The following is a 72,089-nucleotide window of genomic DNA, read 5'->3' as shown; positions in this document are numbered from 1 at the left end:
AATGCAGAGAAACAGAAGTGGTGTAATTTACATGCTACAGTGAGTGTATATGTTACTCGATTATCAAAACCTTTATTCCATTTGCTGTAACAAAGGCTCCAAGATTGGAGTGCACCCATGGGACCACCGTTTACAAGATTCATTCAGAGACCTATCGACAGTTCAAGCCCACTAGGTACAGAGGAACACTGTGGAACATTCACAGTTCATAAACCCTAATATAACAACTGCCAAACCCTATAAGATCTTGCTTTCAGAAGAACAATTCCCCCCTTTATACATCAAACAGCAATTTTCTTAACTGCAGCAATTTTGTATGTGATGATAAATTTGGGTGGAAATTAGCCCAATAGTTTCTCAGGAAACATAATGCGAAGAAACTCCCTCAGCTCACTGGTGCATCTTTTTATATATTAATGTGTGATTTAAATACTTAAATAAACTTGCATTTCTTTGGCAAAAATGGGTACCTGTGCACTTGATACTTGCGCAGGTCATTCTCTCCCAGGATTAGTCTCACTGTAGTTTGCAGGATTTACCATGACTACTTATAATTACTGGCTGGAAAAATTGACAGGCAAAGTATTTCTTCCCAAGAAAAGTACTCTGTAGGGCTTAAGAAACAGATACCTTGGTAACTGAGTTCAGAAAGGGAATGCATACACATGTAAAGAAAGGTCATTGTTAGCTGAAGTGTGACAGATCTAGTCTGTATTAATCTACACTGACTTGATGAAAATCCATGACTTCATTGAATTTTGGACTGACTCCTAACAATTGCAGATCCCAGCCAAATATAACAAGATCTTACTATGGTGATTTTCAGATTGACCCATTTGGGATAATATGCTTCATAAAAACCTAGACTGTAAAACTTATGAGTTCTTTTTAGCTTAAACAGCTCCAAGGAACTAGACCAGTTGCAATTTGAGCTCTGCTTTGCATAAGCTCTTATGATATCTTGAGGTATCATAATAAATCCTCAATTTTTTAATTATTGTACATTAAGTACCCTAAGTCTCCCTTAGAAAAAAACATAAGTCCAGCAAATCAAAATAATGACATCTATTTCAGAAGGAGATTTGTTCTTTTGTTTTGCTTTCTTTGTGTGAAAATATCGTGCCTTTCTGAACTGAGAGTTTTGCTTCAGTCCAGTGACTTGGGATTTCAAACCGAAGTTGCAAGTTACAGCCTAAGCCAGTATCTGATTACTTTAGGGGAGTCTGGATGGGGTTAAATGATGATAAATATATGATAAAATGAGGATTAAAAATACTTTATGCTTTACAAGCATCAGTACTGTGGCCAAATTCCACTGTTTTAAACTAAGATGAATGCTTTTTGCTTATTTACCTTCATTATTCAGAAAACCTGGCTTTTGCTTATATGGAAATCAGAGCGCAGTTCATGTCCTCCTCATGTTTGGTTTATAGCTCTCCTTTTTAGCTTTTGTGGTGCTTAATCTTCTGGTTTCAGCTCAAACAGACTTTGCACTGGGCCCTAACAATGAAGGAAGTCTCCAAGAGCTGGATGGGGCACCTTAAGTTTCGTAATTTTTCGTTTTCCACTGATCCGCTATAAACTGGGGTGACCAAGTGAAACAATTTTAAAAAGTTAAGTTTTTAAAAATCTCCCCAAATAATCACATTTCAACAAACTCAGAATGATTTCTGTTAGCTCGAATCTCACTGTAATCTATTCAGTTTTTTAAAATTAGCAAATATTAATGCAGGTTTTCTTTCAATTTTGGAGAAGGTCAAGCTACTGAGCTAAAGTTGAGCCACACTGAAGCCAGGTTAAGGTCCTGGCTAAACATCTCTACCAGCTGGTTGAAGTCTTAAGCCAGGTTTTGACGACACTATCTTTTTCTGTTGCACTGGAATACTCTTTTTGCCTCATTTCATTCCGTTAGTTCTAATTATTAATTAGTTCATCCACAGCTGAAAAACAGTCTATCAGGAATTGAAAAATGGAAGACAGATTATTCTCTTCTTTCTGTCTGTGCATAACAATACAGTGTAAGAGATTTATCATCTCTAAAATTATGAAGGATGGGGATGAATGCAAGCAAATTGATTCAATTTTCTAATTAAATACAATTTCCCTTTGTTTAATAATTGAATTCATATTGTTTTCTTATATATCTAGCCTACTTAGGGTAATTTATTTCAGTAGCATCAACAAGATTAATTCCTAGAATGTTTTTATCCATTAGAATTATAATTTCTACACAAATGAGGATACAATCATCATCCAACCCATGACAAATGCAAATACAAAAAATCTATTCAAGTGCCTAAATAATAGACACCAGATATCATGTGCCTTATATATAGAGCACACATATAGACAAAGTTATAGCAGCTTTAAAGGTGTTCTGCTTGCTTATTAATATTACTCAAGTTATTTTTCTTGATTACTTTGATTTAAATCAGCTCCATTTGGCCCACTGAAACAATTTCTTCCTGTGGCTTGAGCCTTTGGTCTAATCTTATGATAGGTATTTGCTGACCTTTAGGTGAAAAAGAGTTTTATCTTTTTTACAAGCTGGTACTTTCTAACATGACCCTTGGAGAATACATAACCATACAATATTCTAATAACTTTTTTATAAAGCTCATGATTGTTCTTATTACTTCCCTAATAATTTTGCTGCTAATACAGATTGAAGGATTTTGTCAGAATAAACCCATATGTTTTTATATTAGCTGTTATTATAGTCCACATTTGATCTTATAAAAGGTTGCTCTTGGGTTCCTCAAGGTAGTATTCACCTTTAACATCAGCATAGAGACAATACTTACCTTTACACACCTCTCGGGAGTTCTGCAATGTCAGGTTTGAATTCATTATTATCAGACCATTCAGCTGACCAAGGGATGGCCCAGTCCCACACCCATTACTCACAAACGTAGTCCTGTTAACATAAATAGGACAACACAGAATAATAGATTGCAAGAGGTTTTTTTTTGTGTGTGTGTTTACACCTTAAAAGGTGTTATCCGGTTCAATTCTGCATTTCAAGACACAAAACAATAAGAGTTGCTTAAATTCCTGTGGAGAAACTACTTAACTACCCCAGATTTCCTGGAAAAGTGATGTTGCCTGAAGATACAGGAAGCTGGACTGGATGATCCAACCTAAGGTCCTTTCCAATCTCAGTTATTCTATGATGTCCCTATCACACTTGGTGAAAAGGGATGTCCCATCCCAGTGAGTCACTAGATATTTTAAAAATTAACTGGAATTCTTTCCTGCTAGTGCTTTGGTTGTGAAGAAATGATTCAGCTCTCTTGGTTACACTTGCTAAGGGCCTTATAGCACAGACTCCTTCTTCTAGAGTGGACACGAAGAAGATAAATGTTTGAATCCATTCTTTTCTCCTCTCTAAGGCTGTGTCACTGTCATCTCAATGGTGGCTTTACCTAATCCCTCAGCAGATGATCTTTTGACTTCACATGAATACACGGTAAATGTGGTAGATCCTGGGTGGGAAGGAAAAGCTTCAAGGTGTTGAGGTGGAAAAGCTTAAAGGTGGATGGGAGGAAGAGCTTAAAACCCTACAAGCTGTGGAAGGCAAAAGAGATGTCTTGGGGCCTAAACAACATCAAAAGGTGAGAGCAGACCCTGGAGGGTGACAGAAGGAGTTTGGATTTAGATTTTACTTCCTTTGTCAATGACTCAATGGAATTTGAGTAATATCTACAAATCCATACACTTCCCTTGCATCAGAAAAGGCCATTTGGCTCTATAGAACTGTGAGAGCGGTGCCTTAGCCCTGCGAGTAGGAAGCGTCACTGTCAAACACATCTGAACAATTACTGTAGTAAATGTGTCAGTTTTGAAACTCAGTTTCTGGGCTGTTTGGAAGAGAAATGGTTTGCAAAAGCAACACGTAGGGGTTTTTTCCCCCCTCTCGTATTTAAAGAAGATATTTACAATAACTTAACATTTGTTCAAATGGTGAAAATCCCTTCTAATTATACATATTTTCTGAAAAGCTTCATAGCTACAATAGTTTTATGAGTCATTTATTAGAAAAGATTGAGGTTTTTAAGAGGATCCAGCTGTAACTTGCCCTGAGCACTGTACAAATTCTTTAGTAAGCGCTTTTTGTGTGTCTGCGTGAGTGAAAAAAATGCCCAGTAGTTTTGTTTATCAATGCAAAAACTTGTTTGAACATATTCAGAACGGTGTTTCTGGTTTTATTGAACATAATCTGTCTGTTTCTCTTATTAAGAATGCTTTCATAAAAATGATCAAAATTATGAAACCTTAAACCTCCGATTCACACTGATGTTGAGAACATGCAATGGTTTTGATGTTTTCTGAAGTAGGAAGACTACAAAATAGCTCTACAGTGTTTTGGCTTGGGGATAAGTACTTTAAAAGCACAGCACATGAGGTGGTTTTTTTCACCCCAAAAAGAGAAGGAAAACAGATTTTCTTTGGCAAATTAATTCTCCTAACTTCCACACAATCATTCAAGTAAACTGAGTGTGATCTCTCGCTTCCAGCCTTTCTGGGAGCCACCATTTGGCACCGCTGTGTGCTTGTGCCTTCCAATTATCTGAAGGAAAAGAAAAAATAAGGAAAAATTAAGATCTTAGGGAAAACACCTCCCATTTAGCTGTGTTTGGTTTAAATATTAAGAATATAATCAGTAAAATCTGATTAGTGAGTCACTTGCTATCCCTTGACTGATTTATTTCTATATTCAGAGGTGTTGCCTGAATGTTCTACCTGTGCAAACCAACAATATGTGACAAGGTGCCAAATGGCTCCTAAACCTCATGCTGGGTGTGCTGCCTTCACCGCAGTGATGTGCCTACTGCATGTTCCTGGACTAACAGTCTTGAGTTACTGACCTAAAAGTGATGGGTACTGCCAGAATTGCATCCTTCTCTGCCACGATTAAGGGAGAAACAAAAGAAAACCCCTCCTGAAATCCCTCTGATAGTTTTACCCAGGCAACCTCCCACATCCCAACGGAGGCTTGAGGCTGTAACTCAACACATGATTTTGCATAATAGGATGCATCTTAAATTGCAGTCTTCTACTGTTGCTAACCCTGGAGTCTGACCTTGGCTTTAATTTTTAAGAGTCGACTTTGCCCAAGCTTCTCCTGCTCAACTTCAGTGGTGCTCAAAACAATGACAGAGCAGCCAAAAACTACAAACTGGGCAAATAACAGAGCGCTCATCAAACTTTTTTGTACTCCGATACCATTTTAAAGACAAGCGATATTAGGAACAGAGCATGATTTAAATGTGCTTCGACATGGGAGATGATACTGGGGAAGATAAATGTTTCAAATCAAACTCTATTTAAGATAAGCACGGCATACAAAGTAGCTACTTGACTCCTGAATGTAAAAGTGCAGTTATTCAGGTACATACTTAAGTATACAGAACTGTATCTGGAAAATACAGAATCATAGAATAGTTAGGGTTGGAAAGGACCTTAGGAACATCCAGTTCCAACCCCCCTGCCATGGGAAAGAACACCTCCCACTAAACCATGTCACCCAAGGCTCTGTCAATGAGCAATTATATTAGCAAAGAAAATATAACATGTTCAAGCAGTATGCTGCTTTACTGGCTATTATTATTCAACTAATTTTTACAACTTGCCGAACTGCATGGCCTATACTGATTTGAAGCCAAATTGAAAGTACAGGTGCACCAAAATGTGAGAAGCTATTTTAATAGCTGAAGCTATTTCAATAGCTGAAGCTTATATTCAGAAGCGAAGCTGTGTAAACCAATGTGTTCAAGTATTTAGCTGTGTATCAGAAGAAGGAAAAGCCTCAGGAAGAAACAGACTGATGCTACTGCCATCTCACAACAGTCCTGGGCTACAAACAGATTATTTAATCAAACAAGCCAAAATATTCCATTCCTCGGGACCAGGATTTACACCCAGCCCTAAATTTTCCTCTATGTCAGCAAAGCTAATTGCTGTTTTCAAACAGGCATGGTAAGGGTCTGCTGCCCTGGATCTAAGATAGTCATTAAAACCAGTGCGAAGTGGGAATAACAGTTAATATTGGAATTCAGCAGCCTTTTAAGCTCATTTTGACCTGGTATCATGCCAAAATTTGGTATTAATGTCAAAGTTTGAAAACGAGTAATTACACTTATTGAGAATTTCTTTCTACTTGGTAAGGGTCTAAAGAGAAAAAAGGGAAACACAGATGGAAACAGGAGTGAGCCTCCTGAGTTTAGCTGCTCATAAGTGGTCTGAGAACAAGAGACTCATGTTTTTTAGCAGATAATGCTGCCAGCTTTTCTGACAGTGTAAAGCCTAGGGCCACATCTAAAATAAACACATTTTATACCTGCGGGAAGCAGAGAGGTTCAGTTTTCCAATGGTCTAAATAATTAATATCCAGCAGTTGAGAGATGCAAGCCAATAGAATATACGCTGGTGCTGTTGGGTACCATCGCAAAAGGATAACAATAATCCAAATGTCATGCTGACATCTGCTACTGTACAAACTGCAACCAGCTTGCTCAAAGGGTTTCAGACACTGACTCGGCTGTCCAAGTGCCAGTCTGAGGTTAGCAAGGAGAAAAAGATGAAATCCTGGAAGTTTCGTAATGTGATGATCTCATTATCTCAGTATCTCTTAAAGTGGCCTAATGAGAAAACACTGACTTCTAAAACACTTCAGGAAAAGCATCACTTTGCATTGGGGTTGCAGTGAGTGGTTATTTCAGCTGACCAGTATCATGCTAGTAGATCTTCCCAAGCTAGAACAACAGCTAGCTCGTACAGGGATTTATGGAGGGAAGGATGTTTCCTAGGACATCACAAAAAGTGCTCCTGCCAGACAACCAGCATTTCATGGAAACATCTGAGCAGTAAAAAGAACTCTACTGGCCTCATATCTGCCCTTCAGAACTGCATCACTCTGTTTATATGTCATTCTTCGAACAAGGCATTGACTGCATTAGGCTTTAGTCACTAACAAATATTCCTTCAAAGACGAGTCAAAGGAGGAATCAAATGAAGAAGTAACAGATGTGATATTTTGTGTTTCTGATAATTATCTTCTGGGTAAGAAATAAATAAATAAAAATCAGGAGCTTTTAATTCAAGCAATTTATTTTGGGGGGCAATTCATGCACTTTTTCCCAGACAGTAGGAAAAGCTGAGAAATCTGCTACTGTTTGTGTTCACAGCATCCAACACACTCCTGAAGTGTGATGCTAGTCAGTTAGTGCCTCCTGTAAAGAAGCAGTTATTGTTTTTCATGCTTACCACAGGAACACCCAACAAGCTTATTTGTTACCTTTTATATTCTGAGAGAGATGATGTTCCCTTCTACAACCACCTTATATATTAGTATTTCACCAATCAATACCAGCAGCTGCCTCAAAACTATCTCACTTCCTCTCCTTCTAAAATTAACATTTATCTTTTTCAACTAAACACACAACTCCAATTACTGAAGACCATCATTACTGAATGCTTTTCACCTGCTATTTCTGAACACCTTAAAAACTTGGGATATTGAGAGGTACTGTGATTGAGAGAGAGGCTTGGGTTTTTCACAGAATAACTCTTTTTTCTCCAATATCAGCTGTTTTGTTAAGCACACCCACTCAACTGCAAGGTACAACCATCCCCTTGGGTACAGCAGTTGTCTTCTGCAAGTCTGCATGTTTCTTTAGGATACAGGGAAAAATGTGGTCTCCTCCTTATTCAAATGACCTGGCTGAATGTTCTCATATTTTTAGGTTAGGTAAGGAAGACACTGTTAAGTGAACAGAACACATCTCCAAACCAGGCAACTTTTCAAACAAGTTGATGATGCCCCACACGACATTACCAGTGAATGTTACCTTTTATTTTGAATGCTCTTTGCCTACTATACTTTTAGGTAGTAAACCCAAACAGGAACTGCAAAGGCTTGTGGGCTTGCAGATGAAGAACACCCTGACCAACCCATCCTGATTGATATGTATTTGGGAATTTATCTGCTTATTTGCTTCCTTTCCCCTAAGACTAAAGTGATTGGTCTTAAGGGGACAACCTTCCTCCCTCTACATTCAAGAAATCTGTTCTCACCTTGATGTTCTTTTCACTATGTTTTGCTCTATTTAGACTGTGGGCTTTGAGTCATGCGTCCAAAGTTCAAGATAGTTTTCCAATGAGTCCTTCAGAAACTTGCTTTCATCCCAGTTTTGGCAGTCATCTCTCAACACATATTTCATTTGTTACTTTGGAAGTAAGTCCCCATCCAAAAGAGCAAAGAAGAGGAACAGCCTCCAAATATGGTGAGAGCTAAGCTGGTTTCTGGAGTAGTTTAGCACATCGACGTGTGTAAGAATGAAGAGAACTGGAACAAGTTTTAACTAATGCTCTAAATAGACTGTGGTTAATTGTTCAGAACTTAAAAACTACATAGAAAATCCTGACACAGATAAAAGAATAGCTAAGGCCCCATTAGTAAATATAACCCTGTCATGATCAACTCCAGCAAGAAAATGATGCTACAACTGTCTCAAATCATGTCTGATGAAACAAAGGTTAAGCACAAGTCCTTAATTTAGTATTTGGTTTATAAAGAGCTAGCAAAGTTTATACTATCATGCACAAAGGAGTTTTCCAAAGCAATTATACTGGACAGATGTAATAAAAATCCTTGCCAAAAAAAATACTCTTCAGTATCTACCAACAGAATCTTAATTCAAATCACACCATTCTTTTGCTTTATTTAGGATTATTCTATTTCTCCCCACTGCTGCCGGATGTTTCTTTCATTTAGTCTCATTAAGTTAAAATTCGCACTCTTTCACAGTATGCTGTGCGCGGATTATGAAGAGGTCAATTAGAAGAACATCTCAAGTGGCAGTTAACGTTAATCAAGTGAACTGTTACATCTATTATAACCAATAATAATCTGGCCCTTAACAATAGAGTTATTTATACAAGTTTTTAACTATAAGAAAATAGGGAATTTTCTGCATCTGATCCTGGAAACACATAAGCCTGGTATTCGTAGAATCATAGAATATACTCAGTATACATCACGCACACCAAGAAGCCAACATCACAGCTCACAAAGCACCACTTTTTTCCTGGGTGTGACAGAGCAGCACCTAGCACCTGTTGTAAACTGATTCCTATTCTCTGGTCCTCTGGTTTATAAAGAAGTAAAGCAAATTTGATGCTAGCCTGCTGGATACCAGAGTGCCTGAGGCTACATACCCACGTCTAATGGCCCTGCAGTTCAACAAAGCTTTGTATAGTTTTTTAGGAAAACCTTAATTCTCCCAGAGCTCATTTTTAACTTCTAGAACACAAAAAGAGGATGTCAGATACTTTGGCTCTGTATACTTTGGAAAAGAACAATTTGGAATCTCACAGTATCACCTTACAACTTAAAATATGGAACAGTGGTAGCTTTGAATCACAACTATAAAATATTGGAGCAAGTATCTATAATGAAATTAAAACTATAAATTACATGAACACTTTCAACTGTTTCTTGTTATATGCATTTAATGATTTAGATTAAAATAGCACATAAGAACACCTTCAAAACTGTATTGAAAAAAGCTTATCCAAATGCGGTTGCTACGCAAAAGGCCAGACTTTCCTTTTAAAAAACCAGGACATGTTGCATGTGTGCTTCAGTGTTCCTTAAAAAACAACTACTGAGTAATCTACAATTAGCAAAATATAAGCATATTTAAGCTATGAATTATAAGCTAATGAAATAAGCTGCTTTACTGGGGAAAACATTTTGTTAGGAAATAGAAAATACTCATAGCTGGAGAGTCAGCAGCTGCTTTTAAAGGATGCCATTAGGCTGCCATTATTTTGACAAAGCTCTGCCCTCAAAGAGGCAAATTTTCTTAATGCATTGTGTAAGTCCTTGACAAATTACATAATATTCATTAAATTTAAATGGAGACCCTTGATGTCTCCTGTAAAGATGTCCCAGGGAGTCAATTTTCAGGGAATTCATAATGTAAGCAGCAAGTTATCGGAGAAGGAGACATTCATCACCTAAGAAGGCCCCGAATGAATCATTTAGAGAAGGTGATATGACACATTTTGGTGGTTTATTTGTTAGACTCCACGAGACCTGGAGCCAGACACATCCCTCAAGTAACCACAGAGGCAGTCTGGCCAGCCACGTGTTGCATGCACTGAACTTCCTAAGCCATTTCCTAACGTCCATAGGAAAGCGGTTTGTTTAATCCCTAAAGTTAAAACTAATGCCTAAGAGCCTAAAAAAGCAGAGGTGACAGCTGGCCAAAGCAGTGTGCCCTTGCCTCACGTCTAAGCCCTCAGGAACCAATCCTTCCATTAAACTCTCACTTTTGGGGAGGTTTTCACCCTGGCAAGTGATCTTGCTAGTGAAGGATGCTGTGTTAACTGGTCCCTGTTACAGAAAGAACCTGCTGGGCAAACAGATCCCTTAAAATCTGAATCCTAGCCCTACTAACTTTTTCTTGGTGGTTTTCCCAACAGTGGAATCTCTCCAGCTTTGCTTCTACTAACTCCCTCTATATCACACAGCAGATAATTCTAAGGCTGAAACAAAAGACCACCCTGTGAAATTCTGCCTCCTTTTTAATATTTGGATTTAAATGTTGCATGTCCTTAAAACCTTTTAAAGCTGCTTACTTTTAAAGTATAAACTTGTCAGTGTTTAGCCCCACGGAGGGCACTTTCCGATCCTAAATCATCATCTATTTATCAAAGACTGATCTCAATTGCTAAATGCTGTAAAAAGAATAATAAATAATAATTTTAGAAATAGTTTGCATTAATCTCCATGTAATAGGCATTGGCTTCCAGCACTGAATATACTGCTAGTATGTATAAACATTATTCATACAATGCCACAAGGTTTTCAAATTGGGCTGTACTTGGTGTGGTAGCCTTCTATGTTTACCTAGGAAGTAGTAGACAAGAGAAAACAGCTTCCTTTAGCAGATAGTCTTATTCCTTTCTCTCGTAAAATGACATTATTACAAAATAATCCAACATTTATTAATGCAGAATAAAAGATAGGATTTCTTTTTCATCATCATTATTTATAACTTTATTAATGTGCCCAGTATTACACAACAGGGCAACGTATCCCAAGTGAGCTGCAGCCAGAGCTCGCACAACACTCCCATAAAAACAAATTAAGAAAATATGGAAATGAAATCCTGATTTTTACACTGTATGGCTCCATAAAGAACTAACTTTAATAAATGCAACTGGAGAGAGAATGGTCCTTAATGATCCATCTAGTTTAAATCTAAGTATTTCAATAGCTCTTTAACTGATAAACTATATTCAAAATATCCCTGGAAACCTTTATTAGGAGGTTGAGATATTAAATATGAAAACTCAAAACCCAACTCCACACAGGGGAAACTGGAAGCTGTTTAATCAAGCTGGTTTGTTACCCTGTCAACAGAATTAGGGTTGGTATCAACTAACAACCATTATGCCTATGCGGTAGGGAAATTGCACTGGCTTCATTTTCAAATGGGCATAGGAATGAGATTAGTTACCAGATGTGAATTACAGATGGAAACTGGTATTTAATAGGCAGCAGGGTGCTTTCAGAAACCCGTCTGCTCCTCTATCCTCATTCCTCGTGTACTCACCCCACAGAACAGTCCCAAAATCGGTGAGACATGGGTGAAACAGCTGATGGAGACCTGCATAACAAAGTGCATGTAAGTACATATACATCCCAAAAATTCCCTCCTATTTCCCATAACCACTGTATTTCATGGATACCTCCAAGAGAAGAATCCTTTCTAAACCTAGTCCATAGCTGTACAAAGGACCTACTCATGGAGCAAGTTAACTGCAAGGAAAGGAATCTCATCCCAGTGAAATGCAAGCCTCCAAGTTACTGGGTGAACTTCTCACAACGTTCTTCTGATCCAGGACCAGTCTTCCTATCTCCTTAGGATCCAGAAAACCTGTCACTGTCATGGGACAGACTTTGCTGGATTGCTGCCTCAAAGAAGAGGAAAAGAAGATGGGCAAAACCTTTTTTTTTCCTTGAGAAAAGGGAAAAAGTTGCAGGGACTTTAAAAACTAGCTATGGGACAGGGAAGTGAGGCACAATGCTCCAGTTTTCTGTCATTCTAGCTGGGTTTTATTCTGTCAAGCCTGAAGAGAAATACGCGTCATGTTTGCCCTATCCAAATTTGCACAGTGTTTGTCCTCATGCTAAATGCAGTTCTGGTCTGCAGTGCCAAAGATCTCCCAGTACTATTTACACAACCACACAATCGGAGGAATGGTGCATTTATAGGGACTGCAGCTGTCATATAAAACCAAACATACTTAAGAACATGCTTTTTTTCCCCACTAATTATAAGTTTTGACACTACTGAAGAGATTTCCCTTAATGGTTACCTTGCAAACATACAGTGATATTGCTTTAGAGCTGTCCTTAAGGAAATACACCTCTTTCTGGTCCAGGAGTCTTAACAACACAGCTCCTACAAACACATACTTAAGCCGAGCTTGGGAGTTACATGGTTTGCATTACACAGATTAACATCACAGTTCAAGGAATACGTCGGTAGTGCATTGTGGTGCTTTATTAGTGTTAGACATGCAATATTTAATGGACAGAAAATAAAATATTAATATAACATTTTAATCAAATTAAAGGAGTTGAAGTTGCACTAATGAAACAAAAATAAAAGCTTTTCATGCATTCTAAGTTTATACTTCTCACATGTGCATACAGTTGTGATTCTGTACCATTATTAAATGTAGACAAACTACCATTGATTGCACAAGACGAAATCAACCCTTAAGTTATAAGTAATGTTCATATCTTTTACAGGCTTCCTATATAACCTGGATCTTCAGCTTTTTATGGTACACTGTAATACAAGACATCTGGAAGCTTCTAAGATGAATAGGAATGGGTCTACCATTTGTAATATACAGTGGCTTCTTCAATGTACAAATTATGAAAGATAAAGCAAATGCCCACCATGCTGTAGGAGACTGTGACTTCTTCAACAGAAAAAAACCTCAAAATCCTTCATTAACAGATTAAAGTGCTACCTATTGCATATTAAATACTTCCAGTGACTGTATCTACATTTAGAAGTTATAAATCCCTGAATATAGGGTTTCATACCGAAAGTGCTGACAGACCCTTAAATCTACCATCATCAACACAGCAGCACTATAATCCTTCACCATGGACTTCAAAGAGAGGAAGTTAGTCAACATGCTTTAAATATGAGCGCTTTAAAAGCCCACAGCTAACGCCTCTATCATATCTACAACAGTAATGGATACATAAAGAGCAAAAAAGCATGAGCTTTCTTGACATAGGACAATAATTTTTCTTTAAAGCTGGAAGTGTAAATCAACATCCAGTGCAGCAGTAAACATGTTAAGACAGCAGTTCCATTTGTTTTAAGACGCATCTAAGAAAGGGCATCCTGCACAGAAAGAAATGCAGCCTAGCACCTAATGAAAACGATTTTCATTAGGTCCCCGAATCATGAAACCTTTCTAAATGCAAGGCAACATTTTCACAGCTGGAAAATTACAAATAGAGCTTGATACAGAGCTAACAGCAATAAATGTAGTTATGTATAATCTAGGGAGAACGCTACATTCATTAGTAGGTGGAAAACCAAGCTAAACATAATATACAGCAGCAAGAGGTAACATATATAAATATTAAACATCCTTCTTGAATGGCAGAAAATTTCAAGTTGTTACTTACAACATTACAGTATGGCCTTCATGTTTGTTCCTTAAAGTCAGTAAAACACACGGCTATGAGCAGAGCAGTTGAAAAGGCTAACTTCAAATCTAGTGTGTGCATGGATGAAGTCTTACACAAACTGTCGAGAGAAAAAATCCAAATAATATGGACATGTCCAAAATTTTCATCCTTATATTTTCAAGGGCAAGAAAGGCTGACTCTAAGTGGCAAGTTCCTCTGGTTTTAAAATGATCTGCAAGAAAGCTTACATTTTTATCCTATGGGAGAAGCAGAACTTTATTTTCAACCTATCAATTAGTCTGTGTGAAATGTTTTCATCTGAAAGCCGTGTGGTTCAAAAAATACATGTGGGGTGAAGATGCTTTCCAAAAATAACCTCAAAATATAGAAAAATGATAAAATTTTCTTTCTAAGAAGAAAATGAAGTGTATAAACCTTTCCAGAATTGCTCCAAAAGCAGCCTATATCTTCAGCTAGAACTCTGTAATCTTTCACAGCTGTAAATGTCCCATTCTGCCTCTTGTAGGAACTCTACCTTTGCCTAAACTGTGTTTGTCATTCCCCCCTTTCTTGACAAACTGCTAGAAACAAAAGGTGCTTTTATTCACGTACAGATCAGATAAAGACTAGATAGCACATTCAAAGCTTCACTAAATTTCTTCACTAATGCACAAAAATTGATCTTTTCGCTACCTTTAATCTGCTTATCGTTGTTGGTATGCAAATATGTCAAATGATCTGCTCTTAGTCAATTATGCGGTTTGATATTCTACATTTACATTCTAAAAGGAGTCATTTCCGAGGTGCTAAATATAGTAGAGTTTCATTTTAATAATTATAAGTTGGCTTGCAAGTGAAAAAGTCATTGGAGCATATTCTCTGGTTAGTTTACTTGTTAAACCCCATTGGGGTGTGTGATTTAATCCTTGTAGATACTACAGATGGCCTCATACCAGTGAGTTTGAAAATGACTGTGGAATTCAAAACAATTGTGCAACACTTCCCCACTAACAATACGAGAAAACCACTTGCTTTGGCCAAACATTTGAAAACGTTTAAGAATTTTTATGGAAACACTGAGTAACTGAAATACATCTTGGTGTAATTAGGAAATTGAAATCAAATAGAGTGCAAAACCTAACTTCCAACTGTAAACGTACCATAACTTAGTACATAACCTTTGGCACTTCAAATATATTACAACAAATTTACAGTCATTTAGATCTTAAGTGGGTCAAAAGAACATTCAGGTGGCTTATGAGGTACCGAACGTGATAAATCCTTAGGCTGTCAAAAGAGACCGCCTAATGAAGCGGGCCCATTTCTGTCCTACAAACATCTAAATACAGAGCACTACAAGTAGGTAGGCCTTGAGTAACTCAAGCTCTATCCAGGCACAATAATCTATGCTAAGGGATCCCAATGGTGAGCTGGGAACACTCAGACTGCATACATTTTAGGGACACAGGACTAGGGGGATGGGAGGTAGCTGGTAAAATAAAGAAGAAAATAGAAGAAAGAAAGAAGAAGAAAAAAGCTAAAAATAAGTAAATGAAATCTGAGAACAATTCTATAAAGAAGTCTTTCTTTTCTAAGAAGAATAAATCTGTACTGTCATACAATACCACCATCATCAAAAGCATCCAGGTAGAACTTCTTTAACTTTTCCAGATCCTATATTCAAGACATTACTAATTTGTGCAGTTTTAAAAATGACAAAGTATTTAGGTCTTTTAGAAGAAAAAAAAATGGAATTTCATTTCAAGCTTTTTTTTCCTCCTCAGTAACAGCCATTACACGGTGCTATAAGGAAAAACACACAAACCAAAACCAGATCAAGTGTAGAAAAAGAGGGGGGGGAGGAGGAGAAGAGAATCAATTTTCTTGTATCTAAATCTAAACTATTCTCTGTACATTTTTAATATCACCTTCCTCTTTCACAGCAACAGACAACTGAGGGTCTTAGGAAGAAAAATTAAAATTGAGACCTATTTATCTTAACATTGTGAGGATTTTTCTCCTGCGGTATCCTCCCATTATACATTCAGCACTATATTTTGCCAATTTATTGAATAACAGATACCTTTTTCATACGTCATTTTACAAACAATTATTAAATGATCAGGAAGACATTTACTACATTCTTCTCTCATTTGCCTCAATGAAAACTGACTTTTAGAAGTACTTACAAGGGATAGAAGAGTATTTTTAAATGAAAAGCCTTTTCAGGTACTCTATATATGTTTAAGCAACATCGCCTATTTCTAAGGGCATATACTTCATTGTCATAAGATTAAAAAACCCAAGACAGATATATATCATGTAAAACTCAACCTTAAATTGAGTCAGTTCCATGTTTTTTGAATTATCATGTCTACTTAAGTCAGTCTGTTCATTTCTCCTACATTTTCACTGTAGTAGTCTTTAACTGAACAAAGTATTCGAATCTTTATTTCATACTTTTCTCCAGTTCTTCCTCCAACTCTATTAACACTGTTCAAAGTACTTTAACATATAAAAAGGCATGCAATAACTTCATACAAAAAGATCCTCAAAACAACTTTATGTCATGAGCTCACTACCAAAGTTCAATCATTACACACAACATCCAGCATTTAAGTGTAAAATAACTGATTCCAGCATGTGCCATTACTGGAATGGCATGGTATATTTCATATTGTTATACAAAAAGCACATTGTATAGAATACAGCATTTAATCTGCAAAGATTGTGCATCACTGTTTTCCTCTAATACGTGTAGAACAAACTACATTCCATTGCAACAAACTGCACTTAGGTTTAGTAAAGCGTACTACACTGGCTTGAAAACAGCAGTCTTGATGGCATGCTGTAATATCAGAATTGATATATTCGCATAATACCAAGAATCACTCAAGAAAACATTCATAACAGACAGGCTTCCCAGTTGAAACTGCCACATGGTGAACACTAAGCTACTATATAAACTGCATGGACATATTTAAGGTGTATTATTAACTCCACCGTAAGCGGTCTGTTTCATCAAAAATAATCATAATAAAAAAAAGTTAGTTAGATCATGTAACAGAATATTACTTTTGGCAGGCCCTGCTAGTGTTTAGAGTAAAAAACAAACCAAAGAATCCCACGCCATAGTCCCATCCTGGAATTTCTTCGGAGAAAACGAATGAAGAGAAGACAAAATGGTAAAGTGTGATTTCCTTCACGCAATGTATTCAGCACAAAGTACCATCAGGTCTCACTATCTTAGCTTTTGGAAAATTTCCCAGCTTTTCGGGAAGGTTCATATGGCACTCTGAGAATACTAGGTGTTTCTTCCATTACTCGTACAAGAAGATTATCAATGTAATCCTCAAGTTCACGAATATGGGTGTCCTTCTTCTTAAGTTGCTCTTTATGTTTCACCAGCTCCTGCAAAACCTCTTCGTAAGTAAGGTTACGGTATCCTGCAGTGGCGTCGAAAGGATTCCCATCCTACAGATAAGTGTGAAAAAACACCAGGTTTTATTAAATAGTTCAGTGTTCTGAACAAATTCATGCTTTTCATATGTTTCTCATGTGCACCTCTTGACAGAAGCGGCTTCTTGGCAACATAACTCCACTTACTCTATAGCGTTCCCTCCAGTAACCCCACTGGAGCAGACAACTGGAGATAGCTTTCCCAGTTTGCAGTAAGTTTTCCCACACCATCATCTCAAAACCCCACTGTTTTATGAGGTGTACACACAGTTAATGAACGTAAAAGCAGTAACCACATGAACAGTAAGCAGGTCCATTTTGGGAAACTACTATGTAGTTAAGTATAGAAGGACCAGAGAAAAAGCCCGGAGAATTCACATCCTGCTGTAACTCCTTTAAGTTCTCACTTTTTGAGCACATCATAGCAAACTTAGCGCTAAAGGACATCAGCCCTCATCTGTCTTTCATATTCTATTTTCTGTCATCAGTGGTTCTCCAGGACATGGCCTCTTATTCACGTAATAAACCTTTCAATTTTAAACTTCAGGTGAAAACTACAAGGCTGCATCTTATTTGCACCAGAGCACTTAAGACAGAAATGTGTACTACTAAAAGACCTTCCTTGCCTGCTTGCTTGCTTTAAAAATCAGGAGGGAACCAGAATCGAGCAGTAGGGAAAACAGAACTCTTTCTGTAACGAGTTCTGATGACTTGAAAGTGCAGGTATTAGCAGAGATGGACAAACCTGTGGCCTTAACAAAGGGCTAGATAAACTTGAATGTCTTATTCTGTGTCAAGAGAATTAGCTCTGACCTGAAATAACCATATTATGAAAAATTTGGAAACGTGTAACTGAGGAAAAAGTTGGGAGAGTCAAAGTAGCACTGTTAAGACGTGCTAAGCAGTAAGTTTTATCTGATTCAGAAATGGAGACATTTAAAAGATATGGAACTTTTAATGAAGTAAAACTAATCTCACCTCTAAAATCCTGCTCCTCTAACAGGGCAGAAGAAGAAGATAAGATAGCTTTTGTTTACAGTAGAAACTTGTCATTAAAAATGCTAAAGCTTTCACAGCTAGGAAGCACACCACATAATAAACTCATATTCATTCCTTTTTCATGCTTCATTCCTCTTCTTTCCATACAGTAGCTCCATATTTGCACACTGGCATATGTCGAATCATTAAAAAACGCAGGTGGCCAAAGTTTTCAAATAAACCTAATTAAAAGTGATGGTGAACTGCAAATAGGCTGAAGTACGACACATCAATCAGCCTCTCTCCATCACTCATATTCTAACAGTAGCTCTCGAATATCTGTGCTTTTAAGGGTTTCTCACTGCGTTTGAGATATGTAATGTCACGTTTACGTACGTGTATTCAGTATTGTAAGCTTACTAAGTTACAAGATTGTGATTAATAACTCCCACTTTATTAAAATGGCTCATAATGAAATTTATTAATTGGTCAGTAATTGATTTCCAACAAGTACTGAAGAGAAACTAAATTCACTTTGGGGTCATTATATTTTTAACACATTTTCTTCTACAAGAAGGAAGTAGAATTGTCTCTTTATGGTATTAGAGTTTTGTACACATTAGAAAAGACATCGTTAACACTTCCATGGCTAAACTATAGGGTTTGCCTCATTTGCTGATTTGGCAAAGGAACGTAAATTAAGATACAATGATGACTTTAATTACTATATAAAGTTTACTGTAAAATTGTGTGCAAACCATATGCTTTAAAGACGTTTTGTCATACAAATGCCCCAAATAGATCCTTAGGGGGAATAACCTATCATATTAATTACACAAGAAAATTCGAGTTAAAGAGTGTTAGTACCTAGAAATAAATATTGTTCAAATTAAGAAGAATTTAGATGTTCTGTTCAAGCCAGTAAGTGATACTTAAATGTGTAAGGCACATCTTTACAAAGCCAGATACTATAATTTTAATACAAACCATTAATCTTACAATGCATTATTAAGGAGAAAAAGTTTTTAAATAACAAATCTATGCAAAGAACGATTGTGTCAGCTACAAAATACTACAGGGTACACACTGACAGCCGGAGGAAATGGAGTTGGATAAAACGAAGGCCTGGCAATCTCTGATCATCTCTTTATTGTTCTAATGAGGAATTCTGCTCTGGGAATATCATCTAAGCTACTTTCACATCTTTTGTCCTACTTATTTCATCTTCCTTTCAGTTCTTAATTAGGCCTTAAAGAGCTCACGCTGCCCTTTCAACTGGTTACTGCTCCCATTTAAACACTGCTTTCAGAGACAGGTGTTGGCACCAGAGTAGAAGACATACAAACATAATTACTAAATGTGATGCACAAGGAAGAAATATAACAACTTGGTGAGGGCTATTATTGCAGAACCTAATAATAAATGACTTCAAACACCTTAGAAAGGAATCTTGAATATTAAAAAAAAAAATAATCAAATGGTTTCATTCAAAACTACGGCTGAGATATTGTTTCTTCCCCACCTAATTTGTATTTCATATTAAATGAGCACCACCTCCTAATCCTACAACTGACATTCAGGATAGTTGGTATTCCAAAGGAAAAATCATCAAGGATTTCTTTTATCACCTTTAAATCCTTTAAAAAAAACAATTCACATCTTATTTCTTAAAAGAATTAAACCGATGCTTCTACCAGCAATAAATCACATGATGTGCAGTAGTACATTTGCAAGCACACAGAAACTGTAATTATGGTTACTTTACAGACAATAGCTGCTAAGTTAAATCAATTTTTTGATGTTGCTTTTTGTCAGAGATTAAGTAACTGCCTGGTAGAATTCAGTTTACTATCTGATCAAAGGCAGCCTTCATATACTCTGACATCTCCCACCACTTACTTACATTATAAAAACTCGGGCATTTACAATAACATCGAATGTTATTACAAATCATTCACATAAACCAGCAAAAGCAAACTGTACAAAGCCATATTTACTTGTGAAACTTGTTTTCTATATATTTGAAAGATTGAAAACAAACCCTAGTTTTAAAGATTTCATCTATTCACAGAACGAATTCTAGTAAAACCACATTTTCCTTCAAACAAAGACACTGCCTGGGAAATCTGTGGATTTTTCCGGTCTTTTCTTAGTACACATTACATTCTGGGTACTTTTAGAGTCAAAAGAGGATTCTGAATAATAACGTATTTCTATTTGTAGTGTTTTCTGAGAGGCTGTTAATTAATCATTTGCATTATTAATCCCATCATATATCAGTTCATTGCATCCATTTTGACTTGCCATCTAAAGACTGTCCTCAAGTCTCTGACTACAGTGATAAGAATGTCCTGTTATGACAATTAATACATCACTGCCAAATGCAGAGTTCCTGACTATTATTTCTCCAGAATCACCTGAAATACCCCAAAGCAACGGTCTTCTTCTTACTTTCTGTGCAAAGATCTAATTTTCCCCTTCTCTACGTCATCATACCAGAAGTACAATGCATATTGAGTGTAAAACTCTTCTTTATTTCCAAATTTGTATTAAGCTTATTATTTTCTAATTAGATTTTCTGGATACCTCAAAAGAAAACCAAGAACCCTAACATGTCCTTGTAAGAGGCTAAACAAGAACTGTCAAGCACCAATTAGTTGGCATTTACTGATGGCTTTCCATAACATTTCAGAACTCACCACTGTTTTCCTGAGGTCCTCAATGCCAGAAGGATTCACATTAAAACTGTGGGAAAAAAACAAAACCCCAAATATTAGCATTGCATGCTTATCAGACCAAAGCATTGACTAGATGACACTGCTCAATTCAGCATATAGCTATAAAATATTTAATATGATTTGTTTTCTTGATTCGTTGAACTTAGGAAAAACAGGAAAATACTCAGAAATAATGGAAATTTTAATATATTATTGTTCATAATTTTTTGTTTTTTTTTTTCATATTCTTTTTGCAATAAAATTTGAATAATTAAGAAAGACAGGAAAGGACATTACGGATTGTGCTTCCCTACTTCTTTTCTTCTCTCTAGACTTACCTTGAGCTTCTAAGCAGAAAGTGATACTGTAAATGAAATGTTCTGGAAACAGGTCCTGGGATGAGACTGTTAAAAAAACAACAAAATCCTGCACACTAACATGTATTCGCAGCTGTCATAGCAGCTGCTAGAGGTGAGAGGTCCTTTAGAAATTCCAATGAGATCACCAGCTTAAATCAGAGCTGAAAAGCCATCTTCTGTAGCAACATTTGTTTCATACTTAAAATTAAGTAAATAATGTATTATTTTATAAACATGGTGATTTTCTCACATACCCAAATAGCAAAGCTATTTCATGATGTTGTTGTGTTCAGATTCTTTTCTTCCTCAACTACAAAAGTGCAGTCGATACTGATCAAGGCAGCACTGTCTCAGTGTCAGGCCTATGAAACGGTCCCCTTGTCTCTCAGGTTGGTATAACTATTAGCAAATACCTTCAAAAATAAGTTCCTCTATGTTCTCATGTGCTTGATACAGCAAGATTGGAAAGAAAACTAACCCTCTGAACATCTGGGTCTGGCTCACAAATACTATGTCCTTAGTAGCATCATTGCAAACATCATTCTATCACCTCACAGAATCTACTATTTAGCTCAGATTGCACGTACTGCCTGTCAAGGGTGATGTCTGTTGACAGAGAATAATGCAGAGAATTACAAATATATGTCTATCCTTTTAAAATTTATTTTAAAGATAGCTTCAAGTAAAGAACATGCATTTTATGACTGCTCATCACTGCTATCTGAATTTATAAGCTATATATATATATAAGCCGTACACATAGGGTGTAAAAGTGGAAGGGATGCAATTTATAAATGTAAATTAGGTAAAATGGAGAACCGAATTTTTTTCTGTTTTAAAAATAATGTTGTTTACATTGTAATTTTTTTTTTACTTTAATTTTTTTTATCTACATATAACTTTTCATTTCCGAAGCAGGTAGCCTTTTGCTCATAGAGAAGTCCGTGACCCATCTGCCGGACTGAAGATATTAGATAAAGACTGGATTACACAAACAGTCACAACTAGAAATCAAGAGGTGTCTGAATCAAGTTCTGCTTAATTCCCATTATACCTGTTTGTAACAGTGATCCGCAGCAGTTTGCTGGAGACCAGTTTTGAATGAGGGGCCTCTTTCATCGGGTATTGTCTAAAAAGCTAAAGGCAGGAACCCTCCCCCCCAGCCCGCCTTTTAGTTTCACACTGATGTGTCAAACACATGATGAACTTGCTTCATTCATGGCTGCCTTTCGTGATCCGAGTACAAAAAAAATGGGTTAACTGAACTGGATCGAATTAGCTTGGTGAAAACCAAGAATGTCTCTATTTAACGAAGTGTGGCGTTAATTTGGGATATCTTTCTTTTGGGACTGTTTCCTCATGTTAGACAAGATATAGAATAATACAGCCTGACTGCTCAACTGAGTGACTGTCTGAAAGGTTAAAAAAGCAAGATCTTTCATTGCCCTGAATGACTTTATAGTTTCTGCGAACCAAGTTTGAGGACTCTTTCATAGCAGCAGCTTAAAAGAAAAGCAGAAGTTCTGACTACGTAAAGTTAAGTTTGAAAATTAGAAATATAAATCACTGGCAATACAGACTCATTTTTTTTCTCTTTTAGCTAAAAAAAAACCCTGCAATCATTTCCATAATACTGCAGACATTGTAACTGCAATTACAATAGAGCACATCTGCTTATTTTACATGAAGCTATTCAAATACACTTACAAAAAATGAAAAACTATTAAACAAAATATTCCCCCAATAAAAACCTAAACCCCATGAACAGTCTTACTCATATTCTGAAGTGATATGTGGAAATATACTGCATCTCAAGGACAAAACAGGTGCTGAGATTGCATATAGCATTTTTCACATCAGACTGTCTGCTAAGCAAGGTGGGAGCTCCGTGGCCTTGCTGAGCCCCACAGGGTTTCCTGCCAGCGCTTCCAGCCCAAGGTGAGCCTGAGCAGATGCAGGCTCTCACTGCTGTACCTATAATTCACTGTCGAGAACCATGTAATACCTCTAAAGAAAATACTGTAAAATTATCAATACATACAGTCGGGGGAGTTGCATGTTTGGTGTATTGAAATTCATGACAGCATTTGTTCTTCAGTTTAAATTTCCTCCCAGTAACACATGCCTAAAGTTACCATCTCGTTTGATTACTGGTAATAGCTTACAGAAAACACGGCTCTAGGACTACAGCCCACACGCTGTACAACCATCATAAGCCTCCTTCAAGCAGCCATTTTCTTGACATTCTAAGAGCATTCTGAAATCATTGATCTCAGCAATTATAAAAAATAATGCCATTTTTTACTGTGTTATAACCAACTCACAGTTCATAGTGATAGTTATAGGCCCATCTCTGTTTTTTCCCCAGGGTTTGATAAATCGGCAAGCAACTTTTGCCATGGAAGCATGAAATTCTATGTTCACAGCTTGGGAAAAAGTTTCTTTTTGCTTTGGGTTCTTTTGTTTTGAGCTTACTGTGAATAGTGATTGTAAAAAACGGGCATTGTAAGATTCTGTAATTACTGTTTCTCAATTATGCTCAAACTAAATTTGCTCAATTTACAAGTAAAAAAGATGTTTCTTTTCTAACAAATGGACCTTCTGCCAACTCACTCTGAAAACTACAGTCAAACTGGGTTTCTCTGGCTCATTGTCTTTAACACTGTGTATAACTTCTATGTATTGTTATACCTGAGTCTAACAGCTCCTCACCGGTCATACCTTCCAACCTACACAAACTGGCTCTTTCTGTTCACTGAAAAGAGCTCATCTACCTTCTTGCTTCTGTGTTCTTCATCACCTCAAGGAATTAAGTCATTTTCTACCTCTTCCACTTACCCATATAGAGAAGGCCCCCTCTCCACCACTGTGGAGTCTCAAGTGCTTCAAGGTGATGACCCAGATCCTGTAATAATTTTTAACAGTTTGTCTCTTACAATTAATAAACTTTCACTCACTCCAATCACCTTCAAGAAAGTTAGAAACTAGTAAAAGGGAGGTAAATCACACCAGCAGATTCAAAATCAACTACAGAGGTGAGACAGAGGAGCACACAGATAATGCTAAGCAAGCCACTCAACTTCTACATTGCCCCACTATAGGTAGAACAGACAATCTTCAATCTAGTACAACAGGTAATCATGAACTCCATTTCTTATCTGGGAATTCAATTAGTTTCCTCAACTATTATATCAGACAGACATACTATAAATCTGATTCTATAGAACATTTTGGATGTCTTTCATAATCATAGCAAACATATTTTATACTTGTTATTTTCCCTATTTAAATACACTAGAACTACTTACTTTACCTATTTAAGTACATTAGAAAAGCTTCCTTTTATCCCCCCAACAGCTATTTTTTTATAAGGTAGCTAAATACTTACATTGTATGATTATTATTTGCAGTTTGTACAGAAACTTCAACGCAGTGAAGTTGAGGATGTATCACAAGCTCAAGTTTATGACTGGAGTTTGTAATTCTGTCTTTGAAGTTCAATAGTAGTTAAAAATTCAAACATTAGGTCTAGTGGCTGCTTAAATATTTAGCTTCTCAATGTCTAGAGATTAAAACAACCTTTAAAATATCTTTCCTATAGCTCATTTAAACATTTTAGTGCCTGAACCGTTTACTCTGACAACATAATGAATGGGAATCAGACTTCTAAATTATGCTGTATGGAAAATGTATTTTCTTAATAGAACAAAAGCTTTTTACTTATCTTGTGTTATTCATATTAGTTATATGACTATTGTAATCTGTACTATTAGATATTAAAACTAGGATATTTACATTAATCATTACTGTTCCAAGTCCTGAAACCTTAGATCTTAACTTGCCATCATGTAAAATATCCATTATACCAATAAGCTCAGTCTGAGCTTTCGGTTTCTTTAATATGGAATGTCTGTGTACAGGTAATTAGCAAATCTCTACCATGTTAATTTTGCATTGGAGCCGAAATACCCCTATTCCTACTTCTTGGTCTTTGGACTGATTCTTATTACAGTGCTTATGCATTTCTCTTTGGATTCTCATGACAAGCATCACAACTTTGAAATATTAGGATGCAATTTAAGTTATTACCAATGTACTAGAAAAACAAAAGAAACTAATAAAATCAGATAGAGTTAATGAAATTCAGAAACTTAGCTTTCCGTAGAATATTATTAGCCTGCTGTGCCTGGCAATGCAGACATCACTTTATACTCTGAGAAGGAATGACTATCATGTCTGGCAACTAAGCAAGTATGGAGTAAGCATATTACCATTTATTTCACAATCAGATTCTGGGGAACATCACTTAAGACACTTCACTTTATAAATTGTCCTGCTGTCAAGCCATGTTCTGTTGCCTTTTGGAGCTTGTGTAACCCCAGGAGGACACAAAAAGAGCATCAGGTTTTGTTGCTATCACTCCATTTTCTTATTACTATAAAGTCTCATGCCAAGAGCTAAGAAACTGGACCAAACCCCCTGAACACTAAGAGACACTTTTCTTGCAAATGATTTGTTCTCCAAGCTACGTACTCTTCAGCCAGACTCCTTTAGAAATAATCTGATCATGAGTATAGTGCTGCTCTCTATGGAGCCCTTTAAAGATGGCAAAAGGGTCCACGAGATAAAGAAGTTACAGTCTCAGAATACAGTGCTCAATAATGGTCCTGAACAACATGTGCTTCAAGCTCATATATATTTCAGAGTTAGTGCAGCAGAAACATGACAATGCAACTATATGGAAGGACAGAAACTTTCAGTTAAAACAACTGGGGGAATTTAACAGATTTTTGGTTTTCTGTATAAACACCTTCATTTCATAAACAGACATGGATATGGATCCAAAATATACTGGTGACCAATTCTGAGGTGTCTGAACTGTTGGGAGACAGCTCAAGGGACGTAGAGGCATACAGGTCTGCATTCACGAGGTCTACCACAATCCTTCTTCTTTCAGAAGTATAAGTACCTTAAGCACTTGTAACTTGTACTTGTACTTGCCCACCACTGGACACGTTACTCATGCAAATATTATTCAGGACTTACAAAACATTCTAAAAATCAAGTGTTTTCACACAATGTACTCAACTGAATTTTAAGTTTCTGGAAACAAACAACAACAGTTTTATATAAAAAGTTAGTATTTTAAAGCATATAAATATTCCCCCTTTTACTAGGCAGTTGTGCCTCAAGAGACCAATAAGGAACTGTTACACTAAAAGTTGTGCCAGCACCTCCACTAGAACCCCCTGCTATTAGCCATCTAAAAGTCAACCAAAAGACCCAAAGAACCTTAAAGTAAAATTTTATATTGAAACTTCCAGAACCATTTCTGGAACGCTTAAAAAAATAGCTCTAATTCTTAGTTCTTCTAATGAAACAGAAAAATAAAAGGTCCATCAATTTTACACAGCTTCTGCGTTTATTAACAAAGAAACTGGATATAACTATTTAGTTTTTTCTTTTTTCTTTCAAAAAGAAAATAGAACAGGCAGTGCATTTCCCCTTGGGACAGATAATACGCCTCGTGTATCCACTTGAAAAAGATTTCACATGCCCTAATGTGCACCAACAGACAATGAAAGCTTGAAAAAATCTTGTCATGCAGCCAGGAGGATGAACTTTCAAAACAGTGTTGCTAAAACAGACAACTAATTAGGAGTAAGTGGCTGACGGTGAAGAGTCTGCAAAAGTCAACATTAATACTAAAGAATGCTACAGTATCTCTCTAAGAACTGATTGCTCCAACCCACTCCAGTAATGTCACAAATACTGTGACCGCTGCTTTGCAGTAGCTTTGCCAAAGATTATTTCATTAGTCTCTCATCACATGTAGCGATCTTTCTAAACCAGATGATACTAGTCCTGGCAGGACAGACTATGAATGTTTGCATCATTTCTGCTTGTTTTGTAGTTTCCCTTTACATCTCATGTACTGATAATGTATTTAGCTGTTGAAATGATGCTTTAGTGACAGCTTTACCACACTGCATTAACAAATAGGAACAGTCTACAGCATAATTCATGCATTATCATAGTCTACCAATATTCTACCTTGCACAGATAACCACAGCTGACTGAAGTCTAATCAAATTTCAGCAGAGAACAGAAAAAAACCCTTTCATTTCAAGAAAAGCAATGCAGAAGTACGCTGTTGTTAAAATAAGACATGCTAACACAGAGGAAACAAAACGAAACTCTGAAAATAGCATAGTACACCTGATGCCATTTTTTGACTAACAGAGAAACAAATAGATGTTAAAATGTCAGAATGGACTTTACTGCTCTAGCAAACACAATAATAAACTCGTTAGAGATCAACACTGCTGAACAAGGCAGATGAAAATTGAAAATAGGGACTTGGAAAAGTACGTTGGAAAATGATGACCTTTTTTGGAAAAGAAATATACAGCCATTGTAACCCTTTGCTCTGATCAGGCAACTTCTGGGGCTCATTCCAATGGAGCTGTGGCCAGTAACTATGCCTCTGGCACATAACTTGTAACAGGCGAGACTGAAAGCATTTAACAGCCATTTACCTTTTACTAACTTGAAGTTATTGCACTAAGAACTTATCTCCACTGTGGTTTAAGCTATCAGGTTTTAACATAAGCTTTTACTTTACAACTGCAATGACTAGAGACAGGCACCCACTCTACTAGCAGCTCAACTCACAACAGTAACCTAGAAAGTCGGGTTACTGTTAACGGTAACACCATGATTTCGCAAAAGCTTCTTTATCTAGTTGACCATCACACGCACATTTCAGTATTTGCTGAAATGGAACAGATACCAGCTGTTCTTTAGACTTCACGATTTAATATGATTCGAACACATCACAGTTATCAGGAGCCTCATGTTTTCATGGCGCCTCACGTGGGCTTTTTTTTCCAAATGAATATATCTGAATTGCTTATTTCAAACACTGCATCCATTGGGAAAAATTAAACTGCAGATACTGATTTGTTTAGGACAGGCATCTCTGGAGAGGCAGCTCTGACAGCTCCTGTGATGACAGTATGGGGGAGTGAGGCTCAAGAAAATAACCACATTCAGAAATCACAGGAAAGCAGAAAGATGCAAAAGGGATGAGTTTAAGGGTAAGGTTGGGGGTGGTTTGGGTTTTGTTTTGGGATTTTGGTTGGGGTTTTTTTGAGTTGCAATTTTTTAAAAAGGCTGAAGCAGTAAAAACAACACAGAAAAAAAAATACTTTTTTTTTATCCAATTGACAAAAAAATTTATAAAAATAAACAGTATTCATAATTGCAATAATGAATCCTAATAAAACATGTTTCTTTCTCCTCCACTATTCCATCTTCCATATTGCTTGGAATGTGTAAACTATCTATAGCCAGAAAGTGAGATAAAGTGTAACCAGTATGTAGGCACAACCTTTACCTTCTTTTCTCTAAGTTTAGCAATACTTAGGTCATGTAAGTGCTACTTTGAAAGGATTCTTTAATGTATCTCTCTTTATGTATACATATACATATATACAGACACACACTGTGCATAAGTGTATGTATTTTATATGTAATGTGTGGATATATATACACGTATATGTATATATATATAAAATATGTGTATATATATAAATAATGAGTCTTAGAAAACTCCCAGCTATCTATTCAGTTCCCCAGATCTGGAATTTGATCAGACTAGTAACAACCTGTCAGCTTTAAATATTGGACTATTTGTTTCCCTGTGTCCAGTGCCTAAGATCCTGTTAATTACCTAAACTCTCTTTCTGTAGGTCTTGTTAATTACCCGTCTCCTGTCTCAGAGGACCTTGTTAATAACTTGTACAATCTCTCTAAAAAGGTCCTAATAACACGTTAAAATTAAAGATGTTTTTCTTTTAGCACTTGTCAAGTGGTGTAAATTGAGAAATTTGCACATCACTTTATTAGCTGACTCTAGTGTATTTTCCTAAACGCAAACAATTGCAGAGAGACGAGGATGCGAGGATGCCCAAGGTTTGGATGTGGCACAAAACCCAATCTTTGTTTTCCAGGAGTAACCCTCCATTTCTTTAACTGTGTTCAATGCAAAATCCACGTGGCTTCTGCCTGCAAATTAACCTCTTGAGAGCCACGACAATAGCAGTCATTGTAAGAATGAATGCAATTTAAGATAGTATTAGGCCAAAGTTTCAAAGGAGTGGATTAAGAAGTATGAAGACAGAACTATTACTGGTAAATGCTGGCTTAAAATGCTAGACGTATTGTGTGCTTAAGAATTCTTCATTGGCTTTATAATATAAATCCTCTGGAATGAGCAGGTTTTGTAATATTTGCAAAAACAGCATTTCGTGTTTCACTGTGAGACTGCAGCATTTTTAAGTTGTCAAGAAATCAGCTCATAAATATCTATATTACACCTATACCAGACAATAAACCCCCCCGAATCTTAACACTTATGTAATACTGTAACACCGTATCTATAAAACCCTTAAAAAATACTCATTTATCCACTCAGCATTTGTAAGAGGTAACAAAATACCATCCCCATTTTACAAATCAGGAGCAGGGAAACTTAAGTGATTTAGCCAAAGCCACAGAACAAGCCTTCGCCAGAGCAGAGATTAATAGAAATTAGGGATACATATTTTGTGATTTCCTGACAACTAGAAGTATACACAAACCAGGCAGGTTTTGTTTTGCTTTCCCAAAATACTTCTTAAACCTTTTTGAAATAACAATAATAAATAATTGTAATAATAAATAGTAATTCTCAAATAACCCTGGGATACTTCTTGCTTTTAGGAGAAAAAAAATCCTGTAACTGTTGCTGAACCACTTCTACATTTTCTGTGTCAGCAGCTAAAAAATGTGGAAGATGTATCTACCTTCATTCTTTTAATTAGTAAATAAGAGTAATTAGTGACAGAGCCCCCATACAGCTAGCTAGCACTTAATGACTTGTTGGGTGAAGGGCTATTCTGCAGCTCTGTTCTGTAACTCACTGATGCTGTTGTGAGCTCCTATCTTGCATGGCATTACTGCCTGGTCAATAACCACGTTCAGTTAGGACGGACTTGATCCTGACTCAAAGCTCAGCAAAGTCACTGAAAAGACTCCCATTAACTTTACAGAGACTGGTTCACTGGTGCCAAGAACCTGACCTTCACACTGTCCACAGGAAGGAAATGGTTTGGTCAGTTTTTTGCCCACTAGAAGAAGGTTGCTGCGGGGTTTTTAATTCCACTTTGCACTGTCTCTAGCCTGGTCCCATGGACTGAATGTCCTTTTGTTGCTACAAGGTGCTCTTGGAATACATCTTCCAGCTGAGTTTCATCAGACAGCAATCCAGTTCACATGCCACAGGACCGTTTCATCACTTAAAGCAAGGCTTAGCTAAGTGGAGTTAACTGGGAGATCCACGTGCAAAACAAACTCACAGCAGAACACTGATTTGGGATACACCTTGATAAAAAAAGATACTGCCTGGTTTAATTGCAGAAATGGCATCCATCCCAAAGAGCTTAATAGCATGTTGCATAAATAGAAAACAACTCAGAAGTCTGAACTCCCTGTGTATGTTTCCTGCATACTGAATTTGTTACTGAACTTCATTCATTTTGTGCCCACAGATTTATACAACTCTTTCTTCACAGTGTTACTGGTTTGAAAAATTACAACCGGATTCTATTCAACAAATCCTTCACAGATAAACGTAAACTTAAACTGTAAACTTATTAAATATGCACATTTTCTATTAGTTTCTACTTCAAAAGGAAATCATTGTACAAGATATATTTGAAAGAGAGTGAACTTGTTCTAAGTTTCTCACAGAACATAATACAGGAGCACATTAAAACTGAGAGCTTCTAACTGAAATTATTACATGCTAGATATTATTCCATAACAGCTGTCTTATAGAAAAGGTCAAAATGTTTAATTTTTTTGCTTTTTGAAAACAACAGAATATCTATTTGTCTTATCAAAAGTTTATGTTTACATAAAAGTCAAGAACTAGTAAAAGAGACTTAGACAAAGGGGGAACAATTGACTAGAGTCCTTCTGAACGGGCACTGTGATGAGCTTTTTTAATTACAAAATAAAGAGAAAAAAGCCCATCATGATTACCATTAAAAAATTTATATTTATAAAGATCTGCTGCATTCAAGAGCTTCAAAAGATTTCACTACTTGTATCTAGCATCTGCCTGAATACATTTTTGTATTGAAAAAAAATAAATGCCATGTAATTTTAATTGTTATTTAAATGATTCCTCTGTAAAGGAGCTCATTCAAACAGAAGTTTAACTTCTGACAAACCAAGCTACATCCTAACCTTACTCTAATCTAGAGAAAACCTTTATGAAATAAATAATATTCTTAGACTGGCTGTAAACACTTTATTTAAGACACTAGGAACTAACCTGACTCACAGAAGATGCTAAGAAGATAATTCATTGAAGTCTGTATGAGCTTCTGGCAACTGAATTTTTTCTATAGTAGTTCCATTTCAGTTTATCTAATTCATATCCATGATTAGTTTTATTGAGAAAACGATTGTAAGTTTAAATCAGGAGTGCATGCATTCTAACCTATGAATAAGACTGAACTGGGATACAGTAAGATCAATCTGTTCCAAAATCTTAAAGAACAAGTTAACAAGAAACATTTGTTTTAAAGAAAATACTACTGTTTCATTAATTATGGAATTAATAGACATGGAAAAGGCAGATTTGTTAGAACCATGTTTACCATGATTTATTTCACAGCTTTCAAATTCTAGTTTGGAGCATTTGAATTTTGAATTCAATTTCTACCAAATTTAAGCCATTAACTAGAAATGAATCATTACCTTAAAAAACAAAAAAAAAACCCAACTGTTAATTTTTGGCATTAATATATAGAAAAAAATGCAAATGAATAAAAGTTAAATAATTGACTTAAACATTTATCTGTTGGGAACGGTATTATTTGGGGTGTGTTTGTGTGTGTGTGTGTGTATATATGTGCATATATATAGGGAGAGACAGAGACAATGTATCTTCCCTGACTAGCAAACAAAAGCTCAAAAGGAAACTAACTATGGGATACAATTCTTTTCTCCCCCAAGGAAAACAAGTAAACTGTTGGTAGACAAACAAAGATTAAAACAGATTATTTAAATGAAAGTTTATTAACAGCCCAGGTAACTTAGTTCACTCTGTTTAACACATAAACTGCTGTCTTGTGCAATGATTTGAATACACAGGAACTCAGCAAAGCTACAAGGAGCCAAATGAATTCAAGCATAATAAGTGCCCATGGGTGCACCCATTTTGATTTCGTTACTCACATTTTCTTCACCCTTTTGTTTATTCCGTTTCATCTTTCCCCTGAAACCTTTCCCTCTTAAAACCTGACTTAGGGCACTGTAATAATTAGCAATGAGTGTTCAGTGAAAACAGAGGACTTTCAGGAAGGACAAACAAGGTGTTCCACAAACATAAGTACCCAAGAACATTCACAGTATGTATTAGTAATGTAAATGTAACTTCGAAATGAAGTAAGAAAAGATCCGACTACGTAAGTTCATAACTTTTACTGAGAAACAGATAAGCAATGATATAAATGTTTCTAAAGCACTAAGATAGTGTTCCTTGACACTTCACATTTTCATTTATATAACATGTTCAAGATATCAGATCAAAATACAGCAAAAACCTACCTTGAAGACGGCAACATGCTTGTAGGCTTGAAGTTTGTCAGAAACGGATTAGTTGAATCATAATCAAAACTCTCCTGATGAGTTTCACCGAACACACTAGGTGATTTCAAGTCCGTAGTACTGTCTGATCCCCCATTGCTCAGTTTATCTGACCTCCTGCTATCTTTTTTCCCAGTCACTCTTTCAAACAGACTAACTTTCTCTTTTTTCTCTTTTTTAATTTCTTTTCTGATGTCGACAGGTTTGGAAAACAGGTTTATGTTTTGATCCCATGTTGCTGGGCTTTCTTCAAACGGGTTCTTCTGTCTTGGCAGTGTAGCAAATTTTTGGGGTAACGAAGCACTTACATTGGTGAATGGGTCGTTTTGTGCTTCAAGTGCAGTTTCATCAGCTGTGCTGCCAAGCTGGTTCATTTTAGAAGTGTCAACACTTAATGTCCTTCTATGTGGAGATTTCAGACTCCCTGCAAAAAAAATCTGTCATTAGTATATTATCAATGAGACACTACAATATAGCTTAGAGAACCCATTTTAGCTTAGGTCTAGAAACTTTGAAATTGATTATGGATAAGCACTACAGCAATGTTTTGTTTCCTGTGTGTAAGCTAAGTTCTAAAGGAAGATAGCTATGACTAGAGTGTGGGCATTCCAGAAAGCAACAGTAACTTTGAACAATGCAAAGTATTTTCAGTTCTTTGTATAAATCAGGCTTAAAACTTCAGTGATAGGTTTAAACTTTTAAAACAGATTTTTATTTTTGACAAGATGCTATTTTGCCTAGAGTTCCCTCTAGAATGTAATGCTTCACTACAATATACTCTTAAGTGAGGAAATTAAGAAGAAAAATGCTAAATTACTATATATTATGACCACTTTGTTATCTTTTATGTTCAGAAACAGCAATTACGAGTTACCACTAACTAATGGAAGTGAAAATAAAAGGCTAGCAATAATACTTAACTTTCTGGCCTTGTAATTGCTTCATAAACTAAAGAAACAGACTTCTGAATGCTCTAATAGCAGTGGACTGTAATTATAATGGCCATGATACTTACCACCTTCATCAACCGAACCAAAAGACTCCAGCTGACGCCTAAAAAGATGAGAGTAGCCAACTGTGCTGGATTTCATTTTTTCTGCAGAGACATGAGATCCTGTTAAATCTGACATTGAATGAGCTGAGGATAACCGCTGAGGGCCCAACAGGAAAGGTTTTTTTGGTTTTGATTTCATTTGTACTTCACCACTACATACCCCTACATTTGCATCAGGTATGTGAGTACTTGGGATGATTGCAGAGGATGTGTCTGAAAATGTCCCATCATTTTTTCGACCTTTCATTTTGTCTTTTAGTTTAGCAAAAGGGGATTTGGTTTTGTCCTTCATTGACAAATCAAACATACTCGCTGTCATGTTATTCCTCATAAACTGAATATTGACTTTTATTTCTCCTCTGTCTTTAGTTCTCTTCCCTTGTCTGGACTCCAGATGAAACCACCTTAAAGGAGAGAAAGAGCAAGTTAAATTGTATTTTCTGGTTAGTTTATTAACATATCTGGGGAATATCACTGAAATTATGAAAATCAAATTCCATAGCAAAAATTAAAACATCCCTGTACTGGAAAACTTCTTTGCCTATATTTGTTTTTGAAGAAAAAACTTCAATATCTAAGCAAGCACGAAGCTCTTTCCAGAGTTCATCTGGTTTGAGAACCAAAACTAACTCTGCGGAAGCTTACTAAGCTTCATCAAAGCTAAGGGGCTCACATCTGCTTATGAAGGAGAACTGCATCTCAGGTTAATTATAAATACAAATAAATTTCATTTTGCTATTCAAAAGAACACTTTATATTTTTCAAGTGGCCTTTATTTAGCAGGGATGTTTATTACCTGCATGTATACTGCATGGCAAATATTTCATCTAGTAACCTTTTTTCCTCTGATTTTGCTTAGGTTTATACACTAGGAAACATTTTTCCCCTCTGTCCCTTCCTTCTAAACACTGGATAAGATTTATTTCAACTGTACCAACACTAGCAGTGAAATATCTGAGACTCCTGGACAGACAATTACCATTTTGGTTCTGCACCTGCAACCCCTGCTGATGTTGAGGCAGCTTTACTAGCACCAGTGGCAGAACAGTGAGCACATAGGTATATCCAGCAGGCATCCCTTCTTTTGCAGGTCATTAACGTCAGGCTTTGGAACCATGACAAAAAAAGAACAGTTCTCAAAAAGAGATCAAAGGTATAATCATCTGTTTCAAAAAGCCAAGCGTGTTTCTTTGCCAGGTCCAACAAAGGCTTCATTGATTATCCCACTGTCTTATTCATTCCCTATTGTGCTGCATTGTCCCATGGAAGCATCTGCAGAATTACGGCTCAATCTTCCTTCCACAGCTTCACCTACACGAATGACCAACAATCCCTTCTCCACACCCATCATCAAAAGCCTTCCTCTATTTCGAAAAAGGCACAAAGGCATATTTCAGATCTGCCAGCTCCAAAGAAATGCTCTAAACCCAAGTCAGGAGAAATTCATGAACTCATACTAATGCAGCAGTGCACTATCACGATGAAGTAACTTTTGAACTGGAGACTAAGAAATGAAATTGCCTATCAGCACAGATGCAAAATTGATTATGCAGTTACACATACATTATTCAATACTGCCAAATATAGAAAACAAGGGCAGGAAAGGAGAAAAATAACCCTCAATTTCCTTTCAGATTTCATAAATATTTTTAAAGGTGACAGCTGAAATCGAATTTTCAGGCAGAGATACTATTTTCTGAGCTGAGAAAATACTTCTCCAAGTGACCCATCAAAGAAGTAACAAAACAATAAAGAGTATTAGGACTTTTTTTTGTTGCTTTGTGATGTCCAAAAGGGTTTTTTTATCCCATACTAAAGCAGATCAACTCTGTCCTGGCAGTGGACAACGTGAATCCAGACCAGTAGATCCAGAAGGTCAAATTGGTAGGAGGACAATTAAACTTTCAGGAAGAAAGCTTTTCTTCTGTTGTGAGGTAACTTCATTTATATATTTTAAGTTAAATACAAAACCTGAAATATGCTACGTGTCCGAAGATAGATGGATTGCTTTTCTTTTTGGTTAATAATGTTTCCCTTCTTGGTAACTGATTCCAGAAACACTTTAAGTCATCTATAGAGTTGTTACAGAAAATGCATACAATAGAACCCAGGGGAAATCTTTTTTGTGATATATAATACATAATATCACAAAAACTGGAAGACAAGATAGCCTACTTTCTTTAACACTTTCCTTTGAAAGATGTTCATATATTTGCTATAAAAATAAAAACAATACACAGCCATAATGAGCAAGCCCTTGCTCAGACAGATCTTGCCCGTGCAGGAAAAAAAAACCCAAACCAAAACCCACCCTGAAAGTGAGAAAGTCCTCCCCATGATTCCTTAGACAGACATGAAACGTAAGTATAAACAAGGTTTATGAGTGTTTTAAGAGGCTTAACAGGCAGAGAGGAACTCACTGACATTCAAGTTTAATGGCTCAGCCTACACTATGAGAAAACATATTCCCTCTCTCTCTCTTTACCTCCCCTCACAGGTCCCAAACATTAATACTGTACCTCTGAGGAGACTGATGCATTTTAATATATTTCTATTTAGGAATTACCAATAATTTAAATTGATGAATGGCACTCACTAAATTGTTTGAGAACAATCTAGTGACACAAATTCTTAAGCCTTTGCTCTGTAGAAGAAAGCCTTTTCTTTTAAAACTTAATTTAATTCAATGATTGACATTCTTATCATGAATCAACAACCACTTTGTGCCACTACCAGTACTCACCTGCTGCTGGCATACCTCTGCGTACTACTTTGACATCCACCAGGTCTGAAGGAGACAATTCCAGCACACAACTAATACAAGCCTTTGCAGCTTGTACATTTGTTTTCAAAGCAGACTGTGATGAACTTGACACTAAAAGTAAGTTCAGCTGGGGAAACAAAGAAACTCTCCTTACCTAGAAGATAACAGAATGGCATAAGGGACTGGACCTCTTACCTGCTGGGACCAGGTTCAACACTACTACTGATTCCAACAGAATTTAATCATAAACTCTTTACTCCAGCAAAATTCCTCTGGACTTCAGTGGAATTCCTACTTGAATAATGAGCGCCGGATCAAATCTTTGTATAGAAGACAGATATTTAATTTTCTTAGGCATTTCAAGGAGGTTTCTTTGTTACCTTGGAGAGTTTATCTTGTTTTAGTTATAATGAAGGTTCCATATGCTTCAGCTCATAACAGGACAATATGAGAAGCAGACTCAAATCACGATTTTCTTCAAATTCAAAGGCAAATAATTACTTTCTTAAAACAGATGAGAGCAAATGCAGGCAATGCATTTGTGTGGAGCTGCACGTGAATGAGCAACCGAGTCCGTAAATGGTTCTTATTAGAATCTGTTTCTACAACACATGGGCGTGAGCAACAAATAAGAAAAACAGCACTGTATGTAATAGAAAAAAAGAACTGGAAAATGAAGTCCACTGTTTTCCGATAACAACATTTGGGTCCTAAAATACTGAATTCCACTCTACCACTGCCAATTTAAAAAATTGTAATGTATTATAAAAGCCAATAAAACTTGCTATTTTGGTTTTGTTTACAGTACTTTTAGCCACAATAAATGCTCCATTTGTCAGGCTGCCATGAGCTTATTCTATAGAAAGCCTGTACAAAGTAGGAAAATAGCCAATAACATACATGAACAAAACAGGGTGGCTTTTATGAGAGCAGATGCCCTCTTATTTAATAACCAAATATTACATCCAGTCTTGCAGACAGTCTTTATTTAAACAAACCTTGTACAAAGTCTGGCAAATTTTGCCAACTTCAAAGGAAGCCCTACTGCCTCCTGAATGACATTGATACTTCTTGCTCTCACCTTCAAATGTTCTGTAGGACAACGTCCTCCAGACACCCTCTAATTTTGACTTTTACCCTATGGTTTCCATCAGAATAACCTTTGCTTCTTTTTCTCATCTGTTCTGAGTGAGCTAATGGGCTTTCCCTGTCTTGCACAGGTTCCTGATAATTCTTATTTTGTAAGTATTACATAAATTACCACTCTGTATGCTGACAAGTTTTTTGAACATGTAAAAGAAGATCAACATTCAAGGCTGAATAGGGAAAATCCTGCCGACCAGTCAGCCCTGGAAAACAAAACCCGTATCTGAAGAAACGTGGTTATTTTCTAACCAGAACAAAATTACTCCATTTTGGCCATACCTACAATTAGGGGTGGAAAAACCAAACTCCCTTAATTCTAAGAAAGACAATAACCATCTTCTGCATACTATTAAAGTAAATTGTGTAGTATTAGCAGTTGTGAACCTTTTACCTTAGTAAAGATTGACAGGAAGAGCGAAGGTGGAAACTGAAAAAAGTTACTATAAATAAGTAAGATACAAAATTCTGGCCTGCCTATTCCATCCACATAGCTAGCAATCTACAAACAGACTTATATTTTCATCACAATGTCTTCAACTTCTGATTTTTTTGCCATTAACTTGGTTTTCCGACTCACCTTTGCTTGTCTGTACTATTCTCATTGCACCTTCATCCTGCATTCAACAAATATTTTGAAACCAGCATCTTGTTTCATTTGTAATAGAAAGAAACCGATGTTGATGTGTCTTATCCTCCAAATCTGCCATGCAATTTGAGAGTTCCAAGCCCTAGCCCTCTCCTTTGAAAAAGCATCACTCAACCTATTCTGCTCACTATGTAACGGTGAGCAGGACAGACTGACACTATGGGTAAGAAAAATAGTAACACTACAGGTAAGAAAAATAGTAACACTACGGGTAAGAAAAAACACTATGTGATTTTAATTACGTTTTAATTATGTACTTAAAACTTTTAACAGCCTCCAAAACCACTGGTATACTTGTCTACCAATTTCAACAGGAATTAGAAGTTTTCTGGCCTGCACATTCCACCTGGCCATGACAAATGTCCTTCTAACTCTGTCTTCTTGCCAGCACCGAAGACGGAAAGTATTGAAGGAATTTTCCCCATTCATTTTGCTGCTTCTCAAATACGCCACTCTGACTCTACCAGTAAACACCTACTGAGCTGATCTAATTTTACTTTGCTGAAATTATTAGACTGAACCCCAAAATTTTTGTAAATTCCTCATTTTAATTCACATATTGCCTAAGGAATTCTGGAAAAAGCCACAATATCATCACAGCATCCATGAGGCTTCTAACCTTGATTTTACAGGTACAATCAGCATCCTAATCTGCTACGCAGTGACAAGGACAATTTTCTACACTAGCAGGTACTTCTAAAACCACCCCTACAAATGACCATCAAAATCCAAACGACAGAACCTGTCCATCAGGTGTCATAGGAAAGACGTACTCCATCACTTTAGGTTTCTACATTCAAGCTAGATACACCAAAGAAACTTGCTTCACAAAATCCCACTAACTTTACATGTCCACAGCTAATGGCTAAAAAACAACATCCAAAGCCCAGAATTAACATTTTCATTAGCAGCAAAAGCACTGTGAAAAATGCATAAGTATGTTTTTTATAAATCATTCAAATACCCCACCAACAGACTGTCCCAACCAGTCAGTAAGGAGGAAAATTATGGCAAGGGGCTGAGCACAGACTACATCGTGTATGAGGGGAAATGAAGAAGAAAACAGATTCTTTATTAAAGTAAGTGATTACATTCACCAAGATGAATACTATTACTTTCTGGAAGCCAACTGAAATGAGAGGTACAAAGAAGAGTTTAAAAATAAATACTACAGAGTGACATTGTGACACCAAAAAACATATGGGAACTGACACATATCATACCACCCTCACTAAGGGGTGAGCTAACATCAACTGGAATCAAAGTAATTAAAGTGATCTTAGTTTACTTATTATTTTGGCTAAAGACTGTGTGCGAATACTTTTATTTTAGAAACAAAGTAACTGAAAGTATGAGAATTAAGGCCAGTTATTTCAGTTGAGTTTGTGTGCAAGCATGTGTGCACACAGAAAACGGAGAAGTATCTCAGTCCAGATGGCACTCAGACTCTGACTCAGAATTATGACTTATTCAGAGGATGTGCTTGCATTTGTTGTCGAAATGTAAATGTTGGGAATGTTACTAGATAATTTGGAAATACAGCTATAATCCCGTAAAGCTACAAAACTGGGCGCAACTTTCTGTTCCCTGCCCAAGCCTCTTTGTCTTCTGTTCCTCACTACTTTCTTTCATTTGTTCTTAAATTTACTTAGTACCAAGAAAGCAACAGCACAAATACATATGGATCCTCCACACTGCTCATTATTTCTATGCCTTTAGCAAACTTTTCAGTTACCACTCTTCCCACTTTTGACTAGAGAATGATTTTTTTTCTCTTACTTTAACTGCAGCATTTTGATAATTTCTGTCACAGTCTTCCATTTCCATTATCATTGAATTTTATCACCTACAATACGTTTTTCTGGTTTAAACTAAAGACTCAAAATTAGTCAATAATAAAGTCTTATGTTTTGTATAATTATTATTTTTTTAAAGGTACTATTCATTAACAAAGCCTGAGCCCATGACATACTACTTACTAGTTATTTGCTTGTTCATAATTGAAGTATTTGAAGCCACCCGTTGCTTTATGCTGCTACAGATGAGCGGACAGAGCAGAGGCAGTCCAAGGGGGATCTGTCCATGCCCACGAGGGAGGGTGCCAATAAGGAATTCACATTAATTCTCATATGTTCCAGGAAGCTCAGCAGCACTAAAGAGTAAGTGCTTAAAAGACAGGGGTATTGATCATGGTCAACCATTAAATCTGTTTGTCTGTTTGCTCAGAAGCTGGCTTTGACTATTTATATGATCAATGTAAGCAGAGAAGTATCTTAAATAAGGCCAAGATTCCTTAGCTGTAATGTGCACAAATAAGTATTTTTTACAGCACTGCTGGGGAAGGGGAGTGTTGTTGCGACTTTACAGAAAACATGGAGAAGGGGAATTGAGACACAAATAAAGGACACCTCCCTCAACAAAGTTTCTGTAAGAAATAACAACTCTACCATCGCCTGCCTTCCTCACATTTATAACATTTCATGCAAGTGTTGCATCTTAAATCAGCTGAACGTACAATAAAAGTAGCTTTCCAGGAAAGCTAATAATGGAATGGGCAATGAAGAGAGTGGAATTAGAAAACAACGACGACGAAGCAAATGCTAGGGAAATTAAGTAACATCATAGGAAAAGTTAATGGAGATTTGTTCTTCTATTGCTGTCTATTTAGCACACAGGAGAAAAAAAATAGCCTAAGCACGTTCATTAAGAAAAACTACTGAAAAATACTCAATTAAGACATGTCAATACATGAGTATATTTTATTCTATGATAATTCATAAATTTGTTTTGATGCTATGCATTGTCAGATCATCAGCAGTATTAAGGCAACTACGAATAACTGAATTATTACAAAACTATATATATACAACACAGTCACTGATCATCATTTGCATCAAAACTGCAAGAGCAAAAGAGCTATATTTATTCTGCAACAGCAGGCGAAAAAAAAAGTTCATGTATTTCTCAGGATGAATTAAAAAACCCCGCACGATTTTCCTGTAAAATATTAAAACCATGTCAGAAATCTCAGATAATAAAGCAGTATCGCCCAAGCTTTTTGAACTGTTAAAAAAAAAAAAAAAAATCAGTAAAATCTCTCAGCATCTGGAGCCTACTTTTCAACTTGAGAAAAGAGCAGAAGTAAAAAGAGCCCATCTATTTTCAACTACAGCAGAGATGAAGAGACACAAATTTATAAGGCTAATACAGTGTGATGGGCATTTTTGCACCAAGATAGAAAGAAAATGAAATAAGATCCTGCAAAAGCGTTGGCTGAAGTCTCTGGAAGAGACCTAGTAAGGGACCATCTGAGCCACATCTGGATCGAGCCGCTCCAGGAATTTTCACTTTTAAGAATTAAAAAAATCATCAGTTTCAAAAAAGAAAGAGAAAGGACATTGAGGGATGGTGAGTAGAAAAACTTCACTATCAAATTATAGCAAATACACTGCTTTGTTTCACTAAGTCTTGTGCCGGAGCAAGTTTAACAGAACACAAGACATGCAAATCCTATCACGAGGCCTCCGCCTGAAAACTTTACTGCAAAGTATTTTCCTTAAGATGTGAGGATCTACATAAGCTGTACAGAAAATAAGGATTACTTTTCCCTAACATAATGTTTCTGAAGCTGCAGTGAATTTTTAAATTCCTTTTAATTTTAAAATATTAAATAATATATATCTATATATACAAAGAGCTGAATGTCTCGCAGCCCACGGTCTTCCTAGGAATTCAAAATCAGCTGGTAGCCTTCACTTCTCATACCTCCTCACTAAAAAAGCACTAGGGAATTGCTGACAGGGTTCAGCATTGTGCAGAATATTAAATATCTTTTTTGCAATACCCTGGTGACTCTTGAGCCTGTCTCTTACAGCACCATATGTACAGCTGTGTTGGAAAGAGGAAGCTATTAAATATATTAAAAAGTAGAAATATTACCAATAGACACTTCATCAAATAACTGGATCTCATTCATCCCCAAACAAAGCAAGAAATGTTAAGGTTACATCAACATAAGAAAATAACTCTGGATTTAATAACACCACAAGCCTGTTGAACATATTTGAAAGTAAAAACATTGCTTAATAAAACAGATTAGTGTTTCTGAAACAATGAATATAGCTTTCAACCATCAGAATGCTTTGGTAACAAAGACATTGGACTTGGTCTTGAAAGGCACTGCGTGTCTCAGCTCCCACACCACAGTCACAGCTAGGTCTTTGGGTCCAAATATATTACCCTGATTTTACTGGCAACACAGGACTAGGAATTTTTTGTATCAAAAAGGATTGAATAAAAGGTACAAAAGGAAGAATGTTTTGTTTGAGATCGCATTTGCAAATCTACTCTTGAAAGTTTGCCCTCCTCCCACATGCATGGACAAATATCACATCTGCATCTTCAACTAATGCTTAAAGGAGACAGCAACAGCACACCCGCATTGCATGAAGACAAACACATAGACAACCAGGAGACCTTTTCCAAAACATCCAAACAGGTAAGGACTATGAATTATTTTTTCAAAAGAGCGTTTCTAAAAGGAGATTTTCCAGGTTTCCAAGCACCTAAAGACCCCGACAAGAAAAGTGGTCTTTCAGAGGCTCCCATCTCATAGGAATTTGAGTCGGCATTAATACTGAAGTATGTGCTGCAAAAATCCCACTAACCGCCTAGCCTACTTTTACACTTACTGAAGACTTTTACAAGTACGGCTGTTCGGCTTTAGAAGCCTAACACCCATCCACTTTTAAGAAGATCTACAGTCTTAAATGCTCAATAACTTCTGAAAACAGGACTTAGGCTGTTTGTCAGAATTTCCCCGTAGGCTCCATCTTCCGCAATGCAGCTCGCAGGCAAAGCGCAGCGCACGTTCACATAGCATGAGCTCCTCTCGCACTTCAGAGAAAGAAATGAAAAAATAAAGAACCCCCACAAAGCCTTTATATGAAGTGCCACTTCATATAAAAATACTGAAGAGACATGCCTGTTTATTTAACTAGCACCAGGACTATGTTAATTACCCAACTCTCAGGTTTTTGCAGTATTTTTGTTAAGACTCCAATACTACTTTTGCTAACATTTGTGCATATGGTTCCTCAAAGAGAAAAGAGATTTTGTTACTCACAGTAATACATGAATAATTTACATATTTTCCTCCAGCTTCATTCATTCACTTTTTTTTTTTTTCCTGTAGGTGTTTAAACTAAGGCAGTTGCCTACTGACTGGTAAGATAATTACAACTGATGATTAAGGAATATTTTAAGATGCATGTCTGAAGAGCACTGAAACTTCTTGAATCAAGTGTAAATAGAAATTCAGACCCTAAGGCTACAGGCATTCACCATGTATTGCATAAACATAACTGGTTTGTCCTTAAAAAGATAAGCAATTAAAACGTATAATACTTTAGCTCATGAACCCACAAGAGATTCTGCACAGACATGTTCTTTCCTATTATATGGTTAGTGAACATACTGCTTTGCTAAGAATTTAGTCAACAAAATAAAACCCAACACCAGGTCAAAGACAGCTTTGACTTGTCCCTATTGCTACTTCAACCTCTGCCACCACGCATACGCAGGAGCAGGTTTTGAGATGGTTTCTGCAGAAACAGTTGCCTGACCAACAAGACCTGGCTGGTGGTGCTGTTTCATCCATCTCCAACTGCTCAAGACCCTGCTGGAGGTTCAGGCCTCCCCACCACAGCTAGTGACAGGCAATCAGTCAGTTTATTCATGTTTCAATCAAAGTCCAGCATCTCACTATAGACCCACCATTACTAATAGAAGAAATACAAGACTTTAATTAACAGCTGGGGTTCAGGCCTTTCTACTCTACCTAAGAGACACTAGAGGAGGAAAGGCACCTGGGGCAGGAACTTTTAACCACTGCAAAAAGATGCGCCCATGCTCATACGTCACTGCCTACGCATTCCTAGCTTGCAGTTCTCCGTGATGCTCTTGGACTGCTTCTGTGGGATAAGCATAGCTAAACCAAACACAAATCACACAGTCACAGGCATGCCTGCAATACCTTTACACCGACGGTTTATTCCAATACACGTTGAAGGATAAATTACACTGGTACCAGACATCTTTCTGCAACCATGTCTTAACAAGAAAATATAGCAATTTTACTCATTTAGTTACAAAACCCAGAGTTAGTTATGTTTTAGACATGTTTACAGTTCAACCTAATAAACTGCTGTGATGCTTATTAATAAACTGCTGTGATGCTTATGGTGGGGCTTTTTTTTTTCCCTTTTTTTTGCATTCCAGTGTCAAGAATTTGCTGGCAAACAGCAATTTTATTTGACAAAGGCTTATGTAGGCAATGATGGAAGCAACTGCAACAGCACAAATTTCCCTTCAGCCTTCTCTGTTGAGGCCTGCAGTACAGAACAGCCTGCAGGATTGTGGCCTAGGACTAATGAGGCTCAAGCACTGTGCTGCTGGGGTAAGCCACCATTACGTCACAGTTCATTGACCACTAAAACATAAATATAGAATGCTTAAAGACGTTTGGTAGCAGCAAATGAAGGAAAACATTTTTAAAGAGAATGAAATCAGGCTTCGAGGGAGTCTGTCTCATACATGGTTCAAACTAAGGCAGCAGCTGATTGGGGATATGGCCCTGAGCAAAACAAAGCAAAACCTTTAGAAAAACAGACTGTAATGAGTTCACGTCGCACACAGAACTGTCAAAAAATGTTAATGTTATTGACAGTTCTTCCCTGTGCAGGGCAACCACTGTGATTACAGTAAACTCTCTAGAAGAGGTCAGGCCACAATGGCGTAACTGTATATAACATAACATAACTTTAGGGGCTTTGAACACCCCACAGAAGAGAGAAACATGCCAATTTCATTTCAAAGCACGCTGCCACGTAGGGCTACTATTTCCCATCCTCCCCAAGTGTACAAGGAATACAAATTATAATGAAAAAACCCAACCATCACTTACTCTGTTTTCCGTCTTTGCTTGTCTTCAAATATATCATTCAGACTGATGGACACCTGTCCCAAAAACTTGTCCAGCCCCACCAGCGACCTGTGCATGACAATCAGGTACAGGATGTATTTTTCTGGATTCTCCTGCATGAGTAATCCAGGGAGCTCGAAGGAGGCCTCCTCCTTCCATACGGGATCCAGGGTCTTCTCGGCCACCGAGGTGGAGTACTTCTCCTTGCCCAGCTGTATGATGGTGTAGGCATCGTTGCTGCCATTTTTACCTTTTGGCTTCAGACCTTTGGCTTGAAGGACCGTAACTTGCACGTGAGTTGGGAACCACTTCTGGGCTTGCTCTGCCAACATCATCTCTGACGATCGCAGCAGCAGCAATAACAAGCACAAAGTCTCTTAAGTCTTCAAGTTGCTGCGTTAAGGGCACTTACGCGTGGCGAGACACCTGTCAGGGGCTCAGCGTGGTCCTTCCCGCAGCGCTCCCGGCCGACGGTGGCACCCACCGGTCCTCACGTCCCCCCCTCCCCACGCAGCCCTACCTGCGACTCCATGTCCCCCGCGGCACCGACACTACTGCTCTCCTTCCCCCCGCTCCCTTCCCGCTGCCGCCGGCCCGGTTCCCCGCCGCTCCCAGCGCATCCCCCGGGGCAGGGCCCTTCCTCCGCCCGGCCCGGCCCGTTGCGCCGCGGTCCCCTCAGCGCGGCCCGGCCCGTTGCGGCCTCCGGCGGCCCCTCCCGGCTCGGAGCCTGCGGGCGGCGGGCAGCGCGGGGCTGGGGCTCGCCGCCGCCCCGCTCCCCGCGGGGGTGTCGGGCCGGGCTGCCGCGGCCGTCACGGCGCTGCCCTCCCTCCCTGCCGCCCGCCTCAGCCTCTCGCCGCGCTCTCCCCCCGCCGCCCGGCCTGACGGGCCGGCTCTGCCGCTTCCGCCTTCCCCATGCTGCCAGCGGCGGCGGCGGCGGTCAGAGGGCAGAGGGCAGGGTTCGCCCCCTCCCCACCGCAGCATCCCCTCCCCTTCCCCGCCGGGCCGCGCCCGGGCACCGGGGACCGGCGCTGCCGAGGGCACCGAGCACCGCGGCGGGCGGGGAGAGGCCGGGGTGCCCCGGGATAACGGGGAGCTGGGCTCCGGGGCCCTCTCGCCTGAGATCCCTGTCTTGTTAATTAATTCGTCGCTAATTTTATTTGTAGAGGGGAGGGAGATCTCTACGGGAGCTGTGGGGAAGAGGGAACGTCTGTAAACAGCCGTTGTTGTTGTTAATAATAATTATTATTGTGTTATCTATACGGGGGCTTAGGGGCAGCCATGGAGCTAGACACAGGCCTGTGCGGCTCCAGAGCAAGCTGTCATCCCCTCCCGCTGCCACCTACATCAGGAACTTCTTTCTTTTCCATCCCATCGCTCACCGTGACAATGCTGTTGGATTTAAATAAGTGAAAATAACTCAGGTGTTTTGAGGACACATCGTTTTGTTGATGGAGGGTATGTGTGTCTATGTGTGTGTGCACACACACCTGTAAGCAGAGTCGCAGGTATTAGCTTTGTTTCTACAATCAGAGAAGCCCACGTAAAAGAGGTTTGCTAGGCTGTGTATCCCACCCCGTCACAAGCAGGGAAATCAGCAACCAAGTCAGATAATACTTCATCCACCACCCCTCACTCATGAGTCCCTGGTCCCTGGCTCACGGGTTAGTGAGCAACAAAAAGCTTGGGAGACCTTCTCATACTGCTGAGACCTACAGGAAATTAAAAAGTTAAAGCTGAAAGCCATTAGGGAGGGTAAAGTACAATGCTAACCACAGTGCTTAATGCTGAGCGAGTTATTGTCCAGGGTCACAAGAGGTTGGGGATCACCAGTCTATACAGTCATTAGTCCAAGCCCCTGCTCACATTATCTCTGTACACAATTTAAATAACTACTTAAAAGACCCTTAGGTTTTGACTGGAAAAGATATTTTTCTGCTTGCTGTGGTAATTGGTACAGTGCTGGCCCTTCTTTCCATTCACAGTGTCTAATTTTTGTTGATGTCAGAAAGTAGATGGTCCATAATAACTTCAGAACGTGGCTTGGGATCATTTTTAGACAAAAGCATGTGAATGGATTATCTAGGGTAGCAATTTCTTAGTTATAAATGGTGTGGTTATCTGCCTTGCTTTGTACTGGTGAGATGCTAACAATCAAGTTAAGGCTGCGTGTTAACTCTTTGGGATAAATTGCCACCCCACTCGGGTGTTTTTCCCAAATGCTTTGCAGTGAGCTGTCAGTGGAGCTCCCAGGGTGAGCTGCTGCGGTTGGGGAAAGAGTAGCAGCATTTCAGGCTGGAAGAGCCAGGAAGGATTATAGTGACAGTGTTCTGCAGGAGAGTCAGGCCATGGGGGAAAGCCACAGGGTTCTTGTTGGAAACCAGGGAGACATATGTACACCACAGTATTTCTCAACTGAATTTTACCACATACAAATTCTGTTTTAATAGAATCTTTTTCATTGCACTAAATAGAAACCAAGCATGATGCACTCGTCAAATCAAAACAAGAGATGAATTTTAGGTAGGCAGAATGTATTTATTTAATCAGAAATTTAAGTCAAACATCATGTCTTATGTGCTGCATTTTAGGGAAAGCTTCATGAGTTCTTACAGCAGGCAGGGCTGTGGTCTTTCCTTGTCTTTTATTGGTATTCTATAATTTCTTGTTACTGTGACTTTCTAAACAGGGGCTGGCTGGAATACATATGTACACATACGAGGAGATGTGGAAGAACTTCTGTACCTCTGCATACAGTTTATCAATACAACAACAAATCTGCCTTCCCTGCTTTAAAAACATAAGCAGATTATGAGTCCTGTAATCCTTATGCACAATCTGGCACGTGGAAGAGGAGAGCAGAGCCTTCCTCATGTCTCTCTGCTCAGCTGCTGAAGTGGGCACTGGGGAGATGCCCTCTCAACTCCTCCACCCCTGTGCTTAAAGCGAATTCTGCTCAAAGATGCACCAGATATATTTTATTCCCTCTCATTCCCCCCCTGGGGTCAAGTTGCAATCCAGCCTTTTGATTTTGTCCTCTTTGGAATAGGGACATTGTCATCTTCTTGAATGTAATGTGTGATATAGATGACAAAACATCTTGGAGAAATAATGATATCTCCAGCAACACAATGTCCCCTGGCACTGTGTTACAGCATTAATCCAGAAATTACTCAGATTCCCATTTACTACACCACCGCCTCCTCTCAGTGGCTGCATGTGCTGTAGGTTTTACTCATCACTCTCCATGATTCAGTGAATATTACATTAGAAAATCCATTTTGTTTTCTGTGCACCATTTTGGTTATGAGACTGTACCTTCCCTGTGCTTTTGCTTTTCCTCCCCACCTTGAGATCAAGCATTGTGGGTGCAGGACAAACTCATTAAAAAACAATGCAGGTCTCCTAAGACAAAAATGCCTGGAAGAACTTGTGGTAGAAATAGATGGCACACATGAGGATTAAGATTCTGTATTAAATACACCTCAGATATTCACTATTGTTCTGTGATGAACAATCACTTTTTAAACTTGCTGTCATCACTGCGTCATGCTTTCTGTCAAAGTCTACTGATGCTGAGGATGTTTTACCATAAATTTCCTGGTCCTTGGTTTAGTTTCCTATGGAGGATTTTGAGCTCAAAACATTACATTTAGAGCTTGAACCCAAAAAGAGCTCCCTTGAGCATTATATTGTGGTTAAAAGGATTTCTCTCTGAGGATGGTTGATAGCTCCTGTATCATTCTCTGCCTTGTCATTTCTTCCTGTCCTCCCGCCACACATGCAGGGTTGGAGAAAGGCAGCTGAGAAAAGCAAACCCAGAATCCTTGCTGCTGAAGAAAAAGCCAAAGTTGGAATCTCTGGCCTTAGAAAACTGTTTCTACATTTCTGACTTGCGATATCTGTCCTGTGCTCCTGGTGGCTGCTCCAATACCCATTCTCCTCACAGGGAGTGATGAGAGCGAGTTTAAAAAATGATTGTTTATCACAGAACAACAGTGGATATCTGTGGCGTATTTAATACAGAACCTTAATCCTCATGTGTGCCTTCTATCTCTATTACACATTCTTCCAGGCATTTCTGGCCCAGATGTGCAGGTTTTTTTTATAGAGGGAATTCCAAGAATTATAGTGGATTTTTTTCAATGTCAGTAATTTGAAATACCCTCTCAATTCTCCCTCCTGAGCCAACAGTACATCTGATTAAACATCAGGCTTGATATTCCAGCTGCCCTTGCAAAAGAAAATGCAAGAAAATCTTCTTGTGCTGCTGAGACAGTTCCATCTTCTGCTTCTCATTTCCAGTTGCTTACTTGCTAAAGAGGATCAGAGCAATTGTGTGTGCTTGCAGTGGTAAACTGTAGCAGATAATTTGGCAATTTAATTTCTCCCTGATTTCTGCTTATGAAGTAGGAAGCATCTTGTTGTTTTTTTTTTTTTAATGAAAATGCTATCTCTTCTTTGAAATTATTTGCTGAATAACTCTTTGTTGGCAGATCTCAGGCGATGTGTTTGCTTTGAACGTTGTGTAGTTGTGAAGCGCAGGCTGGTTTTGTCTAGGCATGTAACAAGCTACTGCTTTCTGCCTAGCTGACTCTTAACTTTCAGTAGCTGTTGCAACTGTCCAGATTGCACATTTTCTGGAGAGACTATGCAAATTTTGAGACTGAATATTGTTGTCTGTTAACTTTATCTTAGCTGTGGTTGTTTTTTCAATTAGCGACTTCTTCAGGAATTCACTGGAATTAATTGACTGCAGAAATCAAATGGCTGGGCTCAAACCCACCACTGTGAATTGGAAGGTTTTTCTCAAGCTACTGTTTTTGTCTGCTCTCTTGGTTTGAGAAGAATTCATTAAGCTAGAAGTATTTCCGTGTGAATATTAAAAGCTGGATGAATATTCATCACATTTCTGTCCTGAACCCAAATTTTGCATCTCAGAATGTTCAAGGTTTTCAGAGGCTGGGTGAGTTATGCAATGTCCAGGTTTGTGTTGTCCTGTATACCTTTCACATTTACTCTTTTGGAGTATCTCTTTAGAAGGAGGACATGCTTGCCCTCAATAGGTTGGGTTTGTCCTATTCTTTGCTTAAGATGCAATTTTCATCTCCCCTGGCTCATTCTTCACTGTCTTTCTTGCATTATTGCAATAAACAGGATCATACAAAAAGGAGCAAAGGAAATGTGTCTCTGGAAAGGGGAGCAGGAACTTGAAATCAGGTAAATGCCCACAGAATTGTCCATTGTTCTGACAGAAAAATGGTACTTTTGAACCAGAAACCTGTCAGTCTCGGAGACAGGAAAACTGTGTGTGATATCAGACTTCAAATAAATGCCAGGTACCACTAGGAATGTTGGAAGCATCATCTTTTTTGTTCATTTTTAGCTGGACTCACTTCACAGCCTTTCAACAGTGTCACCCATTATGAAGTTCAAAGAGGCTTAAATGCTGTAAAACAGTCATCAAATGCCATAATTGAACTTGCCAGTCATCCAGATTTGACCCAAACTGCCTGTGTCTCAAGATGTTAGTCAGCTGTCTGGGCTAGATTTCAGTTCAGCCTTAAGAACATGAAAACACCTATCTCTCAGCAGCTTTTGCACAAATCATAAGCAGACAAGGCATTTCACTCTTCTATCAAAACATCCCCATCATGCAAACTCCTTGAGCACTTCTAACCTGGGATGGACACACTGAACCTCAGACACACTGAAAGGCCATCATCCTGCCATACACCTAGTGAGATTCTGACTGTCTTCAGCAGTACCTCCAGGTCCAGACACATGCAGCTCTTCTAACTGCTAAGGGCTAGATTCAGATTTGCTGTTGGCTCTCCTAAAACTTCATGGAAACCTCCAAGCTGACCCTTAGAGAAGTTCAAAAATCATGGAAATGTAAACTAGAGCTCAAGCTAAAGAGTTATAATTACAAATGGAAATTGGCTATATAACATCTGTTTTAGAATCATAGAATAGTTAGGGTTGGAAAGGACCTTAAGATCATCTAGTTCTATCCCCCCTGCCATGGGCAGGGACACCTCACGCTAAACCATGTCACCCAAGGCTCTGTCCAACCTGACCTTGGACACCTCCAGGGATGGAGCATTCACAACTTCCCTGGGCAACCCATTCCAGTGCCTCACCACCCTTACAGTAAAGAACTTCTTCCTTATATCCAATCTAAACATCCCCTGTTTTAAGTTTTTTATTTTCAGACTTAAATATGTACATTCTTTTTGTGTTTTCAGTACATGTCCAATGCTTGAAGGCCACAAACAACTTCTATGCACTGAAAATGTACATAAATAATATAGGGAGGGTCAAAGATAATTTGCCATCTCTGCAGAGAATAATCTTTTTTGTGCTTGACAGAACCTAAGAAACATTAGCAATCAAAACAACTTCAAAATGATGACCTTCTTTCTGGCTTCCTAATGAATTAGAAGTTTAAAAAAGAGATTTTTATCATTGTCAGAGTATGAGACATCTCCAGAGGTATTTTTCCTGGGTTTAAAAAACTCATGCATTCATTCTATCTTTATAGGTCTCCTGGGATCTCAGAGACAATTACCTCAGAAATTATCCAAAGTTATCAACTCTCTGAGGGAGAATCTCAGCAAATACAAGAAAATTACATCATAAAAAAGTTCTTAGTCATGGAAGTTCTGAACTTCTCTACTTCTTTTCCCCCTCGAGGGCCTCAAAGTGCTTTACAGAACCTACATATACAACATCAGTAGACTGCCATATGAGGGCAGACAAGAGGGAACTACTTGTAATAAGATTAAATGGTTATACTTACATTATGCCTTTGTGTACTAAGTTAGCAGTTGCACAAGCAGATAAAGTACCTACCGACCTTAAAGCAGAGTGTGCTCCTTGAAGAGAGTGAAAAGGCCTCCTCTCAGTTTTGTCTCCTTAACTCAAACAACACATTTAAACTTCCTGCTCATTCCCAAGACTTTTTCCCAGACTTAGCTGCCCCCAGACTTCCTTCCCAGAGTTTTTCTTGTACAGAGGACTACCCCTCATGTCTCTTCTGTTGTTGAAGGGTATAATGGAATCCACCTGCAGCACTGACTCAGCCGTGATTAATCTGCAGTTAACTGCAGGGTCTCAACACCTCCTCCTGCGTGTTGGTAATAGGAGAAGCCTTCTTCCCTGATGATACAAAAAGTAAAATGAAACAACAAAACATTTTATAAGGAAGGATGGAGGTTTGATGTGTTTGATACATTTAGACTTAACATGTCTCCCTTCAAGCCTTGGTAAACCAAGACATAGATTTTTCTAACTCTTCACCCACATTGCAGAGCTGATAGAAAGCCCAGAACAATATTTGATATTTTGGGAGAATTTTTTTTTTCTCTTGCACAGTTGATGAATAATTCAGATTTTATATCATCTTTGCCTCCTAGCAATACAAATTTCAATTTGGCTTCAGCAAGGTCTCAATATAAATATGTGATTAGAGAAGGAATCTAAATGAAATTGCTGTAGTTAAGTTTTATGTGCATTAAATGTATGTACTCCAAGCACTCTTCTCTAATGTTACTTAAAACCCTCCTTTCTTTGAAGCATGGTTTATTCTTAGAAGATTCAAGCTGCTCCTAAAATTCTGCTCCCAGTAAGAGACAAATTAGATAAAAACAACTTTATGAGAGGAGAGAGCTTGCAGAGCTCATGCAAGTAGGCATGCAGTGCTGCTTGACAGCCTTCTATGCCTTTTCTGTAAGAATTATCCAATACATGCTCATATAAGAGATAAAATTTCACTTTTCCAAAATATCTGTAGTGCATCTTCTCCCCAGCACCAAAAGTTGGAAGGATCATGAAGGCTATGGGAATACTGCACATTTATTTTGGCACTGCCTAATGCTTCACGCATCCTGGAAACCAGCACTGGATATGTTCTCATAGTCTGGATGTAAATTAGCCATATGTGCATTAGTGGCATTATTTACAGATTGAATTGTGCAACTACACTTAGGGCTTTTGATAGATTATTTCTATACTGGGTCCAATTTTTGCTGTCATTTACAGTAATATAAATCTAGGATCACTCCACTAAAGGCAGTGGGGTAATTGCTTAGCGTTTTCTCCAGTGTAACAGAGAGCAGAATTTAGCCTCTGATTATGTGCAGCTCTTTCTCTAATCTACTAAGGCTCTTCTTTGTCCACTTTCACATTAGAATTGTGCTCAGAAAATGTACCTGCACATGAAAGCAAAGTGATGCAGTCAGGTTTAGTTGGGTTTGGAGTGTGAGTAAATAGAAATGAAAGCAGTTACCTGGTGTTGCAGTCTCTTGTTGGATATATAGCTTTGCTTTTCATGCTGCTTTGTCTTTGCTTCTAAAAGCGTAAGTGCAGTGGAAGTTTGCCACCGGAGCTCTCTCTTGTTGAGCCTCACTAAAAAGTCAGTACTAACAGAATTAGGATATAGATGTCACCCTCTGAACTCCTTTGAATGGACCTTGCATTAGCAAAAGTGATTTGTTTTCTTCCTCTGGTCGTTACTTTAAGGTTTACACTGTACCTGCATGGCTTAAATCAGTGATGCTCCCCCTTTTTCCATTGATGTTTGACAGCATTGTCTATCTAACTGTGAAAAAGTAGTGAATAGCAGTAAAAGCTCTCTACAGCAGGTCTTTTGAAAATCCCATGTGCTAGAAAAATATGAAATCAAAGATGGACCACACCAGTCTCAATAGCAAAATAGAAACCATGCTAAGACGTCAGCAATTGTTCTCTAGAAACACTCTCACTGATGGAGTAAATATGATTGTCCATGTAAGAACACAGATGTCTCATCATCCAGCAACATATGATGTGAAGTCATACCAGTGCTGGATGCAACTTCGTAGCTGTGGTTCAAAAGCTCATGTAAGAGGAACACACTGGGATACTGGTTATATCTTTTTCAACTCAATGTTTCTAATGAGAAGAAGATGTCTGAATGTATTTTATGTAAGTCATAATCATTTGAAAAAATGCATTAGCAGGCACAGGTCTCATAAGTGATTTTAAATCATCTCCATATTTTGTTTTCCTTCAGCCTCTTTTTTGTTTCTTTGCTGCTGCTCGATCTCATGTTTTCTCTCCCCCATACTACTACAACAGCATGTCCACCTTCATTTACAGTGATGGAAAAGGCCATATAATTAATGCTCTACTTGGGCAATAGAATCATAGAATCATAGAACGGTTTGGGTTGGAAAGGACCTTAAGATCAGCCAGTTCCAACTCCATTGCCACGGGAAGGGATGCCTCAGACTAAACCATGTTGCCCAAGGCTCTGTCCAACCTGGCCTTGAACACGGCCAGGGATGGAGCATTCACAGCCTCTCTGGGCAACCCATTCCAGTGCCTCACCACCCTCACAGTAAAGAATTTCTTCCTTATATCTCACTTGAACTTCCCCTGTTTAAGTTTTAACCCATTACCCCTTGTCCTATCACTACAGTCCCTAATGAAGAGTCCCTCTCCAGCATCCCTATAGGCCCCCTTCAGATACTGGAAGGCTGCTATGAGGTCTCCACGCAGCCTTCTCTTCTCCAGGCTGAACAGCCCCAACTTTCTCAGCCTGTCTTCATACGGGAGGTGCTCCAGCCCCTGATCATCCTCATGGCCCTTCCTTCTCTGGACTTGTTCCAACAGTTCCATGTCCTTTTTACGCTGAGGACACCAGAACTGCACACAGTGCTCCAAGTGGGGTCTCGCGGATTAATTTATGTCAGAATCTTTTGTACAGTCTCCTGCCACTACCTGGGCCCTTCCATCCCTAGTGAAAATATCATGGACGTTTAGGTAAGGCATTAATTGCACCATTGCTGGGTTTGAGCAGAATGATAATACCTAGAGAGTGCCGACTAAAGAGGTATATGACTGACATTACCATGCAAATAACCTTTACTCAGCAAAACTCACAGGCAGTTAAAAATTAGTCCTCACAATTTAAATATAATCCAAGCCAGGATACCACTTTTCAGGCTCATTGCTGAAATGACTTCTATCATAGAAACAGAGACTACTTCAACATTTAAGTATCCAGTATGTGTTTCCAAAGTAGACATTTTTCACTGACTTTTCTATCCAATGGTAAGCCTGAAGTTCAGGGGTCTGTGCCAGAAAAGATGAGAGCAGTTGGGTTGTGCATGGCACCAGTGGGACTGGACAAAACTCCATGGACATGGCTCCATTTTTATATTTTCTACAGAAAAATCTGGGCATGGAGAGTATTGTGAAGGAAAGAGGAGGCTGTGCCCCAAGCCAAGCACAGGGCTTCCAGAGCATCAGCGTGGCTGTGAAGAGGGGATTATTCGGGATGTAGGTTTTACCATGGGTCATATACCAATGCTGATTTTACCAACTAGTTCAACTAAGTAAGGCTGACCTGCCCCAGCACATCTTTGGTCATAGGTATCATCATGATTAACAAATTTGCCCTGGCCTGAATGCCTCACCTGGCAATCCTGCACTCAGCCCAGTTCACAGGTCTTCTTATGTCAAAGAGCCACCCAGTCTATTTGGAAAGCTTCTAGGGTGAAGAACACACAATCCTCTTGTAGAAATTTTCCTGATGACTAATTAACCCCACTGTAAATCCTGTCTGCTTTATCCGTAATCAGAATTTGACCATTTTCAGCTTCTAAGTCTTGATTCATTCTCATATGCTAAATTACAGAGCCATTGCAAATCTTCTCCACATGTAGGTATTAATATATCATGATCAAGTCTCTTAACCTTTCTTTCGATAAAGTAAACAGATTAGGCTGCGTACATCTATCCCTACAAGGCAGATATCCCAGATCTTGAAATCATTCTTTTCTGATCTATTTTCAATTTTCCATGGCCGCTTTGAAGTGTGAACACCAAGACTAGTCATGATATTCCAGTAGTTTTCCCACCAGCTCACACACAGCTGTACTTCTTGTGCCAGAATCCCCGGCCCAGTAATTCTGCTGCCAGCTTAGGGTTAGGAAATTCAATCTAGGGTATTAAAACACTTGCTATATATTTTCCCTGCATAATTGGAAAGCAGTGAGAGATCAAGCAAAGGATCAAATCTGGGGGGGAAAATGTTTCCAATTCTCAAGTTAATTGTCCTGAAAACTCTGGAGAAATTTACTACAGAGATACTCTCCCATAGAGCAACTGAGTGCTGACTGTAAGTCTGTTTATGCTTTGGACACATCTGTATGGCAGCAGCATAAAGAGTGTGGCATGCTGTTTAATATCTGTCAGGCTTCTTTTTTAAACCACTTAATAAGCATGTATGTAAATTCTACGCAATAAAAAAGTTCTAACAACTAGAACAAGAATAATCTTTTATGTGGTGGCTCCCACCCTTAATCCCAGCTTCTGCATGCCAATTCCTCCCCCCACTTTCACATCCCCATTTCTTGACAGGTGCCAGAAGGTTTCAGAGTTTTCTTGCGGCTTCACCATGGGAACTGCCATTTCACCAGGAATGAATTTGACCCGCTGAGCAATAAAGCTGAGGGAAAACACTCTCTATCCAGAATGGGGGAATTGCCTGTCTTTCTGTTGGCATGTTCTCCTCTGGCAATTTGTTTTTAGCCAAGGAGAGAGCTCCATGTTCATTCAGCCTCCCTCCTTCACCTTGAGAAAGAAACAGGGCTTTCAAAGTGTCGTTTTCCCAGCCACAGCTGCTGCTTTTAGCATCCAACAGTCTTTAAATCCATAGAAGGCTAGTTTATATGGACAGGGAAGCATTAAATGCTAGGAAATGAGGGTCTTTAGGTAACTATTCCAGATCTGCTATATCTGCAGTTACAGCAATCGGTGGTGTAGGTGGTGTTCTTTTACTGGCTTTTAATGAGACACATTTATTACTGCCTTGCGATAAACCAAAGTAAAGCCATAAAAGTGACTTTCATTGAACATTTGTTTGAGTCCTGCCTGGGTCTTATAAAGCTTCATTTGTTCAAGACTTTAGTTTTTATTTCACATGCCTGCCACCTTTTTGGTAACAGCTGTTATCTCCTTCCATACTTGCATAAAATAGGCTTACCTTCCACCATACAACAGAAACTTGCTTCGTGACACCATAGAGTTAGGAGTTGATCCTTTGTAATCTGCTAAATCAGTTGAGTAACCCAACTACTCCACACGACTGGGCACGAACATGGGTTTGAAACTGCTTGTGTCTATTTGTTATAATTTCACAGTAGCTGAAAACTGAAACTCCGCAGGTTGATACAGAACTGAAATTTTCAGAGCAACAGCATCTAATCCATCAATCTTTGTTCAGAGGACTTAAGTCCCAGTGACTTAAAAGAGAGACTTTTGCTAGACCCAAACCTTTAACCATAGCACGGTGATAGAAATAAGTATGTAAAAGGAAATAAGCTTTTATAGGCCCAGCGGTGAATCCACTATTTAAGGCTTATGCATTTTCTTCATCTACAGGACTAGTTTGCATTCCACCAAATACAGGTTCCAATATTGCAGCTAAACTCTCTGGAAATATTCTTCAAGAATTGTTCTTCACAATTCACCTCTGTGAGTTAATACCTATTAAAACCTAAAAATGAATTAGATTTGGAATTTCCTGGATTCTTGTGTTTGTCATGCAAATTTTCAGTGCTGTTCTTTTTATGATAATGTGAAATAAAGTAGTTTCTTATAGTAACATTGTAAATCATTTGCTTTCTATTACATGCAGCTGGTTTTGTTACAGTAATGATTTTGTATGGGTGCATACTGCAGTGCATATTAAAGGCAATGAGACATTCTTTTTCAGGGCTCACATGCAATTGATGTTTGTGCAAATATAACCAGATAATGACAAAACAGTAATTCATTATAATATATTAGGGAGGTTGGTTTTTCTCTCTTCTCCTGAAATGCACCTTCTCATATGCTGCAAAATCCTTCTTTTCCCTGTTTACAGGAATGACTCCCCACCCTTGCAGATGGAGATTACAGTTTTTCAGCTCACTAGAGATCCAGAGTCAAAATCGAAACCAGCTGGTGTTTTTAGGCGGGTGTCTTACTTTAGCTTACTCAAAAGAACACAAGATGAACGGTAAGAATTAAATAAACCACAAATTATTTTGGGGACTGTCTGGTTTACATTAGAAGTAAACTTTTCACTGCTGGCTGTTGTTTCAAAACTATTGCCTCTATTTTTGATATTCATCCTTGGGATCTAACACAAACAATGTCTTACTAGTTTAATCCATTGTTAGGCCGTGTTTAAATATCTTTTATTATAGTCATGTGCTATAAAATAGTTCTCACTGGAGTTTGGTGGCTCCAAGCCAAAGGGTAATACTGCTTCAAGTGGCACAGCGCAGTATTAAAAGATTTCTTCTCCTTTGGTGTTGGTACTTACCAATTTCACACCTTGAAAAGAGCCTCACTACATCAAAATGTGATATATCTACTTGGAGTGCAGGCACTAGGAAAATATTATAGCACAAAATGAGAGCAAAGAAACCATTTCAACTGTATCAACAGTTTATTCACTTTATGTGCGTGATTAGCAGCTTGTGTAATTCCTTGCTATAGAGCCTAGGAATTATATACAATATTTCTTAAGCTTCTGTTTTCAAAAGTGATTTTGATCTTAACTTCCTGAAGCAGGACCACTTATAGGACTATATGATTTAGCTCATAGTTAACATTAAATTAGGTCATTTGTATTCAGAAAGATATTTTCCCTCCTCTGAAATGGTAACTGAATGAAGGGTGTAACATCTCCAGTTCACCTTGTGACAGCATTTTTCTTCCTTATGTATAGCAACAATCACTCAAACATTACCAGTAAAGTGAATGAAGAATGATAATAATGCTTAATAATGTAGGCATTCCATTCTGCAAGCATTTTGGCAGGAGCAGATTCCTTCCCTGATCCATTTAAAAATATTTCCAGGTATGGACTATGTTCCATTGGGATGATCAGGGATTAGGTTAAAAAAATTGCTACCATTACTTCATCGCTGTGGTTTGCACCAGCACCTTCATTCTAGGGTATTATGACATTCAGTTCTGTTGTTTCTATTATCGATGGTGAAAACATGCCCAGAAAGGAAGGAAAGAGACTGTTAGGAGCAGTTAACCTCTGCAACTTCCAAGGAGAGCGCTAACATTCAATATATGCCAAATGCAGACCCATTAGTTTGAATAATGAGTAAGTATATCTGAGACTCTGTACAAGACAAGATGAAAACAGATTGGGCAGGCTATTGTACCACACTTTATTACCTAGTGAAATGTAATTTGATCCATTTGCAGGAGGAAGAACCAGAGATGCTTGTTTCAGAATTCAATTGTTCCAGAAAGATGTGAGTACCCCGGTGTTGTTATTTTTATATCAACTTTTATGAAACACGTGTAGTTGCGTTTTTACAAGGCAGTAGGTTCTCTTAACGATGGCAGCAAGATAAGCAGTGCAAATGGTAGGGGGCTGAGTACATTCTTCTGTCAAATGACAGAGCGCAAGAATATATAGTTTAACTTCAGCCTTGTAGAAGTAAAACCAGAACCAGACATCCAACACCAGACAAGTTGCAGTTGGTTTGATTCCTGGAGAGGTGACTCTCTGGTATCACTTCATTCTGCCATTCCCAGAGAGGGATGTTTGATAACCTGTCTTACAGACAAAAGCTTGGGTTAGATTCACCACACAGCATCGTCAGTGGTGGAATTTCAGCTTTATATTTGAACTTGACTGTTGATTTCAAGCTGTAGTGTTCTCTGCTCTGATTTAAGTTTGTGTTCTAGAGAGTTTTACAGATTTGCTTGATTTTTGAGAGAATACTTTTGATCCTGCATGCTTGAATTTGGAAGAAGCACGTCAGTGAAAGATTATGCTTCTATCTTTAACAGAGAAATGCAGAATTTCATTAGCATAACTTCCACGTTTCCCCCCTACACCCTGAGTCCCCCTTGAGTTGAAATAAACAAGAAAATAATAGGACAAGGAAGTATTGTCAGAGAAGGTTAAAAAAGAGAATTGCCTTGAACTTGGCTTTTGTATAAATCACAGCAGAAATGCTGTCAAGTTAGGCATTGTTGTATTTGGGAAAGTAGCCATTAGGCTGCTATCAATTGAGATTCATATATTTGGATATAAACCCCACTTTGCTCTATACTGTTAAGACAGGAGAAGGAAAAAAAAAAGCATCGTGCTCCATTATCACCAACTCAGAAATACTTAACAGGAAACAATAGACTATAAATAAATGAACCCAGGAAGTCAGACAGTAACCAAGGCAGCTTAGACTGTTGCTTTATATTGAAGCTGTATGTGCAATTGTGCCTTTAAATTTAATGAAGACACAGTCATAGCTACTGGTGCTTTTCTTAGGTATTTCTCATTCAGCATTAGAAGACTCTCTAGGAAGCTCCTGCTGAGCATGTGGAAAGTATCCCCAATATCATAGAATCATAGAATAGTCAAGGTTGGAAAGGACCTTAAGATCATCGCGTTCCAACCCCCCTGCCATGGGCAGGAACACCTCACACTAAAGCATATCACCCAAGGCCTCGTCCAACCTGGTCTTGAACAATATCAACATTGTTGGCCTATTTTTTCATGTGCAGACTCTAAAGTAACTCCTGTAATGTCTAAAATCATATGAACAGACACTCCTTTTTTTTCTCTTATTTCTTTTCCAGCAGTATGGTACATGTACCATCTCTTACAGCAACTCTTTCAAACAGCGATCTCACCATCATCATCCTCATCTTGCAAACAGCAACCCCATCCTTCTAGTAGGCTTAACCTCTTCTTGCTGTTTCTGATTTTGTATAGTCCTGTCTTGTTCCTAGAAGAAAAATTCCCACCTTCAATTCTTCATCTTTCTTTGGCTCTGCCTTGCATTCCTTCAATCACCTTCTCCATTCCTGTTGACAGGCCTCCTGCTTGCATCCAGCTCACCCTACCTTTGTGTCTAACAGCAAACTTTGCTCCCCTTTCCCTCCAGTCCCAGTTACTCTTGACAGTGGTTCCAGCAAACTGGGCATGAAAGCCACACATCACCTCATCAGTGCGTACTGGTTTTTAGCTCCATACACACTTCTCAGGCAGGAAAGCAATCACATTTGCAGGACATGACAAGTAATATTGCGCTGATAGTCACTGGAAACCTCATCTCTTCCTGCAGTCCAGTCTCCAGGCAGCAGCCCTGCAACTGAAGGTTAGCATCCCTTCCTCCTGAGCTATAGCCCTCGTAGCCCACTGATACAATTTTAGTACGCAAATGGTACCTTACACAAAGTGTTATGAGAATTGCCAATCCTGGGCATAGCAGGGAGGGACCTTAGCTGCAAAATTCAAGTAGTGGTGCAGGAACATCTAGACATCCTTGGTAGAGCAACATCCAGAGTCAGGCTTTGATTCACCCCCATTCCCAATGCACAGCATCTATATGAAGAAAGAATCTTTAAAGCCATTAGAAATATGTCTGAATGCAGGAAAAGATTCCAATGGTTTAAACATGTTTGAAAATCCCAAATGCAAAGCAATTGTGATTCATTATACCTCATCACTTCCTCACTTCCACATTTTTCAGTCTGCTTTTAAACTCAGAAGCATCTGAAATCCATACATTTTATTTCTTCATACTCATTTAAACACTACTGTAGAAGCCATTAAAATATACATACATTGGAAAACTCAAGAAACATAGCTATATAATATGTTTAAACTTTTATCATGGTGGAATAATAGATAGAGGCAGAAAAGCCTGAAAATCGTATTTTAGAAGCCTGTAGTTCTAATGAAGAGACCTGCAGTAAAGTTGTAGTGCAGTTTCCTATATTGGTTTGCACAAATATGCCAGCTACATGTGTAAATTAAATAGCTGTTGCCTTGAAGCATCAAATCTGTCCTCTTTTTTTGTAACCTTTTACTTACAAGAAGATATCAGTTGTCTTTGCACACGAACGGGTTTACTTGCCCTGTCCCCAGAAGCTGAGTTTTTTTGTGAACTGACCTTTCCAGAATATTTCTATATGTGGATTCTTCATCACAGCTACTGAAGTGAGTCATAAACCCACTATTAACCTAAGAGTGATCACGATTAGATCTAAGTCTGCTAGCTTCTGTTGTCTCAGGAGAATGTATCTGTGTCTTTTCCCCCATATTACCTGAGTGAAAGTACTTCAGAGACAACAGAAAGGTGATATTATACTCTAGAGTCAGATCTGGGGATATTTGCTCAAGCTAAACTAATCCTTTGTTCCTACAATCACCTCAGTTTCTTCTGTCCTGGGGGAGAATTGAAAGAAATAACCATGGGGTCTTTATTTGATAATCTGTTTATTTTACACTGATACAGCATTTGTACGTCAAGGGATGAATAACAAATAAAACTACAAAGAAACATAGCAGTTATTTAGAGTTTTCATAATATATGATTCTGCTGTAGCTGTAAAGGTCCCTGGTGGCAAAGGAGCCTTCCCGTCCCCCTGGACAGAGCACAGCAGAAGGCTCTTGGGGGCAGAGGTTGTACCTGTAGCATAGCATCTGAGTTTTATCTGAACAGGCAGATAGCCTTACAACTCACCTGCAGCAGTCATTGCTAAGGGTCAGATACACTCATAGTTCATAGTGAACCCCCCCCACACCCTGCCCAGCCCAGCACAACATGAACACATCTGATAGGCATATGGACGGGAGGGTGATCTGGAAGTTAGCTCTTCACAGCATGAAGATAAAAACAACTTCCAGATGAAATCACAGGTGCTCAGCAAATTCTTTTAAAAGCACTCCAAAATCTGAGGAAAAAAATCAAAACCAAAAAGCACACCCCTCCCAAACCAAAGAGAAAATCTTGGTCCTGTCAAAATAGGGGAAAACATCTAGTGGTGTTATGACAGTAGAGCACAGAAAGGAAAGGAAATGGGAAGTGAGCAAGACTAATGGGTTAATTAATGATTATCCAGGCTGTCTGAAGTGGAGAGCTTCTCTCTACACTGTGGCCATGCTGGAGATTAATTGAATGACAACAGGTCTTAAACTGACACTCCTTCTGAGGTAAGAGGCTGGCTAAAACACTGCCCTCCAGGCTCTGCTGGGAGATGGGGATTTGGGACTGTTCTGGTTATGGGTAGATTTTCTCCTGACCACAAACTGCCTGGTTATACCTGTATCAGCCCCTGTGCAGATTTAGTTTTACTCATAGAGGATGTCAGGGTGCTTCAGACCAGAAAAGTTCCCCAGCCTGGGGTAACTTGGAACAACATAACCATTTGGTGAAGCAGACCTGTGTTAATGCTGGGAGGAAAGTGTGCAGCATGGGACAGATGACTTGGGTTTGCTGCTTTAACTGTTATGGCACAGTTAGCATGGTATGGCTTGAAGTTTAGACAACCCATTTTACACATTCACACGTGGGAGCGTAAATGTCTTAAGCAAATCTCAGCATTTCCAGCCTAGCAGTAGGCTTCGCTCTGCCATCTCTGACGAGCAGAACAAGGCAGCCTGAGGGCAATGATACCTTTTCCTGAGCCTTCTTCCTGCTTCTCATTCCAGTCAGATAGTTTCCCCATGCAATTGCCTCACCTAAGTTTCATTTCTGAGCAGTTTTCAAGGTGATTTACCAATGGCAGCCCAGTGACATGAGAGCTGGTGATGTTACCACGTAATGGGTCCCGTATGACCCCTTTCCCAACCGCTGCTCATCGATAACTGTATGTAACGACTGTGTCTGGTTTACAGTTCACTGTCCTGTCAGTGTGCTCGTCCCTGTACAAATGGCAGAGATCCTGCACGCTGACCCTTGCTGCAGATCTTTGCAGTAGATCAAGAAGATTAATGGTGCGAGTTGGTAGTTTCAAGACCCAGCTCTCCAAATAAAAGATATTTTTTAATTACTGTTCAACCCTATTAGGCATAGGCTTGGATAACATGTGTTTCCTGTTAGAGATGTCTGCCCCAATGGCAGTTGCAGAGTCCTTTTGCATAACTCTTTCCCCCTCCCCCTTGCCTATCTTTGTGCTGATGTGTTAACGTGCAGACATCATGCTAATGGCCTGGGTATGCCTAATCTGAAAAAGCAATTTTGACCCAGTCTTGTCTGGAGTGCTGGGTTGGGTCTGTGTTACATCCCAGGGGGGGAAAACTGTTTGCCATGAGTGAGCAGGCACTGCCAAGTGGCTTTGGGATCTTAACTCCTTGCTGCCAGGTCTGATTTACCTTCACAGGTAATTCTCTGCCTCTTTACCCCACTAAATACCATCTGTGTTTTGACCCAAAGGTTTGGTTTATCTTCTGATGGGATTCTCATCAGCTTGATCCATATTTTTATCTTTTGATGGGGTTTAATCAGTTAAGAGGTGTTAGCAGAAAGGGTTCGTAGACATCTGTGGTAGTTCTGGTGTTTACCCCAATGTGCTTTAGGGCAATTTCCAGTGTTACCTGAGGTTGCAGTGTTAGGACAGTGAAATCTCTTTCTTTCCCACAGTGTGTTATTGCTTGAATTCCAGCAATAACTTTCATGTGGATAGAAACATTAGAAAGGATCTCCGAGCAAAGCAGGGAACAGTGCTTCACTCGCCAGCTTTTAGCTATCTGTTAAACTGGGATGAATCCTGTAGCCTTTACCTGTAGGAGTAATACAGAGCCCTAGACTTGGATTACCTGGATAATTACAAATGTGAGGAGTTGAAGGATCAGGACCATCATTTTCAGTGCAGCTGGAGCAGAGGTGACACATTGTGTAGGGTTTGCAGGGTGAAATCTTCATTTGTACTTCTGAAGTGATCTGGTTTTCTGTTACTTTCTTTGCCGTCTACCCCTACTGCTGGTCAAGCCAAAACGTTCCACTGTTCAAATACCTGGCAACAACTATTTAATTTGACAATTTGTAGATGGTATTCCTGTATTACCCTTTAAGACCTTAATAATAGGTTTTTCTTTAGTGAAGCATTAAAACATTAAAGGCCATAAATTCCAGAGTCACCTGTATCCATTTATTGCTAATTTATTATGGAACATATCATAAAACTTTGCTTGACATATAGGCCTCTTCATAACTATAAATCTTTTTTCAACTGTTTAGATAACTTATGCTTAAGTTCAAGGGAAGACCTCTTGGAACAAATATTTAAAACATCTATTTATTATGCAATCCTAATACGTACAAACTGTATGGGAAATACTGAGAAACATTACTCTATATTCAGATTTATCACTTCAAGCTTTTGGGGGATACAGCTATTACAAAAATAAGAACTATGTGTCAAGTATCTGCTTTCTTAAAAGGTTTAAGAGGTCTAACTGAATATAGTTGTTATTACAGTTAACATCAAACATAGAAATGTTCCTCTTCAGATTAGGTTTGTCATCTCTAACCTGGAACCACTGAAAGAATTGTAAGGTTGCTTCGTACAGGAGAGCTCACCAGAAGTTTTCAGACTTTGTGATTCCACATCAAACAAGTCTATAATATTGTTGCTACAGGGCTTGATCTTGCTCTTGTGAAGTCAGTTTTAAAGTCCCAGTGATGCTGGATCAGATATATGTTTATATCTGATCATATATATGTTTATATATAGCAGAAATAATTTGGGCATTTCATACACTATATTTCAAAAGAATTGTTTGGGGTTTGCTACTGTTTATATTTGCTTCTTTTAAATTATCTGCTCTTGTTCCGTATGAGAAAGAGTGTTCTTGCAGTGTATAAAGTCGAAAGTTCCTTGGATATAGCAAACCAGCCTTCTAAAAAATGCTCCTTTTATTTTCTTTCATATTTTTGCCCTGGCTGAATTATTGGCATATGTATTTGCTACCAATAAATATGTACTATTAGCAGACGTAGTAGACAAATTGGTTGTAGGAGCAATGCATGTGCATACACCAGGCCAGCTTCTTTAGCAAGGAGTTGGTTTGTAAAAGGAAAATGCAAATGTTTGGGTGCCTCATTAAAAGACTCTATTTTATTAATCCTTTGCCTGCAAATCAGGTTGCTTGCATATGGAAGGGAATTATCATCTTTGAAACATATTCCCCTCTTAGTGCTGTCCCAATCAGTTCAGCCTGATATGTGTTTGCATATGCTCTGTGGCCTCAGGATTTTCTTATAAAGTATGTGACCAAAGTCCTGGTGAAAGGTCAGAAGAGCACAGAAAGCACAACTCTCACCCTGGTATATTAATGTCTGAAGAAAGGGGATGGAAATCTACAAGCCTACACAAAATGCTATGCTTTAAAGCAAGCCACTCATAGTAATTAAGATCGTAATGGTTTTTTGTACTTGAGAAAGCCAAACCCCAGTTTGCTGTAACACAATCACATTGTTAGCATCTAAATGAAAGCAAACGGATGGATTCTTGCAAAATAGACCCAAAACACGTTATTCAGTTTTCTGTTGACTTCATCACTGATTTCTTAATAAGGCTCCTTTTGGGGAGGGTTCATACTATAAACTGGTATATCCGCTAAACAGCCATGCAGGGAAGAGGGTTGGTTGTCTATTGATGCTTTGGCCCTGTCTCTACCTCCCAATTTCACTTGCTGATTTCTGCTTTTCAGAACTCCTCTGTGTTTCACCCTTCCTAATTTTCTCCCTGCTTTCTGCTTCTTGTTTTTTCCTTATCCTTTTTGCCAGTCCTTTCCCCCAACATGCTGTGCCCCTGCTCCGTATACAACATAGAGAGAGAGCTCTGACAGCCAGATTCATGCTTTATGTTTAGCATATATCACACAAAAAGCATCAGCTACCATTTCTGATGGGTCTCTTTGTGCCCCAGGCTCTTTTACTGGGGAAAGTATTCATGGTTTGGGCCTCATGGAGAAAATGAGTGAATCAATATATAAACCTGGTCAAGAGAAGAATGCCAGCAATTTGTAAGCTTAAACAAACCAATTATGTGTTGATGAAGTCAGCTATAACAGGCATGATTTTACTATTACTTATGGACTCTGTATCTTTGCAACAGGCGCTAAATTCTGCAGTACCACGGTAAATAACTTTTCACATTACTTCCCCAAAGTTGCCCTTGATGGATTGTTTAATTAACTACATTGCTGATATCTGACAAAACAAGCAACTTTCCCAGTTATTTATGGTCTTAGGTTTCACCAAACTACATAATACAATGTCTCTTTAAATGTTGTCAGGTGCTGTGAAAATTATCAGCCTCAAGCAGCGAAGCCTAAGGAACTAGGCAAGGTTTAGAGCTAATACCGTGAGTTTCAGTTACTGATATAATCTCACCAAAATAGAAGAATTACCTTTAATAAATATATTCCAGGACAGCCTGTGATGGGACTCAACAAGCAAATTAAGTGTTGTATTCAAGTGCTTTGTTTTCTGTCTGCAGAGAAACTCCTGGGCCAGGCTCCCTTCTGGCACAAGCCTGCTTAAGTCAACAAATGGAGTTACACCCGAGATGAATTTGCCATGCTATGTTTTTCTAAATAGATTAGGGGTCATTTGAAAAGCTGTAAATAAACCTTTCAAATTCTTTAAGGCAAAAAGAAACAAATCTCCAAGAGGAAGAGAAGGGGGTGGGGGGGAGAAGAGATTTATTCTGCTTTCCCAGAACTGCAAGTTTCCAGGTGTTCACCTTTTGATCTGGCTACAGGCAATGATTTTCTGAAGTGGTTTCTGATGGTGCCTGACATCATTTATGGCACTCTTGAACAATCTTGTAATGTGCTAAACTACACAAAATTAAGTGAGTTAGTGGCTAGCTAAGAGTAGCAAAAGGGCCACAGGTATCACAAGCACTTTGCTACTTGCAACAGCATGTGCAGCCTTGAAGCAGTGTTATTTCTTTGATTTGATAATGAGAATAAAATAATGACTGTTCTTAACTATTAATGGTACAGTAGGGCGAGGAGCCCTTGGAGCCTCACTGTGCTTGATGCTGTACAAACACAGAGGGAAAAAAAGTCTTTCCTAATGGCTTATAGCCCAGCTGAAGGCGAAACACAGCAATGGAGGCAGCAAACCATAGGAAGTAAAAGGACAAGCAGTGTGAACCCACATGAAAGCATCACATCTGTGTGCGTGCTTGGACAGCCCATGTTACTTGTTTAAGGTTTTTGTAACTTTTTAAGGTTTTAAGGTTACTTGATTAAGGTTTTTTTTTTCTATAACGTGATCCTATCTTATAATTAAAAGCTAGAAGAATCCTTCCCGTGAGCTAAAGGCATGGCAGAACTGGACTTCACTGGTGGATGCTGCACCGCTGAGCCAAGGTGCTCTTTATTTGCACGGGTGAAAGCACAAATGATGTTGTTGACTTTCAGGCAAGCAGAACAGAAGTTACCTCTGAATACTTATGAATGGGATCAAACTCAAACTGGCTCAAGTGTCAAAGTTGGAACAGTCACTTACAGCAAGTCAACAGCATTCACTCAGCTTCACTTCTTTCCATGTGAGCTGTAGCTCATTTGCTTTTTCTCCAACAAACCAGTGTCAGAGAAGAAATCTTCCATTGTGCCCAAGGAGGTAAGCTGCTGTCTGTTGTCTGCCTCTCAAGATTCCATTAGTTGTCTTAGCTCTGCTCTGCTCAGCTTAGAAAGGGAAGTAAACACCTGAGTGGAGGTGTGCGGTGTGAGCAGAGGGCAGATCTGATGTGGAAAACCTGAGGATATGAGCTATAACTTCTCTTAGCTGGAATTTCCTCATGGCTGAAGTCTTGTTGTGCAGATTTGTTGTTGTCCAGGCAAAGTGTAATAAAGAGATGTGATTATCTCATTGTCTCCCAGCCTGGTTGCCAACATGTGGGAGGTGTTTCTAGTGAATGCTTCTGTAAGACATGGAAATCTCGGCAGTACTCCAGTACCCAGCTCAGAAATGAGAGTGAAACACTGCAGTTCTGTCTCCTACAAAGTATTTAATCTATAAATAACTGATTAGGAGCCTTGCAGACTTTGTCATTACCAATGTCAATTCTAAAGGTTGAATGTGTTAATGACATTTAAAATTCTCATTTCGTATCAACAAAGACTGTGAATGCTCAGCCAAATTAAGAGAATTTGCATTGTCAGTGAACTCTCTTCTCCCACTGCAAAAAAAAAATAGTCTAAGAAGAGAAATCTATCCTTGAGATCCTACCATGATTTTGGTAAATCTTTTCCAAGTGCTTATTCTGCAAATCACTAGATTAATACCATTTAGAAAGATCAGGCAAATGAAGCCTCAATTAAGAGAATTAGTTAAATCCATTATAGGCTGTTGGCCTTACTCCCCACCTCAGGAAGGATTAAGCACCACACCCAAAGTCTGTTTGATCTTATCTTCAGGGCACTATTTATTAATTACACTTAGTTATTCATGGCAAACCCCAAAACGAAGCAGTTGAACATTAATCCGGCCCTTACCTTTCCCTCAGTTCAGGGACTTCTTTGGGATGCTTTTCTTATCTTCTTGACTTTCCCACCCTTAGTTTCACAGAGCACTTGCCCAAGAGTCCCTTGCTGCAGGAGCAGGCTCTTTTCTATAAGACCACAGGTCACTCGTCAGTGCTAAATCCAGAAGCACCCTCCAGCCAATGTCAAGCACTATAGAAACAGAACATTTATGCTGACTAATGGGCTCTGTGACCTGCACTACTTCTGGTGTTTGTGGAGAGGTAGCATCTTAATGAGAGGATTCACAGCAGCCAAGCTGGCTAAAGCAGCTGTTCAGAAACACAGCCAATAGGAAAGTCAGTCCTGTAGGATTCATTTCTACCCAAAAGTTGTATTTCAGAGGGCAAGTTTTGCACTGGTCTCTCTCGGTCATATGTCCCATGGCTAATATATGTAGCTGGAACATGGGGAGCCCACGACTGAACTCTTATGTGGAGGACTATGAAACCACCGACGCTTCCAAGAAGTAAATCCAGAGTGCCCCCAAGGTGATTTCTTCTCTCCTTTTCCTCCACAAGACCTGTATTACTCAATGTCAAAGCAAAGCATAGCATAGGTGACTGAAGGCAGCCTGGCCCTTCAGGAGACAAAATACCCAATTGCAACCTCTAATTAATCACCCATAATATATTTACTAGAGTTATGAAGTAACTATAGTTAAGGTCTATAACTAGATTTAGATATTATAGATTATCTTTATTATGGACGTAGATTTGTGGCTCAGTTGCTATTAGTTGCTTTAGGGATAAATTGGTCATGTTATGACTTTAACCACCCAGGTTTTGTTGCCCTTGTGAAATATAAGGGCAGTTTTGTGGTTGCCTTTTTTGCAGTGAGGGTCCTTCTCTATGGAAAACTGAACTGAGATGATCAAAACATTGTATGTATAAAGTGTAAACAAAGGGTGAGCAAACAGTGACTTTATACTGGTCGTCCTGGTCTGAGGGTGAAACAATAAAGGAAAGCACTACACAGTTATCTGCTTCCTATTTCCACTACGTGATCAAAGCGTTTAACTTCAGTTTGTTTGATTCTTGATGAAGTTCAGGCTCTTTTTTTACCGTGGAATACCAACAGAGAAGCAGTAGAAAGTGTCTGAAATGCGGGTTCTTTCTGTGTTGTTGAACACCAAATCCTTTTGAAATCAAACTCTTCGGCAATCAGATTTAAAGCTGATTTAAAACAAGAATTATAATATTCCCCCACCTAAAACCATAATAATCTCTATTCCTGCCTCTGGATTTGCTGATGTACCATGGCTTTTAAGTATTTACCTTCTAGATATGAAGCTCCTTAGGACTGCGTAATGCCTTATTATTATTACCAGTCCCTCAAGCCATAATGAACTCCGGATTATAGCATATTCCATATTTAAGTTTTCAGGACCAATAATTATTATATGTTCTTTGTTCTGAAATTAAAGAAGTCACATGAGTAGTTCTCGTCTGCTCACTGCACAACAAGAACTGATTGGCAAGCTCCATGCTGCAAATGCTAGGGAAAGCCCTAAAACTGTTCCTTTTGTCATTTTCTTGATGGTGGGAAGGTATTTCACAACTTCCTTGTTTTGATTTACTAATCCAGAGAGCTGGCACAGGCTACAGCCGTTAAATGATGCGATCCTGAATCTTAGAATGAGGATGTGTTCATACCTAAAAAAGCCTCAAATGAAATCCAACCACAGAAATGAACTAATACCCACCGAGGTTTCTTACAACATAAACTGTTTTTTTCCTGCTTGGAAATGTTATCTGAATAGAAGGACTTCGGTCATTTGTCTGGGATTCTGGACCAGTGGTGTGTGGTTGGATGAAATATTCCAGCCTGATTTAGAACTGCCTAAACAGGAGCTTGACTGCTTTGGTTTTACCTCCAGAACTCACAAAGGAACCTCTGAGGTTGGCTCCTGTAGGAAAATAGCTGATATATGACACAGGTTGATTTGTTCTTTCCTTAGTGCACAAGCTCCTGCTCTGAGTCCCTCTGTCTTGCCTAGGAAGTCATGCTAACTCAGCAAGGCCAAGACTGGAACGAGGCCTATCTTATATTCTTAAATTGGCATTACTTTGCTAGGCCAGAGATGCTGAAATTACCTTTTCACACAAAGTGTTGATTCATTTTTGATAGGACTTTGCTCACAGACATTTTCTTCGTGGTCTCATAAAGCATGTGTATCAAGCCTGGTCAGCTCCCAAAGCTTTAA

At 38.5% G+C, this 72,089-nt stretch overlaps 1 protein-coding gene across 1 annotated transcript; it reads right to left on the bottom strand.

Annotated features, from left to right (window-relative positions):
- Positions 1–16,931: 16,931 nt before the first annotated feature.
- Positions 16,932–46,311, bottom strand: RAB11FIP2 (RAB11 family interacting protein 2). The gene is made up of 5 exons (XM_062635334.1): positions 45,529–46,311; positions 33,970–34,412; positions 32,916–33,378; positions 20,875–20,920; positions 16,932–17,212 (listed from the first exon to the last, which is right to left on the bottom strand). The coding sequence occupies exons 1-5, from the start codon at positions 45,879–45,881 to the stop codon at positions 16,985–16,987; spliced, it is 1,533 nt and encodes a 510-aa protein (XP_062491318.1). The 5' UTR covers positions 45,882–46,311; the 3' UTR covers positions 16,932–16,984.
- Between the last annotated feature and the right edge of the window lie 25,778 nt (positions 46,312–72,089).

The sequence above is a fragment of the Pezoporus occidentalis genome, unplaced genomic scaffold (assembly GCF_034315485.1).
Source record: "Pezoporus occidentalis ecotype Australia unplaced genomic scaffold, CSIRO_AGI_Poc_V1 ctg45, whole genome shotgun sequence".
Taxonomy (NCBI): Eukaryota; Metazoa; Chordata; class Aves; order Psittaciformes; family Psittacidae; genus Pezoporus; species Pezoporus occidentalis.
The sequence above is the reverse complement of the archived record's forward strand: the minus strand, read 5'-3'. Positions and strand labels throughout refer to the sequence as shown.

What these genes read in the sequence shown, in the direction of transcription:
- RAB11FIP2 (XM_062635334.1), bottom strand. Translation starts at nt 45,881, where the DNA reads ATGATGTTGGCAGAGCAAGCCCAGAAGTGGTTCCCAACTCACGTGCAA. An exon ending in AGCATGTTGCCGTCTTCAAG is followed by an intron (nt 20,921 to 32,915) that starts GTAGGTTTTTGC and finishes TTTTTCCCACAG; the next exon opens with TTTTAATGTGAATCCTTCTG. An exon ending in AGGACCTCAGGAAAACAGTG is followed by an intron (nt 17,213 to 20,874) that starts GTGAGTTCTGAA and finishes ACTTATCTGTAG; the next exon opens with GATGGGAATCCTTTCGACGC.